Source organism: Callithrix jacchus, chromosome 21 (genome assembly GCF_049354715.1).
Source record: "Callithrix jacchus isolate 240 chromosome 21, calJac240_pri, whole genome shotgun sequence".
NCBI lineage: Eukaryota > Metazoa > Chordata > Mammalia > Primates > Cebidae > Callithrix > Callithrix jacchus.
The window spans coordinates 36096874-36168962 of record NC_133522.1 but is presented as its reverse complement, the minus strand read 5'-3'; the positions used below and the strand labels follow the sequence as shown (position 1 = coordinate 36168962).

Sequence of the window (72089 nt, the reverse complement as noted above, 5' to 3'; positions counted from 1 at the left end):
TTTTTTAAAGAGAAAGTAAACATTATGAATTTACTATTTCTAAATTTACTGAAGTGTTTTCCCTAGGAAAATGGGCCAGAGTATGTCATTTAAATAGACTCTTGAGCTTGAAAAATATTAAAAACTTGTATTTTTAAAGTCTTGTTAACAGAAAAATTAGAGTTTAGTCTGATTTCAAGGAAACACTTCACATATTATTACATTATACAAATTTGCTTTATAAGGCCTTGCCTCTTTTAATTTACATCTATTGACATGATGAAATTAAGCATTTCTCAGTGTGTTCCAATAAAAATATTCTGAAGAAATAATATTTTCAAATGCTTCTAAGGTAAAATAAGTTTCAGAAATTCATAGTGTAATCATCTCTTTTCATTTGATTATTCAACATACCAACTAGCATATTAAATATTCAAATAATTACTGCAGTAAAAACCACTAAGTTTAACTCAAAACTTCCAGAACTCAATCACAGACCTCAGTATTTCAAATAATATCTTTTGAAGACCTGAAAAACTCAGGTATAAAAAAATCTGATGTCAGTGTGTTTGTTACAACCTTTATCAATTGTGTTTTGTGTTTTATTTTCTTAATTTGTAACAAGGAAAATTAACCATCATCTCACACAATTATAAGGACTAGCAATAGATAAAAATGTGGGCATCACATGTTACTTAGTGCAGAGTTATTACTTAGTAAATAATAGTTCACTTAAATTAGTACAACTAATAATAGTATGCAACTATTATAGTTGGATATTGATACCAAAAAGATAGAACTTTAGAATAATTGCATTCAAACTTTTTTCACTTTTATTTGTAGTACACAGTTAAAAATGTATACCTATATGTATATTTTATACCTATATATATTATATTGCAAGTAGAACCTGCATACCTATACAGTGCAACTAAAAGTTTCAAAAAACACACTTACTAATATTACTTTGTGCAACGTAGTCTATATTTTATTCTAGAATATTCCAGTCCACACCTGAATTTTAAATCTGTGTCCCAACAAACTGATTTTTTAAGAGCTGATAATTTGAACACTTCAATTTTAAAGAAGTTTAATATTGGACATAGAGAGTAGAAGAATGGTTACCAGAGGCTGGGAAGGGTAGAGTGAGGCTGGAGGGGCGGGAGGGACAGTTACTGAGTATAAAAAATTAGGAGGAATGAATAAGACCTTTTATTTGATGACACAATAGGGTTACTATAGTTAATATGAACTTAATTGTACATTTTAAAATAACTTAAAGTGTAATTGAATGTTTGTAACTGAAAGGATAAATGCTTGAGGGGATGGATACCTCATTCTCCATCATGTATTTCACATTGCACGCCTGTGTCAAAACATCTCAGGTACCCCAAAAATATATACACCTACTATGTAACCACAAAAATTAAAAATAAAAAGACAAAAAAGTTTAATATCTATAGCAAAATTACATTATCTAAATATAGGACAAATCATCTGTCTTTATTATGTGAGACTAAAATCGGCCATTTTGACACACAAAATGGTTTGCTTCATATTCACAAACCACAAATTCTAATTAGAAAATTTATCTGTATTGTTGGGGTTGATAATTTATTTCTGAAAATAAGTAGTATTTTAAGTGGTCTATCTTGTAGAGATCTACATAGACTAGCCAAAATGTATTTAAAAGGCTGTTTCTGGCACTTCAAAAATTATATTTCAATATACACTTCTCTGTTAAGGACCGTGGCAATTAGAATTTGTATTAGCAATACAATCAATACAGTTTTTGAGTATATATTTTTTTCTTGTAAAAACTGTGGCAATAAGCAGGAATCTATTTTTAAAAATAGATTTCTGCATCTTTTGACAGTTAGAAATTCTTCTATACATTTGCATCATAGATAATTACATTAAGATTTCAATTTTACATTTTGACATGGGTTCTTAATCTCTGCTCTTTGTGAAATTATACAAAATGTTAATATGTACAAATGACAATTAAATTAAAATTCTTTGATTCAAAGATTATTTGATTGACAGATTGATAAGCAATGTTTGTGCATTATAAAACATTTATATTGAATTTCCAGGCAGTGCCCTAAGGAAAAAGAATAAAATAAATTAATTGGATCCCAAATAAATGTTGACTTCCTGTGAATACCTCCACACATTTCCTGGGGAAACAACCACAACCACAAAACATACATCAAAGGCAAAGTATTCAAATGTTTAGGAAAAAAACTATTAAAAATAAACACATTTTTAAAAGTTTCCAACTTTGGATAGCTAAATTGATTTATAATCGTTAATTTGTTATGCTGTTCTGTGCGCAGAGCATATAAATCTAGAAACCTTTCTTAGCATTTATAATTATGTAGCTATGCATACCGAATGTTAACTCCCTCACTACTACATAGGCACAAGGGGAAAAGAGTAAGGTGTGAAAAAGTAACAAAGCATAGCAGATGTAAATATGTATGCACTACTGCACAATATAAAAATGTATGTATTGCCCAGATTTTATAAGAGTTCCCATTATTTATCTTCATGTCCACATTCTTCACTACAACTCTATAGACACTCCTATTAAATATTCAACCTAAGTTCCCTGTCTCAAAAGAGACTGGTGAGAATGCTTCCAAGTACATGACCGCACAGCTTCAGACTGTAAAGGGAGGCAGGTCCTGCACAGAATGTGCCTGGGATTGTGGCCGTTTCGAATACTCCTGGAGTGATCATACATTTATCAGTTTGCATTTTGGAAAGTTTTGAGTGGGATCAGAGCTCATTTTTCTATTGCACTTCTCATCAATAGCCATAAGGAGTTATCTCTTTCACCTAGCCATCAAAGCAGAATGTCCATGGAAAGGGAAGACATCAAGCTTGAATCTAGGAATTTTTGTTGTTAGAATTCTTCCAAATGTCAAAGAGAGTATTAGACAAATAACAGAAACTTAAACCCAGAAGGCTCTTCAGAGTCCACTAAGCCTAACTAAGGTTCATATAACCATTTCTGCACACATGGACAACTGTCCCACTTGCAAATACCTTCCAGTCAGTATATCATTGGCTTTTTGGACCATTCACTCTAGTGTTTCAATTATTTCTAGAAGCAGCCAGGTGTGGTGGCTCACGCCTGTAATCCCAGCACTTTGGGAGGCCAAAGCAGGTGAATCACAGGGTCAAGAGATGGAGACCATCCTGGCCGACATGGTGAAACCCTGTCTCTACTAAAAACAGAAAAATTAGCTGGGTGTGATGATGCGTGCCTATAGCCCCAGCTATCAGGAGGCTGAGGCAGGAGACACACTTGAACCTGGGGGGTGGAGGTTGCAATGAGCCAAGAACATGCCACTGCACTCCAGCCTGTTGACAGAATGAGACACCATCTCCAAATAAATAAATAAATAAATAAATAAATAAATAAATAAATAAATAAATAAATAAAAGATTTCTAGAGCAACTACTGCTTTAATCCAGAAGGAGGCATTCACACAGACAATATTTTGACTATGAGAAAATATGGGCAGAGCATTATCTGTTAGAATAAAAGTGCTAGATGTTATCCATGCAGAAATAATAAGTGTTCTTACTTCGTCTTATTTTCATTCTTTCATGAAATGAACCACATCACTGGCTGTATGATTCACTGATGTTGTCTTGCAGCAAATGTCTCTGTCATTTATCTTCTGTGGTTTGTGACATTGATTCACAGTTTAAATAAAATATTTCCACATAAACATCAATAGTGTTTATGAAAGTTGCACTTCTCAGTCTAAATTAAGACAAAAATCTCAGCTCATATGTGAAAGGTAGCGTCACGGCCCTGTAGCTTCCATGTTCAAATTATGAAATTCCAGAAAAAGTGATTAAAATTGATTTAATAAAGCTTTGCTATATATAAATAGGAAAATCCAAGTATTTTGAGGAAAGATTTTTAGGAAAATATTTCTAAATCGTAAAAATAATGGCTACATTTAAGAAGGAAGAGAAAGAAACTAATGATTTAATGACTGACTAATTGTACAAAATAATGATAATGTAATTGTAGGACTTTCAGAAGGAACAAAATGTTAATTAGACTAAAGAGGTTTTATTACTTGGAATATTAATTAAAAGCTATAATACATCACAATGCAAATTCAGAAAACACTACAGTTCAGATCTTTTCTTAAGTAAGAAACAGCACATTTTACAGAATAGCATAGGGAATATTAATGTTAAAATTCACAAGAAGCTTACTATCACCTACAAAATGCTATCAAATTAGCATTTTATTTTACAAAATGAAAAGACAGTTGATTCATGGAGGAGGTCAAAATAGCAGCAATAACAGGATTTTGAAAGGAATTGATTCCAACCATCTATCCATCATCCAGGATAGATGACTTGGAAGAGTTCAAGACTTCAGTAGACAAAGTAACTGCAGATGTGGTGAGAAGCACACAAAAAAACTAGAATTAGAAGTGGAGCCTGAAAATGTGACTGAATTGCTATAATCTCAGTATAAAACTTTAACAGATGAGGAGTTGTTTCTTGTGGACAAGCAAAGAAAGTGATTTCTGGAAATGCAATTTACTTCTAGCAAAGATGCTGTGAATATTGCTGAAATATTCACAACAAAGGATTTAGAATATTACATCAACTTAGTTGAAAAGACAGTGGCAGGCTTGAGAGGATTGATTCTAATTTTAAAAGAAGTTCTACTGTTGGTAAAATTCTATCAAACAGCCATCACATGCTATGGAGAAATCTTTCATGAAAGGAAGATTGAGTCACTGCTACAAATCTTATTGCTGTTATTTTTAAAAATTGCCACAGTCACCCCAAACTTCAGCAAACATCAGTCATCAGTATCGAAACAAGACCCTCCACCATAAAAATGATTATGACTCACCGAAGGCTCAGATTATTCTTAGAATATTTTAGTAACAAATTATTTTTAATTAATACATGTACAATTTTTAGACATAATGTTATTACATACTTATTGGACTTCAGTATCGTATAAATATATCTCTCACAAGCATGGCACAATCAGAAAGTTCAAGTGACTTGTTTTGTTGTGATATTTGGCTTACTGCAGTGGTCAAGTCTAGAACTGAAGCTGCAGTATCTTCAAACTATACTGGTGTTAAATTTAACTAGTCAAGCTTTTATCCAGATACCTTTATGATGATGAAAATTCTTAAGCTAGGCTCTATGTTCCACTTTAGCTTTAACAAAGTTTGTGAATTTTACCATTTGTTTTGAAGCATACTGCCTTAAAAATTTCAGGAATTTTCCACACTTTAAAACTTATTTCAGGCCTTGGCATCCCCATATCCTTCCTTAATGCCTGCAGAATGGGATAATGCCCATGGCCAATCTAGATGTTGGATTGCAGGTCTCTGACAATTATTCCTGGTGAGTATCCTGAAGACCCCTACAATTCAGAGTTATACATAATTTGCTGAATATGCCCTCACAGCTCCACTGAGGTATCCTTTAGAGGCTGTCCTCCTGCCATTAATCAAACTGACATTCTCATGGGGCTCCCTGAGCCTCACCTTGAATGTACTGGTTTGGTTAATTCTGTTCCAAGCCTAAGGTACTCATCTGTAGCATCTCATCATTCATGGAGACTGCTATGGGCTGAATTGTTCCCCATTAATCCACATTCGTATATTGAAGTCCTAACCTTCAGAACCTGAGAATGTGGCTGTATTTGTGGACAGGATGTTTAAAGAGGGAGGCAGGTTAAAAAGAGGTTATTAGGTGAATTTTAATCCAGTATGATGAGTGTCCTTTAAGAAGAGGAGATCAAGACAAAAACACATATAGAGGGAAAACCATGTAAAGATACAGGGGATTTCTACTCCTTGAGTCACTCTACAACTTTGGAAATAATAACTCACATGTGGTGAGCAATTTTTATGTGTCATACATGTTCCTAAGAGTTTCATAAGCTATTATTTTGAGATTAATCTATTATTTTGTTTGGTCCTCATAATATTCAATGTAATAAGTACTATTATTACTTACAGTTTACAGATGAGAAAACAGACACAGAGAACTTGAGTGGCTGATCTACAAAATTAAAAAAATGTTGGAACTTGGTACCAAATACAGTACTTTAACTCTAAAACACATTTTTAGCTTTAGCACTATCCAGCCTCTTTATTAGGTACATAATTTTAATTTTTCATATATATTTGGACCTATTGTTTCCACTGCCATGCAAGTAAAAATCTATCCCAGATATGTGTCCAGGAAATATAAAATCTCAACAATCTCTTAACTAGCTCTTTTTCAGGAACAAAATCAGATTTGGTCTTCTCAAGTTTGAGTTGACCACAGATTTGAGTTTTGGTCTCTTTTTCCTCCTTTTCCGTCTATATCCTTTCCATTTTTCAACATTTGTATTAAAACTGAATGTGTCTATATTTATTTATGCATTTATTTATCCCAACTATTGAAGCAAAAATAATTCTTAGCCCCAGGTTTAATCTCGCCAGGGTAGTTAAAAAATTACCAACTAACAAAAGCAGAAAGGATTAGACTGATAAAACAGAAGAAAGAGAAGAAACAGAAAAAAGTTACGCACCTGTTCATTTGATTTTACGTTAGGCAAAAGTAATCATCTATATAGCTAGATAGGACAGAGAATATTGTTGAGGAATTGACTATCCCTCTACAAAAATATAGGTTCAATTTGGAGTGTACCCGCCACATTAAAGTGGTCTATCCAAGGAGAGTCATACGTAGCCCTGGTGTTCAAGGTCTCCAGCTATCTAATATGAAGATGCATTTAGGATAATCTTCAGTGGGTTCTTGTCAGAAAGCTGAGTGCTTCATAAAACTCCAACTATTTTAAGCTTTAGTGACACTGAGAATACAGAACATTTTGTTCACCTCTGCAATTACATCAGATGTATCATCAAACTCCCTAAATAACAAAGACTAGTTAGATGCATTCTACAAACAGGGGGTCATGGGATTGTGCCTTATACAGGCCAAAAAACAATATATTTTAGTAATGTAGTTCCATTTTAAGAAAAATAGTGACTGAAAAAGTTCATTCTAATAGCATCTTCAGAAATTGTAAGAGAGGATCTAACAACAACGTCTAATAGAAGCCTAGAGCCTACGGGTAGAACATGCACAAACGCTGCCTGGTCAGAAGCATCACATACTACGTAAGAATATCTATGGAGAAATTCTAGCATAACTGAATAACTTACAGAATATTCTATTAATTACTTTAAGTACTTATTTTTCTGTATATTTAAACAAAGGGAAATTGCTCTGAAAGAATAAATCCCAAAGTGCGAAGTCTAGTCTTTGGTTTCATTACTCCCTGTCTACCTGTTTTCTTGGGTAAAATGATCTTTGGCATTTAAGTTCTTTTACTACCTCTAGTGTTTTACCATAATCATTCTGCTGCCTCCTAAGAACCATACTGTCAACTTTAAATGTGATAAGCAGCCTCATAAACTCAGAGGTTGCCTTAATTTCATGCAGTGACTTTTTATAGTATTCCCAACATGCAAATTGTATACTTTTTTTAGTTGCGAATGATTTTGGAATGGTTTTTTTTGCAGCAAATATGAGTGAAAGTCAATAATGTGTAATGAAGTGTTCGCATGGTAATACTTATCAGCATTAAGGCTAGACTTCTGCCAAGACTGTCATACAGCTATACCATATATCAGATGCAGATTATTTTTCTTTGTGGTGTAATGGGTGTGTGTGTGTGTGGAAGTTTGTTGAGCCCACTGTAGAGCTTAAGGCAAGCAGCTTCTCTCTCTACAGCCATACATAGTACATCTAGTCTCTTAATTGAAGTTCCGGCCATTTTATCAATGTTATTTTTGCACAGCCTATTCAAAACAATCTTAGGAATGTTGACTGTATTTAGAAATTAATGTACCAATACTGATCAAGATTTAACATGTTTATGACATTTAACACTGTAAGTTCTCTTGTGGCAAATTATCTTATAATCTAAAAGTAGCAAAAGGACTATATAAATAAAAATAATCAGTATATTATTACCTATGTCAACAAAATAAATAAATATTAGCCTGTGTCCAATACTGTGAGCCTGGGCTGAGGAGTAATTATAACCAAATTATATCTTACCTAGTTGATAAAATATTACAACTATCAAAATAGTTATAAAGTTTATATAAAAAACGAGAAATATTAAAGATGTATAGGTGTTTATACATTTAAACTTTCCCTTAGTCTAATCCTAATCATGCAAGCTTTATTTAGTTTATATAGGCAAATGGAGGATAAATTCTAGGATTCTAAAGACAGAACATTGAATCAATTTTTTAAATGTTTAATAATATATTTGATAGTTGTATTATATTTTCCACCATAAAGTACAATTAAAATTGCATTTCTGGAGAACATTTGCCAGTTATTAGCCATTCAATATCAAATCTTTTTTATATTATTACTCAGTCTTCTTCTTTCAGTAACGGTCATTTTCTTTCTTTTTTTTTTTTTTTTTGAGACAAGGTCTTGCTCTGTCACTCGAGCTGGAGTACAGTACAGTGGTATGATTATAGCTCACTGCAGCCTCAAACACCTGGGCTCAAGCAGCCGTCCCACCTCAGCCTCTGGAGTCCCACTACAGACAGACATGTGCCACCTTACTCAGCAAATATTTTTAAAAAGTTATTTTGCAGAGATGGGGCTCTCACTATGGTAACGACACCAGTCTCAAACTCCTGGCCTCAGGTGATCTTCCAGCCAGAAATACAGGTAAGAACCACTATACCTGGCCTACTGACCATTTTCAAATGGGAAGATAAAATGGCGAGTCTGTCCCAATGTTTCCACACCATGGCATTGTCAGGTAGCAGGTGTTGAAATGAGGATTAGGCAAGCTCAGGCTTTCCCTCTAGACTTTGACTCCTGAATGTATTTTATAACAATAAGAAGCTGATTGGAGATCAAGTTCACAAAAGCAGTGCCATTTAATCCAGACATTTTTATTAACATGAACTTTATTCTGAAAAAAAAATAAACACTCTAGAATTCTTTGTTTTGCCTGTTTTTCCCAGCCTTTCCCTTTTCACTGTAAGAAATCTTGAATTTTTTCCACACACAGTAACTTCAAGTATTAAAGTTGTTCTCAAGTGCATATGTTACAGAAAGTAATACATAGAAATTGATAAAGAAGGAACTTCAAACAAGAGGAGAATGTTACAGTGAGATAAGAAAAGCAGGAAAAAAGAAATCAAAATCAAGGAAACCAGACTACGAAGACTAAATTCATAAATTCAGTGTATAAACAGTGTGAGAGAAATCAGCATTAAATTGAGCTACTTTAGGTAACCAAGGTGAGTTTCATTGAGCCTAAGCAGAAGCTGTTTGAATTTGAGAAAATGAAGGCCCTATTTCACCCTAAGATTTTTCTATGCTATAATGGAGAAGGTCAGTGTTTCTCTTTTATATTTTGTTTTGTTTTAGTCTTCTTTAATTAATATATGTGAGACCATCCAGGTCAACATGGTGAAACCCCATCTCTACTAAAGATACAAAAAATTAGCTGGGCATGGTGGCGCCTGCCTGTAATCCCAGCTACTCAGGAGGCTGAGGCAAGAGAATTGCCTGAACCCAGGAGGCGGAGGTTGCGGTGAGCCGAGATCACGCCATTGCACTCCAGCCTGGGTAACAAGAGGGAAACTGCGTCTCTCTCTCTCTCTATATATATATGTTTTTGTCAGGGAGAGTAGAGGTGTTTGTTGATGATGATATTGTTATTATTCTCATTTTATGCTTAGGTACACTAGAATGGTGATTGCAAGGTGGAACGACTGATTTATTTTTGTTTTGTTTTTCTTTTAACCCTAGAGACTTGTTCTGATCTCATATAGGGAAAAATAATATTGAATAAAACTACAGGATTTGTTGGACAAGGGAATGGAAACACCCAGACTTAGAACTGCTGCTTTCTAGAGTCTAAATAAGCACATCTAAGTCAGAGTTAAGCAGTGGGTCATTCCCTCCCTCCAACCATAGCTTATCATAGAACTTTGCCAGCCTGAAACATAGAGGTAGCTATCTCTAGAGAAATGCTTTGCTCAGTGGACTCCTAGGAATGTCATTCTACCTGGCTGAACAGCTTACTCATAGAGGAACTAGTACGGTGGCTTTAGTCAATTATTTCCAGAAAGTTCCTTATTATCCTTGGCTTCTAAAAAGAAAACATGAGAGGTTTTCCTAAATGCAATTGAGGAAAACTCTGAGAAAAGAAATTAAATTCTGAAACAGCTGGAGGGACACTCCAAACTAATAAAATTAAGGGATTAATATCAATGTAAACCTTTTGTTTCTACAAAACATAAAACAGGGGGACATTTTCATTGTATTTATGCTAAATTATGCTATCATTTTATTGTGGTAGCCTACGTTTTGCTAATCTCTATCAGCTTGAAAATATAGCACAAAACTACATCTGTCTTCTGTATCACACCATGACGTCCTTTGCTACCAGACTCATGGAAAGCTCGACCTGGATCAAACACTGCCCAAGCTGCGGCTTTTCCAGAGGGCTTTTATGTGTTCCCAAATGCAGGTCTTCTGGCTGCCATAGTTTTGCACTCTAGATTGAATAGGCACCTAGATTTCTTCCTAGCAGGATTATAGTCTTTTGCTACTACCACACAGTTTCAGAGTTTATCTCCAACTCTCTTGCTAGCACCCAAGGCATTGAGGTCTCTGCATGCTTCTTCTTTGTAGGCTTCCAGCTTCTGGGTTATTGCATTGCTAAGAACTTGTAACCCTTGCTTCTCAGCCTCCAGTGCAACGGCACCCCTTTTACTCTCTCTAACCCAATAAGTTTCCATGCCACCTCTCCAAAGGAGAAACTTATTTTCTTCCCTCTACCACTATTTCTATAGATTCTGGTACCTGTGACCTCAATGTCTTGAGGAAGATTAAGCATTTAACACTGTTACAGAATCTCTTATTCATTGGATCATCTGAAGTCTTTGCCTTTGACTACCTGTCTTCAGCCCTATTTCCTAGCCCTCTGTTTTCTATTATTTTCTGAAAATGCTCTCTCAGTTTGTATGGGAAGCCAGAAGGACAAAACATTCACTTCAAAAGCATAATCTTCTTTGAACAGGTTCAAAAAATATTTTAGATCGAAATAATGTAATACTTACACTAGCAAGGAACATTTTTTTTTTAAATGACTCTAAAAGCATAGTTAGGAAGACTGATTCCTTTGTAACACACTTGATAGTGAACATGAGATGGTTAATGAGGAGGTTAACTGAAGGTCTTAAATGGAGCTACAGTCACTGTGATATTTTTCTGTCTGCATTGTACCCACCAGGACATTGCTCTTCTTCATTAGAGACTGTGGAGGATGCTTTTCCAACAGTGCAGGGCACAGAGAGAAAAACAAGTTCTGGACACACACGGCTGAACTCTCGGATTTGCAAAACACAAAACTGGAGTTCTCTCAGATGAAAACTGAACGCAACAAGCTATTGTTTTGTCAAGGCTGTTGGAGAAAACAAACCTCCTTAACAATAGCAGAGTCCTGATGCTGAAGGGGAAGTGTCAACAATGGCACAAACACAGCGTGAGAACACATCCACAGCACATGTTACGCAACAGGACCTTGCATAAAAGCCTGCTAGATTGGTGCTAAAGTAACCATTAAACGTAATTGTGGTTTTGCCATTAAACATAATGTGATTAAATTAAGTTTAAAAATAATGGCAAAAACTGCAATTACTTTTGCACCAACCTAGTAATATCCCAGCATAGATGAACCTCAGGAAAGAGCAGGATAGGGCACTTATCAAAGTATTTGTGTGACCTGGCAAGAGGAAAACAGATACAAGGTTTTCTACCAATTCAATATCCTTACTTTATATTCTTCATTTTGGGTGGTATTAAAAATATTTTTACATGTATCATAAAAGAATGGAAGTAGCTGAACAATTATCTTCTTATAGCTCGAGCCCTGGGGCTGAGAGGGAATCTGAGGCAAACTAGAGAACTTAAGGGAGGCTTGGCTGGAATGGAAATCCAGCAGCTTCATTCTTTCAGGAAGCAACAAAACAAAAATAAAGAAACAAAAAAGAATGGGGCTTGCTGAAAGTTTTTGTTATTTAGGCTTTTGAGTGTTGATTTTAGCCTTTAGGAGTGTGTGTGTGCACGCATGTGTGTGTGTGTGTGTGTGTGTGTGTATTAGTAGTTTCACTCACTAGGGGTAAACTGGCTTTCCTTTCTTCCTGCTTTTCCTTCCAATGTTTTCTTGAATTTGTTCCATAAACTAAAATTCACCCTGACGGCCAGGTCTGAGGCAGAGGGAGTAGTTCAAACTGGATGGTTCTAACTTTAATGACGATGGATGGGAGGAGGAATCCCGAGCAAAGATCTCAAACCCAAATGCCTCTAGGGAATGGACAGACAAATGAGTGAAGCAACCGCTCTATCAACATGACCCAGCCCCTACTCCACGCTAGTGAATTATTGTCTGAGATTCTGGGTTTTCTAGAAGAGTCAAGATTTTTATCTTGGATTTTTATCTAAAATTTCTCTTACGGTGAAATGTTGGTTTCTTCTTAAAAAAAAAAAAAAATGGACTCAGCTAAATAAAATAAAGAAATATTTGAGTTCCAGGGCCTGCAGTTTTGATCACTTGTCTGTGCTGAGAGCTACTTCCCAATGGCAACCAATTCTGGGTGAGAGGTGCTAGAGATTGGCACAGATGAGCTTGAAATAGATGGCGTTTTGGTGAGAAGAGCTTGAACCGGAGAGCCAAGGGTGCTAGAACCAAAACTAAAGGGTGGAAAGGGGGCACTAGAAGGTATTTCTGACCTTAAATACACTTTAGCATTCTCCTTTATAATTAACTCAACTCCTTAGTAGAGAAATAAAGAAACATGCATCTCTCTGCATAACCTGGTGCAAAGAAAAGAGGAGTCCTACCCTAGGCCGCTTCCTTACTGGATTGTTTTTCAGGGTCATATCATTCTGGAGAAAAATGTTTAAATAAACTAGAGGGACTAGTAAGTAGGAGTGAAACAGTTCCCCAGGAATGGAGAAAGAATTACCCAAGTTGAGGGATACTGAGGAGAGGACAAATCAATAGGTTCAGTGAAAACAAACAATGGTCTTACTCTATACAAGATGCTATCTTTGAAGGGAGTGGGAAATGGATGTCAGGATTGCATTTCAAATTCTGCTTGAAAATAGTTTCTGGATTCTAAGGATTTTTACAAGTTTCCATCAGAGTCCTTTCTTATGAGTAGATATGTAGCTTGATAGATAAACATAGACAAAAACACAGAGAGAGACATAGATAGTACCTGACCCATTTTTTATTGCCAGAAAAATTATTCCCTTTTACAGAATGTTGTAATAATTTGATATATTTCTCTATTATGTCGCACACATAGCCTTTCATAACAAGTATGGACAAAAGTGACAGCCATTATTCTTCGAACTGGTGAACATATATAATTAAAATGTATGTCTGTGACTTATTGTGCAGTCAAAAGGCAACTTGGAGGTCGCTAACAGTTGTAATTTCTTGGGAGAGTAGGTTTTTCCGACTTATGAATAAATCCTAGAGCTTGGTATTAGGTAAAAGGTCCAGCAAACCTTTACTGATTTGGTTCATGCTGCCCCTGCAGTTGTTAATTCTAAAAGATCATTCAACTGCTCAAGACACAGGACCTCAAAAGATGATTTATGGACATTTTCAGTGCTTAGTAGAACCACTCAGTAAAAGCTGCTTCCAGTAAACTGTTAATACATTATATTTTCAAATAAAACAGTAAAGCTGTTTTACCTGTTTTTAATTGCCAAGGAAATAAATGTTCATCATAACTATTTTCAAGAAGATAGAAAAGATATGAAAAGAAATCTAATACTAACTACAAGCCCTTCACTGAGTGGGACTCTAACTCAACTGTTGAACTTTTCATTTTTTTTTCTTGTTGGAACAATCATTAAAATCTGGAATAAATGTATTTATCAAAAACTTTTCCCATCATTGAACACATTTTAGGATAAATCAATAGATAAGAATTTATAAGAACGTGTATACTTTTCTTTTTTATACACTTTGCCAAATTTTTCTCTGCAACTTTGTAGTAATTTTACTCCAACCAGAATTATATAAAGACCCCGCTAAATTAGACATTTAAATTTAAATTTTTAGCAGGTCTAATTATTAAAATATACTTAGTAAGATAGTTAAGCATTCGGTAGTTTTAAAAAAGAAGAAATTAGCATGGTTTTGCAATTACATTCTTTTCATTGCTAACGTTTAGTTATAGGACTATCTTCCAAGACCTAATTTTGATAACACATGTAAGCAGATGTGTTTTAAAGAAGAAAAATAAGCAAAATTAACTTCAACTTGTCTTACGTGATTTACATATAACATTTTAAGGCTTGAACCAAATGCAGAATTTCCAGAATAGTGAACTTATAAGAGTTTAAGAAAACTCAGATGTCTGTTTGCTTTGAAAGCCATTATCACATTACTGTTTTCAAATCTATTGTGCTCACCTGAGACTCATTTGCAGACCAAAGATGTCAGTGCTCTCTAACTTAATCAGTGAAAAGAAAATAATTACTATTGTTATGCCAGAGGCTTGGATAAGATTTTTTTTAAGTCTCATTTTCTTTCACTCAAATTGAAAATTAGACTTCGACAATGATTAGTTTATATTAAATCGTGGACCTTCGTTACATCTAAAGAAAATGGGAGCTCTCAATTCTTTGAAATATTAAACTAAATATTATCTAGTCAGAGAACAAAATGTTCCCGAGACTTTTTTATTCTTCAATATGTTCAGTTATGATCAAAGAGCTCAGGTGTGAATTAAATGGCCAAATAGCACAGCAAGAATCAGATCTTTCTTCATAACTAGACTCTGGCACATGAACCAGCTGCCTCAATTCCTTTTAGTGCAATAAGTCTTTGTGATGTGCTTACTGGGTGCCAAGTAGTCCCTAGGCTCCAAGAAAGCAAGAATTCAGACCAGACCTCCACACTAGGGCCGTTCCTTGTCCAGTGAGAAAGTCTACTTGAAACATTAACTGGCAATGCGACAGAATGCGAACAAAGTTGATTTGGTGCCATGAACAGGTGGGAGCTCAGAGGAGGAGCAAGTTGTTCAGTCTGAGACTGAGGAGTGCTTTCTATAATATATGGCATTCTGGCCAAATCTCGAAGTATCTTGTTCCAACAAAGTTAACCTGAGCAGGGGTGAAGAATTAAAAATACAAAGATATCTAGAGCTAGGTTGTAAGGAGGAATGCAGTCCCGGGAACTGAATGGCTGATTCCAACCCTTCCAGAGAACAGGTTACTAGGCAGCATAAGGCATAATGGATACTGTCCAGAGAGACCCAAGGACAGGAAGGGAATAGCAAGAATGACTTGATGTTGAATCAACTACTCAATGTGTTGGTTATTTTTAATTAAAAAAAATATAATCAAATATTCTAAATAAAGCTTCATTATTTTGGGCATCCCACATTATTTATCCAACTTGCATGCCCAACTGTTTTAAACAATGAAAGCTTTCCTCTATCTTTGAATTAATTTTTTAAACCTTTTAATATGGAAGGACAACTTAAATTTACATTGCCTGCTGTGTGACAGGTTCTGGTTGTTCATGAGTTTTGCTTTTGTTTGGTTTTTGTTTGTTTTCTTGTTGTTGCTACTGTTTTTAATAATGTACGGTCATCATCGTTTGCATATATCTGAGGTAGGAGGCCAGACGCAGCTCTAGAGGTGGGACTTGCACTCCGGACCAAATTAAGGATTAGCTTACACAGGAAGAAAACCTCTGAATTTGGCATTTAAATAAAATCAGTTATGGGAAGGAGCACTATTGTTAGTTTCAACACTTCAGTGAATAGAAGATTCACCTGAGCTTTCTTTTAAATGTATAAACTAAGACCCAGATATTATGATTCACCACATTCTCAGTGAGGCTCAGATTATTTGGCCTTTAGCAAATCACTAGAGAGTGATTGCATAGTCCACGCTGCTAGAGATGAGAGTCAGACTCTCACAGATCTCAGCCAGAGAGAATAAGAACAAAAATGATTAGGGAGAGAAAATTTCCTCCAGAATCTCCAAAGTCAACAAATTAATACTTTGAGAATTCCCAACACCTGCCATCCCCCTCAGAGATTATGGGCATCAACTTCAAACAGAAAGACTCAGTGTTCAGGTAGGAAGGCAAAATTAACCAATTTAGAACTGCATATTTTGCATTTTAGTATTTCTATCTAATCATTTGTTTGAATAAAAAGACTATTTATTTGATTACAAATATCAGCAAATTGAAATATATATGCATTTCCCAAGAATAGTTATATTTCAGCCTAGATTCACCACCTTTATATTCTAATACTATGAATACACGCATTAAAAATGAACATTTTTAAGCCTAAAACACATGCCCGTGACTCCGAAGCAGAGTCAACGTATAATACCATAACTCATATTTTCTACATATAAATTAAATAATATGCAATCATAAAAAAAGGCCTGTGGAAAGATACCAGCATAAACAACCAAAAATCAAGATGAAATTGTTCTGTAGAGAAGAGTATTATTGAAATGAATGGATCAGAAAAAAAAAAATCAAAGGAAACCAAATCCAGAAGTGGCATTTATAATACAGAATTAATGAAGAACAATTGTTCTCAAATTGGAAATGTCAATGCTTGTGTCTTATTTTTCAGCACAGACAGATATTTTTAGAAATGCTAACCTACTGCAAATGCCACTACTGCAAAACTCCTGTGGGAACCGGATCAGGCTTTGCACAAAGTCGACTGCAGAGAGAAGAAGAGGTCACTGAGATCAGAAAACTGTTATGAAAAACAAACCGCGCAAAGTTTAAAAAAGTGAGGTTTTCGAATCAATAGAAAAAGATCATGTACACATTTTGAAAGCCCGTATTAATTTAATTTTCTGATTTTTAGCTTAAAGTAAGCAACTAGTGCCAGTTTTCTTGCTCCTCCTCTACCAATGGCTTCCGGTCCCTATCCGTCAATCACAGGAGTTGTCCTTCAGCCAACAGCCTTCCAGCCCAGCTCAACAGCTAAAGAAATCCTGAAAAGGAAAATGTATTTCCCAACCTAAGTCAGTTTCTCTCAGTGGGATTCATCCCAAGAGTGGGTATTTGATGTATAACTCATGATATTTGCCAGTTCATTAGGACAGAAAAAAATTATAAAACATACTAATAGAAAAAAGTTGTTCTAAGGGAATTAAACCAGATGCTAGAAGATATTGATGTGGAGCCTGCATTGTGTACACTCTGGGTGGGTTTCTATTTCTGGAGGTCCTGCCTCTACAAAAGCTTAAACCGTTCCTCTCACCTAGTGCTTCTTTGTGGTATACCAGTATAAACAAAGAAGGGTCATGTGACCAGAGCACAGACAGGCTGTCTCTCTGTAGACTGTAGATATGAAGATAAATGCCATACAAACTGGGAAATAATGATTCAATTTGTTTCTACAAGAGGCAGGGCTCTGACAAGAGAGTCAGATGGTCCCCAATGCTCTGGTTCTTGGTCTGTTTCTGAGCCTTGCTCTGAAGATGTGGCTTCTTTTTCATTCTGTGAATTACATGATGCTCACTTCATTGGAATCTTTTTCTTGTGACTAAAGAAACCTGACAAAATGAGAGTTCCTGGTTTTAGAGGAGGTGGGAGAAGTTCAGAGAAAGGATGAGATAAAAACAGCTTCTATCTTGATTGGTCAGACAGCTCTGTGCTTACCCAGGACATATTTTTTTACCATGTATTTGCAATATGATTCCTGGATTGTAAGAGATAAGCTTCCTTTTTTCAGTGTTAATGCTCAAGTCACCTTCCCAGGCAACATTTCCATAGCCACCCAACCTAAAATTTCAATCGCTACCACTTGATTTGTTCTCCGATTTTTAAAATCTCTTTTAAATTTCTATCTAGCTAATATGTCATATATTTTAGCAATTTACCTTGTTCATAGTCTATCGCTTTACTAAACTGCCATGAGGGCAGGAGTTTTTGCGTTTTTAAAATTACAATGTCCCCAAGGTCCAGAATATTACAGACATCGAATAATGTTTCTCAAATGGTTATATAAATAAATTTGCATTTTTCATAATCTTTTCTGAAATTTCAACTTTTCTTTTAGATACAGAGGTTATATATGCAAGTGTGTTATATACATATATTGTACCCACGTAGTAAGCATAGTACCCCATAATTTTCAACACCCCCACCTTGTAGACTACAGTGCTTATTGTTCCCACATTTATGTCCATGTGTGCTTGATGTTAGTTCTCATTTATAAGTGAGAAGATGCAGTGTTTGGTTTTCTGTTCTTTTGTTAATTTGCTTAAGTTTACGGCCTCCAGCTCTACCCATGTTGCTGCAAAGGACGTTATTTCATTCTTTTTATGGCTGCGTAGTGTTCCATGGTGTATATGCATCACATTGCCTTCATCCAATCTACCACTGATGAGCTCCTAGGTTGATTTCATGTCTTTCGTTTTGCAAATAGCATGGCAATGAACCAGCAAGTGCATGCGGTGTCTTTTTGGTATAATGATCTATTTTTGGGCGGGTATAATCCCAGTAATGGGATTGTTGGGCTGAATGATAGCAGTGTTTTAAGTGAGATAAGAAATCTCCAGACTGCTTTCCAGAGTAACTTAACTAATTTGTATCTCCAAAAACAGTGTATAAGCATTCCCTTTTCTCTACAACCTCATCGGCATCTGTCGTTTTTTTGTCTTTTTTATCATAGCCACTCTGCCTGGTGTAAGACAGTATCTCGTGGTGGTTTTAATTTGCATTTCTCTGATGATTAGTGATGCTGAGCACTTTTCCCTATTTGGATGCCTTTTATTTCTTCCCCTTTCCTGATTGCTCTGACTTGGACTCCTCATTTTTATATTTTTACCCCATAGTTTCAGGGCTCTCTGAAAATATTATATGAACTAGACAATCTCACAGAATACTGTGATTAATACTCATTGAATGCATGTGACTTTTCAGTCTAATAATTTTGTCATGGTGGATGATTAGTCTTTGTCATGGCATATATTCATCAAAATGACCCAAGATATTGATTAAAGAACGTCAGCTTCTAGGCTCCACCTGAAACTTACCATTGAATCGGGATCCTTTGTTCTGGGACTCAGAAATATGCATAATAACTGATTTTTCCATAGATATCAGATGCATACTATAGTTAGAGAAACACTGACAGAAATACAGAATTAAACGATCTTAAAATTCTATGTGCTACCCTATCAGAGAGCAAGTTGTTCATATGTACAAATCCAATCTTATCTTTGTTGGGAACTTTAGACTCAGGAAATAACAAATCAACATTAACTTCTATTAACTCTCATATGGAGAAGAGAGTATATTCAAGTTTTACCTATAATTGAAATACAAGATAATGAGTGAAAAGGCAAAACAATTTTTATAACGAAGAAGAAATAAATCTGAGATACCTAGTTTGGCTATGAAGAAACACAAAGCAGTAGGTGAGAATACTTAAAATAAATTAAATTAATAGTTGAGCCCAAAAGAAACAAAAAGGTTTACTATTTCTGCGAAAGGATATTCTTTTAGAATTTAAAAGCAAGGATGAAATTAGAGGTAGAAAATAGGTAAAGCAAAAGGAAAGTGAGAAAAGAGAGACCAGAGTTAAGAAGACATTAAATTAAATCGGAGAGAGGAAATAAAGGTAGATTTAAGCTCCTGAACTGAAGGGAAGCTGTCTGAAATAGAGTTCCTAAAAGAAAGCCATGTAAAGGTTAGGGTAATTTTCTCATCATGGCATGCTTCATACCATCTAATGACAGAAACGCAGAGTAGAGAACAGAGGACAGCTTTGTACCTGAGTTTACTGGTGTAGCTATGCAAAGTTCTTTGAATATATCCATATTCAAATATTAATATATGCTCCTTTTTTATTAAGAACAATTACAATTTTATGTCCAGTTTAAATAAATAAATCCTTACCAACAAGTTATTTCACCAATAGAAGCTAAAATAACTAGTTGGCAGAGTTTAGTCATTCTACTTCTTGCATTTGCTTTCAATTCTATCTTCAAATCTTGCACAATGTTCTGTAGAGGAAAAGGGAACGTCAGGGCCAAGATGGCTGAAGAGTAGTCATCCTTGTCTTACAATTAAGGATGCTGCTTTGCTGGTTTGTGGATCCAAAGAGAAACATACTTAATTTTAACAGGACAGCATGTTGGGGGAGATGTGGGACCAGATGGTTAGATTTTTACAGCATGCAAAAGAGAAATAGATGTACTTTTCCAGAAGTTTCCCTTTAGCAGCAAACTGTAACTGTCTGTTTATGCTGAAGAATAGGGCAACACCTCCTGCCTGAGTTACTAGATTTTGGACATCAAGAAGTTTATTAGTTCAGTTTAACTCAGATACACTCAACATACAACTTTCTATGTGCCAGATAATTCTCTGGGTTTATGAGGCATAAAACAAAGTAGAAGACATAAATCTCTGCCTTCAAGCACTTATAAAACAGTAGGAGAAATAAAATGTGTATATGAATGCTTATACATTGAAAGGCATTGTAAGTATCACTATAAAAGTCATGCAGGGGCCGGGAGCGGTGGCTCAAGCCTGTAATCCCAGCACTTTGGGAGGCCGAGGTGGGTGGATCACGAGGTCAAGAGATCGAGACCATCCTGGTCAACATGGTGAAACCCCGTCTCTACTAAAAATACAAAAAATTAGCTGGGCATGGTGGTGCACGCCTGTAATCCCAGCTACTCGGGAGGCTGAGGCAGGAGAATTGCCTGAACCCAGGAGGCGGAGGTTGCGGTGAGCCGAGATGGCGCCATTGCACTCCAGCCTGGGTAACAGGAGCAAAACTCCGTCTCTCTAAAAAAAAAAAAAAGAGTCATGCAGACTACAGAAACTTGCCAGAAATTCTGTTTGTATTATTCATAGAAAGGGTGCTGAATTGGTTGGGAAACAAATATTTAAGATAGGCTGAGAAGTTGGAGAAACTGTTTTCCGTCTTTGAAAGAGTTAATATATTTCAAAGAGTTATCAGAGCCAAAGACAAAAAATCTACATCATCTGCTTAGCCACAGTCTGTCTTGATAAATACATTAGGTAGCAACTCAAATAAAAACCAAAATAAACAATTGCTTCACAAAAATAATCAAAGGAAAGTGAATTCAGATGAATTAATCAAAAGTTCTTACTTAAGACAGCATGTACAACTTTAAGGGCTGATTTTTGTAGAAGGATAAACTTGCTAATGGAAATAATGAAAGTATATTAAATTAAAATTTCTTCTGCCATGAACATTGAGGATCTTCTGTTCATCTTGTTTATTTTTTCTTCAGGCAACATTAATATTATCGAATAGATTTAACATATTAATAAATATGTTAACTTTTCTAGATCTTATTTGATGTGAAAGGGACCAGTGGTTTATCACTTATTTAAAATATTGAATTAAAATGATAGCATAAAAACGTATGTGTTTACTGTAAGCATTTCTTAAACTCCAAACCTGGAAAGGCACATTCATTCACCCATCTTCTTCTAGCTTTGTCTCATTTAAAGTGAATCAAAAACTCATACACATTTAAAGCAATCTGCCTATAAAATGATTGGGAAATTTTATGTTGGCGCTGTTTTCTCAATCTTTTACAGTTTGTATTTTGAATCCACATCCAACATTCAACAGTGTTTATTTACATCCTGCCTTTATGAAGTTTTGAAACATATATTTTAGTTTTCATAGAAATAACTCTCATTTTCAAGTTTCATTGAAAATTGTATGACATTTTGCTAAATTGTATTATACAATAAATAGATTGGTAGATAAAAGTGCAACTAATTCTTGATGAGCAACAAATAAAGGTGAAAGCTGCTATAGCACAGTGAACCAGTGAAAAGTTTCCAGCTAATCAAACATTTTACTGAGTTAATACAGATTACATTATTACAAATAGAAAACTCTTTATCAGATCCTGCATTCCATATTCATTGTTTATATTTCATAGTCAACCAAATTTTCCTGCTCTGTGTTGATTTTACTTGTTGATTCTTGGAGGACAGTAATATTCTCTTATTTCTAAATTATCCAAAATATACCTTTTCCATAAAAATGTAAAGAAAGGAAAGCTTTTATTTGTTCTAAGACAATCATTGTCAATGCATTATCATTTTTTGATTTCCTGGGTTTATTTAAAATTCGAATTTAACTGGGTTTTCAAATTGCCCATTTTGTTTGCTAACGCTGGCGATCCTATTAGTAAAGCATGTAATTAAATCTAAACTGGTCTAGTGTCACTAGCGAGTTAAACCTGGGACATAGAAAAGAATCCATACTTGAAAGGCCTTGAATATCGTAGTAAGAATTTTTAAAGCCACTAAGAGAATATCACCAATCATATTTCTAGTAGAAACAGAAACGTAGGAAAGAAGTAACACACCTGGAAGAATGAGTTTTATTTTGACTCTTTCAGGTATTGGCATGGTTGTTGTGTGAATATTATTGTGAAACTTAACACCTGATGTTCTTTATTTGTCAAAGGGTAGGTACAGAAAGGCCTCACATACCCTCAGGGTATGTGAGAAATCAATCAATTGTCCTTGGAAAACCAATGGCAGGTATATTAATATAGAGCATATTTTACTCTCCGTTCTGTAGGTATTGATTACCCACTTTGTAGATCAAGTGCACTCCTAATGTGCTCCATTTCCTTCAGTCATTTGACATGATTATCAACCTTCACTAACACACGCAGGAAGAGAAATGACAATAAAAACCAAATCACTCCAGTTCAGTAACACTATTGAGTAACTCGTCAATGCCAGGCACTGTGTAAGACTGAGGAAATACAAAATTGAGGGCAAAATTTCCTGAACTGAAGGATTTTATTGTGGGGTGTAGAAGCTCATAATTATTTATTGCAAATACAGTGAAAACATTTTATGATAAAGACTATTACCATATGTATATATGTATGTATATGTGCATATATATATATATATATTCCTATGTATGTACTTTAATTTTAATGAAAATGAGAATTGCTCTTTCCTTATTCTGATTAAGTGGAGCATGCAGTGCAGACAACCAACATGCATTATAGAATTGCCTCTGAGGAATTTTTAATGACCAGTATAAAATATGGCCTGAAGACTAACTATATACTGTAATTTTTAACTGCTATGGAGTGAAACAAGAAAGTTGTTAGAGTGCGCTGGGTTAGTCCTGGAAGATTCAAGAAGTATGTTGATTTAATGAATAGACATTAAGTAGTAAGGTAAAATGAAAGAAATAGATATTTTTGCCTGGAAGGAAGAATATGAATAAAATTAATGTGGATGAAGGCATAAGCAGATGAAAAAAAATGTATTCTGGCTAGGCAAGTATATAGAACTCATCTGGGGTGAATAATAAGGTAGAATAGGCAGACAAAATGTGAATGTGCATGACAGTAGGCAGAGAATTTTAACGTTAAGGAAGTTGAAAATAGGTTTTTAGTTTTTTAAAAAAAGAAATCCATATTAGTTATATATTATAAATTATCCAAAACTGAGCTGCTTAAAGCAATACGTATGTGTCATCTCAGTGTTTTTTGTGGGTGAGGAACCTGGAAGGGGCTTAGCTGGATGGTTCTGACTCAGGTGCCTTAGGCTGCAGCCAAGCCAGAAGCTGGGATTGCAATCTCATCGCAGAGCTTGTCTGGGGTTGAAGGGTCTGCTTCCAATCTATCTCAGGTGGTTGTTGAGAGATCTCTGTAACTTTGATAGGGAGACTTCTCCATAGCCTGCCTGAGTGTGTTCACTATGTAGTAGCTGACTTTCCCCAAAGGAAGCAGTGAGTGGAGAGAGAGAGAGAGAGAGAGAGAGAGAGAGAGAGAGAGAGAGAGAGAGAGAGAGAGAGAAGAGATGGAGGGAGGGAGGTAAGGAACAAAAATACATCCAGAAAGGAAACGCTAGTCTTTTAATATCTAATTTCATAAGCAGCACACCATCACTTCTGTTACACACTGTTGGTTACACAGAACAAACCCGATCCAATGAGAAAGAAAAACTACACAAGGACAACTCTCAGAAGGTGGTGATTGAAGTCCCCCTCCAGGGCAAAAAATGTCTTCAGTATTTAATTGTGTGTGTGTGTGTGTGTGTGTGCGCGCATGCGTGTGAGCATGCTCACAAAATAGATTTAAAGCAGTGAGTCTAGAATCCAAAAGATAAGGTAGGAGCCTGTTGTAAAAAATAATGACCTATAAAGACAGATTAAAGAGCTATGTAAGAACAAGTCCATATTAATAAATCTAATGCACAAAGCAGTAAATTCCATTTTTAATTTGCAAGGTCACAAACTCTAAAAAGAGATTGCACATATTTTCTTTCAGTGTTTCATTTCACCAAGACCATGAGTATAGGTATCCCTATAAATATAGGCTAAATTTATAGATATTCTTTCTGATTTCATCTGTTCCTTCCCCCCACCTGCCCCAGGTTTCTGTTTCAGTGATTCTCACACCAGCTAAAACTTTCTCGTGTGCCCCTGGAGCAGTCTTTTGAAAGTCCACATTGCCTTTTATTTACTGTATTTAGCCTAGGAGCATTTTTTGATACTCCTCAGAGCTTTGAAAGCAACTGGTTTTTCTCCCCAGAGGAAATTTGAACAGTTCACAATAGTTGGTAGAATAGCTCAGTTCTTCTTTCTTCCACAAGATGAGACCAAAGATGAAAGGGTGTAATTTTTTTAAAACCACTGTTTCAGTGAGGGCTCCCCCACCACCTGAAGATCAATCATATGGAAAACAGAAACTTCTTCAGCACAAAGTTGACTTCTCAATAAAGAGCAAAGAAAAAGTGCCGGAGAGTTGGAGACAGGAACATGCCCACAATGGGATAAATACGTTCCCAAGAAAAAACAACGGCATCCAGCAGCTGATTCAAATTCAATAAGCTGTAAAAGAATAGGCATAGAGTTACGGGTATCACTTAAAATCTCCCCTGAGTGTGAAACATGTGGCTTAAAAACAGAAGTCCATATACTTTCTCGCTTTCAGTGATCTTTGATGAGCAAATCTGAGCTAACCTAATTACTTCAGCAGAATTCCAAACTGAAGTATGATTACAGAGTTAAGCAGGCATTAGCAGTGAAAATTTAATTTATGTGTCAATTTGTTACATAACTACAGATTAGTTTAGGTGCAATCGTAGCAATATTTTTGTCTCTCTGGTGTATTGGGAGCTATATTCACAAGATCTACTTTCATGAATAAAACATTACTGGGTCTATTCCAATGTCAGTTGGGGTAACTAAAGCAAAAATTGCCTCTGGGACAAAAGATGGCATTGAAGTGAAGACACCGTCACCTTGGGCTGTGGTGTCACATACAACTATAGGGCATAGAAAAGAAAAACTCTTCATTAAGGTCATTTTTCAAATGTCACACTAGCTACTCATAAGCCCAGAAACAAGAATCGATTCTCCAAAGTATGCTTTATATATCTACAGTTCAACCTTAAAGTCATCTCTTATACAACTAAAAGAGACGCGCGTGCGTGCACACATACACACGCTTTTCAAACAGCATATCAAAAAAAATAACTAGAATAATCTCCAAACTGAAAATTTAAAGTTCCAAATGATTCAATGAAATCCTAAAAATGACAAAAATAGAATATAAGCATTCTAAAGGTTTAATTTGATTGGCTTCAAACATTAGTATTCAAAATTACAATGTTTTTTTTTCCCCCCCAATAGTCTTTCCTTCTTTCATTGATTTATTCACAAATGTCTAGCCTACTTTTCATTTGGGTTTTATTTGGCATAATGCATATTTATATATCTTGTCTGAAACAAGGAAAATATTTTTCTACATGAAACCAACTACATTCTATTAGTAATACTTACATGACCAATTAAACAAAATTTAGGGATTGAACAAATTAATTCCCCCAATATCTAAGTGTTAATTTCAAAGTCATTTAATTAAAATCCTCTTGGACATCTGTTGTGGGTTGAATTGTGTCCCCCAAAAAGATATGTGGAAGTCCTAAACCTAGCACTCAACCTTTGCAGTTGTAAACCAGTTAAAATTAGGTCATACCTGATCAGGGTGAGTGTTAATCCAATTACCAATGTCTTTGTAAGACGAGGGGAATTTGGAGAAACACAAGCACACACAGAGGGAAGAAGCCATGTGAAGCCAGGGGCAGAAACGGGAGTGATGCAGCTATAAGCCAAGGATTGTGACAGCCATTTGAAGCCAGGAGCAGCAAAGAAGGATTCTTCTCTACAGCCTTCTAAGGAAGCGGGCATGACCCTGCTGACAGCTTGATTTCAGACTTTTAGTCTCCAGAACTGTAAGAAAATAAATTTCTCCTGTTTTAAATTGCACAAAGTACAGGAATTTGTTAAGGCAGACCTAGGAAACAAATACACATTGTCTCCAAAAAGAAATCTTAATTCATTAGTACCACTGTTCCTCTTTATGTAATGTTTGTTTTACTCGGATGACTTCAAGATTGACTCTTTATTTCTGGTTTCCAGGAGCTTGGGAGTGATGTATTTAAGTTTGATTTGTTTAGTATTCATCTTGATCAAGTTGCTTCAAAATCCATAGATTTGTGGGTTGTTGTCTTTGTTTAAAGTTTGGAAAAATTTTGGCCATTATTTCTTTAATATTTTTGAAATCTAATATTCTAATATATCTGTTTTTTTCTGTTTCTTTTTCTCCTGTGTTTCAATTTGGTTAATTTCTATGGACCCAAATTCAAATTTACTTATTCTCCCCTCCGTGCTATCCAACTGGCAGAATAAGTCATCAAAGAGATTTGCCTTGGATACCATGTATTTTGTTTTTAGCATATTCATGTGACTATTATCTCTGTGCTGAAATTCTCCTGAGTCTGTGGATTTTGTCTATTTTTCCACCAGATCCCTTAATGTGTCAATTATTAAAATTACCATCTGATAGCTCCGCTATCTCTGAGTCTGATTTTTTATATCTGTGTTTGTGTGTGTGTGTTCTAATCTTTTATCCAGTACCAAATTTCACATGTAGAATATCAGTAGAGACTGAGGCAAATAGTATTTATGCCCAGGGAAAGGCATGAGTGTAGGTCTTTCAGTCAAGCTGGATTTTATCCTTGTGCATGTATGTGCATGCATGCGTGCATGCATGTGTTGGGGGGTGGGGATGGATGGGAAGGGAATTTGAGTCTGTCTATTCAAGAGTGAGAGGGGTTTCAATTTCTCGTTGCCATCATGCCTTCACTGCATCACAGACTTCACAGTCCTCTTGCAGTGGGCCACTGTTACCATCTACTTAAATTAGAACCCGGTGTGCTGGAGAGGTTTTCTCAGGGTTCCAGTTCTCTCCGAGCTTTCAGAAGTTCCTGCATGCTTCCAGCACATGAGGTCTCTTTCCATGCTCTTGCCCCTTTCCTCAATGACAGACCATGTAACTGTGATCTGGAGCTAGCCTTGCAGTGGAAACAGGGTAATTCTTGATTCTCCCAGTCTACCTTGTTGTGCTCCCGGGTCTCGGATGTAGGCTTTTAAAAAAATCATTACTTCTCAGCCTCTTCATGGCAGCCAAATTCTTTCTTATATCTATGGTAGGTTTGGGGAAGGAGAAACTTTTCTGTCCCCTCTTCAAAGGTAGCAGAATTCTGCTTTGTATTCCTTGTAGGATCATGGTCCTATGAGGTTTTCCTGTCTTCTAGCAGTTTTTACTTCTCCACCTTACACAGAAGCAGAGGATCTTTCCTTGGGCCATGGGAACAGGAGTGCTTCATGTTTTTTCATTTGAGAAAAGGGTCTAGAGGAGCAAGCAGTGTTTCCTGACTCCTCCAGTGGCAGCCAATCACCTCCTGTATGCCTGTACTACCAAGAGGGGTCTCTTCTGCCTTGTCCCAATCTTGAGCACTGGGTGGAAGCCCTTGGTAAGAGCTTGCAAATACATATACACTCCCCTTGTGCCTTCCATTCCCAGCTACACCAAAGGGAAACACTGGCGCACACTTGGCCTTTAGGAATTTCTTAAGATTTTTAGCTTATTGCTTCTTACTGGTTACTACAGTGGTCCCCTCTTCCTCCTGTGCTCTTGAAAAGGTGAAGCAGGTTATGTGCCCATATTCCCGTGGAATGGTGCCACTCTTTGGAATTTCATTCATTTTATTGCCATGGAATGGACCTCACCAATCTGGTACATAAAAAATAGGTATTATTTTGTAAGTTATCCAGCTTTTTCTTCTTGTCAGATCAGGAGTTCCATTCTCTTGAGGCTCTTTGCATCCTTAGGGGAAGCAGAACTCAGTGTATCCTTTTTTTTTTTTTGAGACTGAGTTTCGCTCTTGTTACCCAGGCTGGAGTGCAATGAATGGCATGATCTCGGCTCATGGCAACCTCCGGCTCCTGGGTTCAAGCAATTCTCCCGCCTCAGCCTCCCAAGTAGCTGGAACTACAGGTGTGTGCCACCCTGCCCAGCTAATTTTTTTTTAATTTTTAGTAAAGATGGGGTTTCACCATGTTGACCGGGATGGTCTGGATCTCTTGACCTCATGATCGACCTGCCTCGGCCTCCCAAAGTACTGGGATTATAGGCATGAGTCACCGCACCCGGCCCGTATTTTCTAACTTCACAACTATGGCATTCTGATGCACATTTTTGGTTAAATGCCACTTTTAATACAATACTAAAATAGTTTAACACCCCTCAAGAATATATAAAAAAATCTACAGGGAAATATTAGGAAATATAATAATTCTGTCTAGGATAGATGACATGCTTCCTTAGAAATTCTTTCTAGAAAAGGTAAAATTTAAATTTGGTCTCAAAGGATGTAAAGAGATTATTAGACAAAATAATTTTGATGCACAGCCATGCTTAAGAATTATTGAGTTATATTCATGAATAAAGTGCACAAAGAGTTGTTATAAAGAGTGTGGCACGGTTGTTTGTAACAGCAGAAATCTGGAAAAGATTCAAACGTCTGACAAAGTTAGAGTCTCTTTAAATAAATTATAACACATTATGAAACAGAATGCCAGGTAGTCCTATATGAAAACAAAGCGATTGATTTTTAAGTTTGACAAAATACTTTATAAAAATACATGCAAATAATTATTTTATACGTATATGTGTGTATACATAAGCACACATGCATGTAAAGGAAGAGAGATGCATAATTGAATTTTTTGTTATTGACATTTTCAATTAAGTTTTTCTTTATTAATTGCTCATATTTTTAAAATGCTTCCATATATTCCTTTAATCTTGATACCTAGAAAATAAAAGGCATTAAAATAGGTGAGATTAGAATAAAATAAAAAATCCAGAGATGATATTAGTACACACACACGCACACACACACACACACACACACACACACACAAACGGTGCTTTGAGTTCCATACCTAATGCTAAAAATGATTTTAGCTCTAACCTAATTTGGATCAAAATCTACACACTTTGTTCTGAGTTTTCCAGCAATCACTGAAGAGATGTAATCATCTTGTAGAATTCACAGTATTCAGAAGATAGAAAAAGATAGACTTCCAAGAAAGACATATTTATTCTTGGTATTAGGATTGGAGAAAAATTTCTGGGTCCTTATGTACAGAACACAACCACTAATGGAGTATGCAGCATACTCAACAGCAGTCTGGTGGTAAAGAAAGACATGATTTGCATAACTGTTTCTTTGGGAGTTATTTGCATGAGAAAAATGTGTCATAGAGATGGGGATAGCAATTTCAGGTGGATAACATAAAGTGGCCCAGATGAGTTCTGAGCTCCTTTCTGATTTGGCTTACACAACAGGTTGAGTTTTAAAGCATAAAGGAATAGACACATCTGCCTGGTATTTGTCTATCTGTAGTGTTTCTCTTGCTTCATCTTTGGCAAAAAAACTGATGGCAAGTTTTAGATCCTATTCTCCTATGAGAACCAAAAATGCAGCTATCCCATACTGACCTCTCCTGAGTGGTGAGGAATGTGATACAGACATATGCTTAAGCAGAAGTCACTCTGTTCCTACAAGCTGGAGTCGCAGGAACCTGAAAACAGAGTCAAAATCATCACCCAGAACTAATTCCAGCTCCACTTTAACAAGCAAACCAGTGACCAATCAAGACCTCAACTCTCATCACTATCGCACCTATGGCAACAACTTAACTCCAGAAAGACTGTGAAGTCATTGTAATGCAGGGCAGGCAAGCCCCCAGTTTGGGGTTTAGCCTGGGAGGGTTCTTGGCTTTGCCCAGGAAAGAATTAAAGGGTAAGCTGGTGGTGTTAAACAGATGGGTTAAGCAGCAATTTTTGTTGAAGCAGCAATGTACAGCAGCAGAGGTACTGCTCCTGATGACCATGACTGCCCTATAGGCAGTGAGCCCAGAAAAGCAGCTCAGAGGCACTTCTGCAGTCCTGTTCATACTCATTTTTATTTATATGCAAATTAAGGGGTGGTTTATGCAGAAATTTCTAGGGAAAGGGTGGTAACTTCTGGATTGTTGTGTTGTTGCCATGGAAAGGGACAGTAACTTCCAAGTGTTGCCATGGCAATGGTAAACTGACATGGTACGCGAGTGGGTGTGTCTATGGAAAGCAGCTTTAGCTTTGGCCCTGTGTAAGCTAATCCTTAATTTGGTCCGGAGTGCAAGTCCCACCTCCAGAGTTGCGTCTGGCCTCCTACCTCAAATATATGCAAATGATGATGACCGTACATTATTAAAAACAGTAGCAACAACAAGAAAACAAACAAAAACCAAACAAAAGCAAAACTCATGAACAACCAGCACCTGTCACACAGTAGGCAATGTAAATTTAAGGTGTCCTTCTGTATTAAAAGGTTTAAAAAATTAATTCAAAGATAGAGGAAAGCCTTCATTGTTTAAAACAGTTGGGCATGCAAGTTGGATAAACAACGTGGGATACCCAAAATGATGAAGCTTTATTTAGAATATTTGATTGTATTTTTCTTGTTAGTAATTAAACAAGGCTAGTTTTCAACTAAATCTATTTCATGACAGTAAAGCCAGGCCGTCTGCGTATAAAACTGTGTCTCTTTCTGCTTTAGCGAAGAAGTCATCATGAGAGCTACAGTGAAAATGATGCAGAGTAATTAAGATAAGTGAAAAAGAAGTGATGTCCCTGTTTTATCCCTCCGGAAAAATTATCTCAACACTGAAAGGATTGTTTTTACCAAGCCTGAACTTCAAAACAGGTTCTGTATAAACATTAATAAATACAGTTCTACGAGCTCTTGAATTTTAGCCTTGAGGTTATTACAGTCTCAGAAAAAGGCTGAAGAAAGGTCATTTAGAAAAACCACGTTTTATTTTACTCTAACAAGGTGATAAAGAATATAACAGAAAAGCTACCAATGAAATGAGGATTATGAGAAAGTTGAAATTGCCTTGAAGCTGCTCTCGTGTATTCTTGGTATTTGGGACTGCTAGAAAAATGTTAAAAAGCATCAAAAATCTAGAAGGAAGTTCAACTTAAAGATAGCAGCCTGAGTGTGCCAGTGGGTGAGGTTTGCTATTTAGGGTTGTCAGATAAACAAGAAGATGTTTATTTCAATTTGTTTCAATATCAGTGTGCCCCAAATACTTCGTGGGACATACTTATACTTTTAAAATATTGTTGTGTATCTGAAATTAAAATGTGACTGGGTGTCCTGTATTTATTTCCTAAATTGGGCAACCATATCCTCTCTCTTTTGATACTCACTTAAAATTTCAGAAAAATAGAAAAATGAGTAAATCCACAATTGCAAAGGAAGTGTGGTTTGGGGGGATTGGTGAAGGCATCAGCAGAGGGAGAAAGTTTAACAAAATGGTGTGAAAGAAAGCAGGTGGAATAATGTTGGCAAAGCAAAATGTAGGAAGTTGGCTGCTCAGAATTTCTGAGATGGAATAGCAACAGAGGCAGCTGGCCTGCCCGCCAGCACCCTGGAAGGTCTGGTCTTAGGGAGTGTGAATGGAATTAGAAGAAAAGCTGTAACCCGAAGAGTTGTTCTCCTACGTGTCCCAGCATCACAGGCAGAACTGCAGACAGCTAAGCTTTTATATTTCCTGCCAATATAATAAAGATAACCATAGTAACAAACAGTTTTCCCAGCAATGAAAAGAAGCATTTGGCAGAAATAGGCAGATATGTTAGAATGGTTGCCCTCCACTTGAGACTGGCTTCTCAACATCTCACCCTCATGCAAAGCCTTCCCAGCATATGTGAAAAATTCAAAGCATGTTTAACCATAATGATTAGAAAGATACTTAATACTAGGACAGTAAGTGAGGGCAAACGGAAACGATGCCACGTGAATATTGCTAGGTAGCAGCCCAACAAAGAGAAACGGGGATTGTTCAGACTTGCTTCTCCAGGACAGAAAATCAAGCAGGGATTAAAGATAGAGGTTAAATTGAAGAATGTACGTGCCTCTGGCTGGAATAACTTCAGTGATTTCTCTCTTGAAAAATTAAAGTTTTGGATAATGAGTCTGAGAAGCAGGAGGAGCTCGGAACTCTGACATATATTGTAGCTGTGTTTTTATTGTTTAGCCTCCACAGTAAAGGCAGTAGCCTCTTAAGAGAAGAGTCCCTTTACCGCTTATGGCAAAGGGTTCAGAAGTGAACTTCTGCATGATTAAAAGCTTTCATCAAAAATATCCCCACTGGTTAACTGAATCTTTCTGTTGAGTGTATTCATAATTAATCAACACTAACAAAAAGCCTAGAGGTGGCAGTGACCCTTTACAAGCTATTACTAAGAATGCATTGTTTTGGAAGGTCCAGGTAGGTGGATCACAAGGTCAGGATTTCGAGACCAGTCTGGCCAAGATGGTGAAATCCCATCTTTACTAAAAATACAATAATTAGCTGGGCTTGGTGGCAGGAACCCATATTCCCACCTACTTGGGAGGCTGAGGCAGGAGAATAGTTTGAACCCGAGCAGCAGAGGTTGCAGTGAGTGAAGATCAGGCCACTGCAATCCAGCCTGGGCGACAGAGTGAGACTCCATCAAAAAAAAAAAAAAAAAAAAAAAGAATGCATTGTAATTAAGTATTTTCCAGCAGTTTTCTTTTTTTGCAAAAACATTAGAAAATATGACTTTAGTAACTAAGAGTATTTAAAGAAAATATGGAAAGCAGAGAGAATAAAGAGTAGCTTTATGAACTATGCATATATATATATATGGCCTAAGTGAGACTTTTATCTTATTTTACATACAATTTTTTGGCTCTGCAACCTATATGGGACCACACTGAAAGAAGCTGGTTTTCTCCTGAAAGAGAAATGGCAAGTTTCTGGAGAACTGAATGTATAAAAGTTATGTTGAACTGTTTCCTCCTTAGAAGTTGTTCATGTGAAAAATTACACTGCAAGCTACAGAAAGCCCATAGAGGCTAGGGAGTAAAACTGGTGGCCAACAGACCAGTCTGATGTCTTGATTAGGAGACAGCACACAAATAGCCAATAAGAAGTGCACACCTGAGGTCTCTGAGAAGAAAATTCACACTTATTCAAAAAGAGCAACGGCAGTTTCAGCCCAAAACATGAAGACATTGTTGAGTTCCAGAAAATGGATATTCTAGGTGCTAATCAAGTGTTCTTGGCCCTAACGGGAAAAATCATCCAGGGTTCTTTAGGCAAAACTTTCTTTCCTGATTAATTAAAGCAGTTTAATTAAATGTATACATGAGATAATAAAACTCTCCCATCCAGAATAGAATACAGATGCAAAAACTGTGGAAACAAGTAATGTTAGTAGAAAGCTTGTTGTTGAAATCAAGCAAGGAGTAGAGTTCTTTGCTAATTTTAAGAAGAATTAGAGCTTTTGATTTTAGGTTTTTGTTGCCTTTTAATCTATTTTAATTAAAAGGCCCTGCAGAAGCAAAGGTATATTCCGATGAACTGCAGTCTCAAAATCCACATATCACTTTTCATTGTTTATTATTTTGTCTATTCGGAGGCAGACGTTCTATATTTGTGGGAAGATCTAAACAGAAAGAACTAAGTGGTAGACTATGTTTTCAAAGATTGGCATTTGATTTTTTAAAACCATTGAACCAAATCCTGTATTCAAAACCAGAAGCCAGTTTAGGATGGTTTTCTTTGTTAAAGCAATAGTAGGGCATGGTCTGGCTCTTCCACACAAATAAATGGTGTTCATTGATTAAAAAAAAAATTCTGTGTACTTTTCCCTTTATGAGATGGCATCTGTTTCTCTGCTTTAAGTCGACCTTCGGACTTACTTTGGCCGAGAGAATACAGTGAAGGGAACCATGTGCAGAACCTAAGGCAGATGTCAGTGGTGGTACATGTTTCCATGCTCTCTCAGAACTATGTCACTGTCCTGTAAACAAATCTAGACAAGCCTGTGGGATTCAGACACCATATGAAGAGATCCCAATTATCCCAGCTGAGGCCATCCTAGACTTGTTTGCAGCCAGTTCATTCTGTAGAATGTGAAAAAGACCAGCCAAGATCATCAGAGCCACATTTGCCACACCAATGGCTAACGGCAGCTATCTGCCTGAGCCCAGCTATGACCAGACTACTCAGCTAACGTGGAGACTCATAAGCAATAAAGGATATTTTTGGTTCTATAATCCACTGAAATTGATTGGATTGTTACACAGCAGTAGCTAACTGACACAGGAGACCAGTGGTAGATTTAGAGACCAAGCAATTAAAATGGGATGTGTTTCATTTCCTTTAAATATATATAGCTGAATGTAGCAAAAGTTTTCTGAAATATTAAAAATATATATATAAAAAGTCAGCCCTGAGAATCAGACAGGCCCGAGAGAGAAGTTCAGCTACAAGTGCAAAAATGTGTCTCTTAAGAGGAGTAAAGAATGTCTACGATAATTCTGGTGGTTATGTCTTGGAGGCTAAAAGAGCAAGGTAAAAGTGCAATGGTAAAGTCAGGGTCCTTTTTGCAGGACAGAGTGGCAATTCAACAGAGAAGTAAAAAAAAAAAAGAAAAGAAAAAAGAGTTAGTTTAGATTTTGGCTCTACAAACAAAATTTCCTGTAATAGCTTCATTTATATCCACATACTTCTATGTTAAGACGCATATCAAGAAGAAAGGTTTTAGCTTCTGTTACTCCATCTTCCTTTGTAGGGTTTTCAAATGTGTTTCTATTCAGTTATTTGTGTCCCTACACAGGGTGCAGGTTTTTAAATTTCTATATGAAAAGCTGTGCTATAGCAAGAGCTGTGCTTTTGCTTATCAGAAAAGGACACCCAACCTAGGCAACATAGAGAGACTGTGTCTTTACAAAAAAATTTAAAAATTCGCTGGGCATGGTAATGCACACCTGTAGTCCCAGCTGCTTGAGACACTGAGGCAAGAGGGTCACTCGATCCCAGGAGTTCAAAGCTACAATGAGATATAACCTTTTTTCCTAGATAATTACTTCTTAAGAGAAAGCAAAATCCAGCCTGACATGAAATCACTCAGCAAGGAGATGGCAGATACAGGATATTTTCTTGAGAAATGGAAGGAAGTATGGAGGCTGGGACCCATTCTAATTCTATGCAAATCTAGGCTTTGCATGGCAGAGAAGGTGACTAAAGGTTGCCCTCCAGTAGAGAGGATACAGGACTAATTGTCCTGAACTGAGGCTGGTAAAACAGCAAGGTCTTGAGCTATGGGTTTCTCATTGATCTTTTAAACTGCTTACATTATTTTTATCATCAATTCCTAAAACTACCTTAACTCCCTGCCTTGAGACTCAGTGGGATTATTCCTCCCAGAACAAAAATGTATTGAAAGATTAAGAGTGCAACTTAGGAATTCAGTGACATTCAACACTGGTAGCCCTCCTCTGGAAAACAACAGCATGGCTTCTGCCTCCATATGAGAAGAATGCCTGACTTCTTGGAAATGACTGAATGGTTCATTCTACCATCATTTTTCCCAGAAAGATAAGAACACAGGTATTTTATTTCCCTGTTCTTTTCTTAAAGCAACGTTGGATATTATTTGTGCAACTTAAGACTTGATTACCCTTAACTCAGGAGTCGGGATTTGTACCAAAATCATCTTCTGACTAGCAGCACTAAAGCTTCTCCAGTCTGCCTTTTCTGACTCTAAACTGTTTCACACTTATGTTACCTTTGCATTACAGCATTCACTGTTCCACTGGCTTGCTTCCTCTTTGTCTTGCTCTTTTCTTCCTTCCTTCCCTCTCTCTCTCTGGCCTAAAAAGCACTGGAAAAATCCTTTTCCATTATTGATGGTCTCGCAGGCAGAGAAGATGCCTAAAGATAAAGAATTGAGAAATTTACCTAGAAGTTCTAGAACATGGACAGGGAGGTATAGGTCAGTTTTCTATTGCTAATGTAACACATCATCACATATCTGGTGGTTTAAAGCAACAAAAGTTTATTATCTTAAAGTTCTGGTGGTCAGAAATGCAAAACTGAGTCTTAAGGGGCTAAAATCAAGGTGTAAACAGAAAGGATATAGAAGGGATATTTGTTTGCCTTTTCTAGAAGCCACCTGCATCCTTGGGCTCATATCCTCTTCCTCCATCTTCTAAGTAGCTCACATAGCATATTCTCTCTTTGACTCTGCTTCTCTCCTCTTTGTCATTATGCAGAATTTTTTCTGACTCTAAATCTGCTTTCTTCCTCTTAATAAAGACCCTTGCAACTACATTGGATCCAACTGGATAATCCAGATCATCTCCCTATCTCAAAGTCCTTGATTAAATTATATCTGCAGAGTCCCTTTTGCCGTGTAAGGTAACATATTGACAGGTTTTGGAAATTAGAACATGGACCTCCGTAGGGGCTGTTATTCTGCATACAACGGAAGAGTAACAAGGAAAATATTTTTTGAGGTATTCTTTGAGCATGAACTAGTTCCTAGGAAACTGTATTAGTTTGTTTTCATGATGCTAATAAAGACCTACCCAAAACTGAATAATTTATAAGGCAAAGAGATTTAATGGACTAACAGTTCCACATGACTGGGGAGGCCTCACAGTCATGACAGGAGGCAAAGGAGGAGCAAAGGCACATCTTACATGAGGGCAGGCAAGAGCATGTGTGCAGGAAAACTGTCCTTTATAAAACCATCAGATCTCATGAGACTTATTTACTACCATAACAGTACGGGAAGAACCATCCCCATGATTCATTATCTCCATGTGGCCCTGCCCTTGACACATGAGGATTATTACAATTCAAGGTGAAATTGGGTGAGGATGTAGCAAAACCATATCATTTTGTCCTTGACCCCTCCCCAATCTGATGTCTTCACATTTCAAAACCAACCATGCCTTCCCTGTAGTACCCAAATGTCTCAACTAATTTCAGTACTAACTCAAAAGTCCATAGTCCAAATATCTCATCTGAGGTAAGGCAAGTCCATTCTGCCTATGAGCCTATAAAATCAAAAACAACACTTCCTAGATACAATGGGGATACAAGCATTAGATAAATACCTCAATTAAAAATGGGAGAAATTGGCTCAAACACAGGGGCTACAGGCCCTATGAAAGTCCAAAATCCAACAGGGCAGTCAAATCTTAAATCTCCAAAATGATCTCCTTTGACTCTATGTCTCACATTAAGGTCACGGTGATGCAAGAGGTGGGTTCCCAGGGTCTTGGGCAGCTCCACCTGTATGGCTTTGCAGGGTACAGACTCACTCCTAGCTACTTTCATGAGCTGACATTGAGAGTCTGCAGCTTTTCCAGAAGCACGGTGAAAGCTGTTGGTGGACCTACCATTCTTGGGGCTGGAGGAAGGTGGCCCTTCGTGTCAGTGCTTCAACCCCACATTTCCCTTTCCAACTTCCCTAGTAGAGGTTTTCCATGAGGGCTCTGCCCCTAGAGCAAACTTTGGTTTAGACATCCGGGCATTTGTATACATCCTCTGAAGTCTAAGGCATAGATTCCCAAATCTCAATTTTTGACTTCCCTGTACCAGTAGGCTCAACACCACATGGAAGCCACCAAGGTTGGGGCTTGCATCCTCTGAAGCCATGGCCCAAGCTGTATCTTGGCCCCTTTTAGCCATAGCTAGAGTGGCTGGGGTGAAGGGCACCAAGACCCGAGGCTGCACACAGCAGGGATGTGCTGGGCCTGGCCCACAAAATCATTTTTTCCTCCTAGGCTTCTAGGCCTGTGATGGGCGGGCTGATGCAAAGCTCTTTGACATGTCATGGAGACATTTTCCCCATTATCTAGTGATTAACATTCGGCTTACGCAAATTTCTGCAGCCAGCTGTAATTTCTCCATAAAAAAACAGTTTTTCTTTTCTATTGCATCATCAGGCTGCAAATTTTTGGAATTTTCATGTTCTGTTTTTTTTTTTTTTTTTAAACCGAGTGCTTTTAACAGCAACCCAAGTCACGTCTTGAATGCTTTGCTGCTTAGAAGTTTCTTCTGCCTGATACCCTAAATCATCTCTCTTAAGTTAAAAGTTCTACAAATTTCTAGGGCAAGGGAAAATGCTGCCAGTCTCTTTGCTAAAATAGAGCAAGAGTCATCTTTAATCCAACTCCCAACAAGTTCCTCAGCTCCATCTAAGACCACATCAGCCTGGATTTCGTTGTCCATATCATTATCAGCATTTTGGTCAAAGCCATTCAACAAGTTGCTATGAATTTCTAAACTTTCCCACATTTTCCTGTCTTCTTCCGAGCCCTCCAAAATGTGCCAGCCTGTCTGTTATCCAGTTCCAAAGTTACTTCCACATTTTTGGCTATCTTTAACAGTAGCACCCCACTCTGTAGGTACCAATTTATGGTATTAGTTTGTTCTTTTGCTGCTTATAAAGACATATGCAGGACTAGGTAATTTATAAAATAAAGAGGTTTAATGGACTCACAGTTCAACATGGCTGGAGAGGCCTCACAATCATGGCAGAAGGCAAAGGGGGAGCAAAGGCATGTCTTACATAGTGGCAGACAAGAGTGCATGTGCAGGGAAACTGAGTTTTATAAAACTATCAAATCTAATGAGACTTATTCACTACCACAAGAACAGTATGGGGGATACTGCCCCCATGAGTTACATAAAATTCTCAATTAAAAATAAATTGCTTAAAATGGTCTATTTTAGGAGACATTTTGAAAACCTTAAAAGATATTCAATGATTTTTGTAGTCATTAACATAAATAAGAACACTTTTTCTACTAATGTTTTGACTTGGGTTGACCCATGACTTAATAAATAATAGCAAGATTGTTTTGAAACTCAATTTCAGATGACACAGATATTTATCTGTGGCTTGTACTAACAATCCAGAAGGCATAAATCTGAACAATACTTTTGGCTTCCCATATATAAATTGGTATGTAATATCTTCTGGAATTTTAGCTTTTGGAGAATGTCAATTCTATAATTAACCTATGATCAACCTATTGCTCCCTTTTAGAACAAAGTTATTGTATCAGTAAACCATAAGATAAAAAATAGATATTCTGTAAAAACATTTATTCAGAAACCATTACCTCTTATTTAAGGGAAATGTATAATAGCTCTTAAATACTGACTCTTAAGACTTTTTGACCCTACATTTCTTGTATGTCCAAGATAAAGAAGCAAATTTTCTGAATGTCTTTTCTATTCTGGTCATTATATCAGAACTGGAAAGTGAGATGGTAAGAGAATCAAGTTACAGAAACATAATGTCAATAACTTTTCTCATTTTACAATTCAGGAATCCCACTAGAAGGATTTGGGCTCCCAAACTGAAGGTACAGTGCTATGGTCTGAACGTGTGTGCCCTCTAAAATTCATAGGCTGAAATTCTAACCCCATGGTGATGGCATTAAGAGGTGGGTTTTTGAGAGGTGATTAGGTAATGAAGGTGGATCTCCTATGCATGGGATTAGTATCCTTATTAAATGAGGCTGAAGGGAGGTTGTTTGCCTCTTCCATCATATGAGGATGCAGCAACGGAGATGCCTTCTATGAACCAAGAAGTGAGCCTTCACTTGATAATGAATCTTCCAGTGCCTTGATTCTCAGCCTTCAGACTGAGAATAAATTTCTGTTTTTTATAAGCCACCTAGTCTATGGTATTTTGTTATAACAACTTGAATGAACTAAGACATGCAGTCTGCTAATCCTGTTTAGTCGCTGTTTTACTTATTTATTTATTTTTGAGACAGAGTCTCGCTCTATCACCCAGGCTAGAGTGCAGTGGCATGATCTTGGCTCACTGCACCCTCCGCCTCCTGGGTTCAAGCGATTCTTCTACCTCTGCCTCATGAGTAGCTGGGACTACAGGCATGCGCTACCAGGCCCGGCTAATTTTTGTAGTTTTAGTAGAGATGGGGCTTTACCATATTGGCCAGGCTGGTCTCAAACTCCTGACCTCACGATCTGCCCGCCTTGGCCTCACAAAGTTCTGGGATTATAGGCATGAGCCACCAACCCCTGCCTCTCAGTTCTGTTTCTATGGCAATGTTAACTTAAGCTAACTTATTCCCAATATATCCTGCTATTATTTAAAAGGATCCTCAATACATATATTGGTATTAAAAGCCTGAGGATGAGCAAGCTCTGAGAGACGGGACAGGGCCATAGAAATGTCACTGTCCTTGGTGTTTGAAGATGGCAGTACCTACCAACAAAGGCAGTGCTACCCGGTTAAGTTCAAGTTATGTGACTTGGCAGCAGACTTAAGCCATGTGCCTGGTACTGGATTGTACTCTGCTGCTCGATTTCCTCTATCCCTAGCCGAGTATGTCCTTTCGCTATGGGCGAAGCTCTGCTTTTCATACCTGGCATTAATATTATTTGTTCTATTTGTTTACTGATGAATATTTCAGGCTAAGCGAAGCTCCTTGCCTTCCACAAATCAAGAACAAATGTTTTGGCTTCTCAGATTAAATGACCAGGAAATCTAACCCTTTCAGCTACATCACACAGATGAGTTCCTTCTCCTGTCTTAATAGTCAAGGTAAACATTTTGGCAAGGATGGAAACAGATTAAACGGTAACAAAACCAGGTATTCTCTGAAGACTTTTATAAACCAAACATCTAAAACATAAGAAGTGTAAATCCTGGTAGTAAATAATCTGTTTCTAGTTTAGACTAAGATACATGTGCATGATAATGCCTAGACAATCAAATATTAAAATTTGGACTCTTCGGAGAAGTCAGTCAGCAGCAACTCGTAGCTCTGTGTCCTGTGGACCTCACAGGCTTGGTTCTCCATAGTGCCACCCTCTGGCCTTTTCAATATATGCAGTCTTCAGCAAGCATTTCCTTGAGAATCTACAACAAAATTAGCATGTGCTAAACACAGGGAAGGTAGATATGAAAGGGCTTACTCTGGTTCTTTGAGAGAAGTATAAGAGTTTTAAGACCTATTAGCATCTTGAGGTATCAAAATAGACAAGTGGCCAATTAAAAATGTAAATAAAAGGGGATGGGAAAAGGGAAGAAAAAGAGCAAGAAAGAGCATGCTCTCATTAGTGAGGTAAGGTATGTATTAAAGAAAGTAAATAATAAGCCAAAACAACATAGGAAAAAATAAGGCAGCATCAACTGAAGTATGATGAAATGGATAGAGGTTTGGAATGATGGCTAAGTTATGCTGTAAGTTCCAACTTCTAAGAGGCTGACTGATTCTGGTTACACAAGACATACTGGATAAATATATGCACCTTTTAAAAGAAAACTTGTCCGATTGCGGTTTTGGGAGCTTGTCCTCTGTTTTCATTTTCTCTCTCCTGTTCAGCCCACCCTTCTTACTTACAGTGCATCCTTGTTACTCAGCATCCCAACATTTTCCAATAATCATGTGCTTCATTGAGCAGCCGTGACCATCTCTTCTTGCTCGTCTGTGCTCAGTTTAATAATGAGCACATCCCTTTTTTTTACCTGTAATTTCTTAGGTTTTCACATGACTGACGGAGCTGCAGCAGAAATCACAAGGGGAGCTGCCCTGCAGAGAGAGCCAATCCATGAGGTATGGCAAGAGTGTAAGGACAGAAAGTACTTGGGCTCTTTATGACGTCCTTGAACCGCTAAATTTGCCAACTTGGGAGCTGCCCCATTTCAGTATACATCGCTCTGTTCAGTAACAGATACTGTCCACTATTTAAGATATTTTGAGTTGAGATTTTTATTCCATGCATACAAATGCATCCAAATTAATATATTCTCTAACTTGTTATCTGGTTACCTCATGTTTCATCAATACTTTTATGTCATGACATACACTAGGAAAATGAAAATCCATGGAGATGAAGTTAATACATTTCACTTTTTCAAGAAGAGATGGATTGACAATAAAAAAATTGGAAAGATTTTATATAAATTACATAGATGCATAATACAGCTTTTCATTATTTTTAAAATTCACAAAAATATCTTCAACTGGAATGGTATCAGACAACATAAATCTGGAATTTGGCACTTTCCTTACAAGTTAACCAAGTGAGATACACATACCTTATTCTAAATTCTTGGAACATATACATAAAGATTTTATAATCTGTAAGGAGAAGAGGAATGAAACTTTAAAATGCATAATCTCATATTATATTTTGATGAGGAATATTTTAAAAGTTTAACTTTAATTAGAGATGTAACTGTGGCATGGGGATTTTGCAGTGTTTAAACATTTCAATGAGAAAGCAAACACATTGTTTAGTTGGTACTATGTGAATCAAATATATGATAGATATTTAACATTTCTTCACAATGGATTCAGTGTTGAATAGCCATGTAACTGATGAATCAAGAGTTTTTCAGGACTTTCTAATTCCCTAAATGAAGTTTCATGTGCTAAATGGCCCAGCCTCCCAGACATAGCTTCTTAGTTTCAATATTCATATTTATTGACATGGCCATAGGCATGCCGCAGACAGAAACTAATTAATGGATGAAACCTATTTATAGCTTGATGGCTGTTAATTCCTCATTAGCTGCACTTTTAAAATTCATATCTATATGGAAAGAAACATGTATGTCATTTTCCAAGAGACAAAAGTAAAATCTAATCTACTAGATTATTACTGTGTGGATTAATATAAAATTATGCAAAATAATACCTACCTAAAAGCTGTTCAGCTCTCTGAGGCTGCACTACAACCTGTGTGACCCCTATTGCTTCCAGAAATATAATGATGGTCTTGTCTTTTTATTTTGATTAAAAAAAAAGTCAACTGTTTTTTTCCCCAAACTGTCAGACTAAATGACATGTGGTAAGACCCTTGGAGCCATTATGTAAAAGTAAAGCCTGCAAGTTCACTAATTTATGGGAGAAATAGAGAAAAACATGTCAGAGCTATAGAGAGAGTGGCTTTTAATTGGAAGTTTGAACTTACAGTATAAAATCTTAGTCTCCCAAAGTTGTTACTTTCTGAGTAAATAGAAGGCAATGGGGCAATTGAGAGAGAAAAAAAAAAGTATAACTGGTTTTCTGTCAGTTTTCTGCAATGCCCAGTGAATAGAATTGTTGAAATTCAGCAAAGGTACCAAAAGACCCTGAATGGCATCATATAAGCATCGCCCAAGTGAGTTGAATGGATAGATTTTTTCCCTCATCATTTTCTAAGCACATAGTAATGTTAACCACATTCTGTTCTTGCCTGTTGTTTGATAAGGTGGTGTTGTCTTCAACTCTAGCTGGATTTTTGGCAAAAATTATTTGGGGAAATAGCAATTAAATTTTATGTAAGTTGATATCTTTGTATATTTCAAATGAATTGTTTGTTTGAAGATTATTTTGAAAAACTAAATATTTTCATGGCAAAATGTAGATGATAAGAGTTGTTTAGACATTTCACTACTTATTTATGTAATTTTTCATATTCCAATATCTTAGAGTTACAATTAACTGTAATTAATATTCCAATTGACGACTTTCTCCCCACTTACTATTACATGAAATAATGGTACAAATTATTAATGGCATCTAAACTGAGATAAAGCACAGTAGCTTTGCTATTCTAAATAATACCTCATGTATTCAGAATCTCTCATATTTTAAGCTGTGTGGTTGTTTTATCTACCTGTGTAATTCATGTGGGCTTTGAAATTTGTGTCCTCCTTCCAATTTTATCTTCCAAGGCCACCCAGCTCTACATGTCACAATTTTCAACACTCTGCTCAAAATTCCAAGTCCAAGTTCAACTACTATTCCCTTCTAAAGCTCTCCTTGGTTATCCAAACCAAAAATGCCATCTTTAGTCTTTAAACTACTACTCCTCTTAACTACAACTAGTGTTTTTCATAAATTGCCTTTTATTAAACATGTGTGTATCTGTGTGGCTTTTTAAAGAATTTTAGAAACACTGTTTTTATATCCAGATGCTTAGCACTGTGTTCAAGGATTTTCATGATATGTTCCCCGATGAGTGTACAGTCTTACTTCTCACTAGTTCATTAAGAGTTTTGTGATACTGTTGTCACCATGGAGTATTGATGTTATTTTAACACTTAGCACATCAATGCTTCCATAATTAGTTCATGATTCTTCCTCAGGCTGTAATATCCTTTCCTAATTCACTTATCACAATAAATAATTTTTTGAAATCCTGCTCAAATATTGTAGATTAAAAATATCCTTCAAGGCTCTTTGCCAGAGTTAATTATTTCTTCTGTGCACATGAAGTCACACTGCATATGCTTCTCTAAAACATATTATTCAGCCTTGCTTTGAAATTTGTTTTCTTCCCTGAAGGATTGCAAACACTTCTAGGACATAATTTTTATCTTACATATCTTGGTATTTTCAAAGAATCCCAGACAGAAAAGATATTGTGCTTCCTACGGTATTTTTATTTTTTATGTGACCATCTATAAGAAAGCCTATTCTTCATCACATCTATAAAGTGAAAGTGGTAAGTTCCTCTATGAGGCAAAGATGCCTCATAATGCCTCATGCCCAGTTAAGCATTGCAAAGTACTTAAGTTGAGCATCAAAAATCAATTGTTTGATTTTTCTGCCAATCCTGGGAATGTTATTGGTTCTATTCCAAGTAGAACCTCACAGGAGAACTTAATTTAGTAGTAGTTTAGGTTTGTCTAATTCATAACATCATTTCTTCCTAATTCAAGGAAGGGAAAGAAAAACAAATCTCTGCATCCATGAGGAAATCATTCCTAGAGGGTATTGATTATATCCATGAGGAAATCATTCCTGGAGGATATTGAGGGTATCCCAACAGCAGTTTCTTTTTCACTTATTTCTGATAATTTATAGGGAAAAATACGCTTAAGGAAGTCATGCTCTTCCCTACAAGCCTAAGGATGAATGGTAACTTATGAAAAGGAAGGACATGTGACAAAATTCTAGACAACTGCAAATAAACAGGTGTCCACTAGAGCTTCTTACTTGATTACAAATAGGTATAATTTCCATTTATAGAGTTGCCAATTAAGCTCTGACTCCACTGGCCCTCTCACAGACAGCAAATATTAACTCCAGACAAATACGAAAAGGAACTGCCTGAAGTCACTCCAAAGGGTAAATAGAAGGGGCAAAATCTGGAGAGAAATGGACACAGAGAAGAAGGAAACAACATTGTGCGAACTCCAATTTTAGCCTTTTAGCCTACAAGCAAGTCCCAGTATTGCCCATGCCAAAATTTCAATAGAAAACTCACAGAATTCCTAGACTGACGAACCAGAGGACAGACTTCAAGGCAACCATAGTTTCTAGAATGGTGAGGGGGATATCCAAGAAAGATATCCGGGCATAGAGAAGGGTAGAATCACATTTTGAGTATAAACCCTATCCAAATTTATGGCTCATATCTAAAACCACACATATGCAGCTCATATTCAGAGCAGTCCTGCTAAGAATAAAAAAACTAAACTGAAATTTGTTATTTTAACACTTAGCACATCAATGCTTCCATGATTAGTTCATGATTCTTCCTCATGTTGCTGAAAAGACAGAGCTTGTAGTTTGAGTCCAACATAGTAAACTGAATACCAAAACAACAAAATCATTTTCTGGAGCAATATAAAAAGATCCAGAGCCTCCAACATAATTTATGTAAAACACAAATTCAAGACATGATCCAGAAGTGTGCAGCATAAAATGAACGATTATGGCTTTTCCACATTTATTATATTATTTAATCATCTCAACCATCATTCATTTATTGTTGAATATCCAGTGAGTACCCATTATGTGCCAGACACTTCGCAAAAGACATTATTATCACTGACTTCTTGTTGTGATGTTATTATCGTGATGGTTTTTATCCCCATTTACAAAGAAAACTAGGAATTAGAGAACCCTCAAAGCATGCAAGTGGAAGGGCTGGAATTTTATTTCTCAAAGTTTGAATCAAGTCCCAGAATTTAAAACTAACTCTCCAGTGTGGTAATAGACCAGTGCCTCCTTCAGCTCCAGGGTTTTATACGTGCTCATGCTTGTCTTTCTAAGATAGTGCCCTTCCCTCACGTACTTAGCCATCTTGCTTGGTTCATTACTATTCATCATTTCAGGGAAGTCTTCTCTGCTTCTCAAATTAAGTCCCGTGTTGTACACTTTCATCGAATTCTAAAACTCTCCTTCAAAGCACTTATAAATGCCATAACTAACTCATTTTTGCTTTTTATTTATTTATTTCAAATTCTCCTAGTAAAAAGTAGGCTCTATGAAGGCAAAGTCTATATGTGTCTTACTCCTAACACAGTGCCTAGAAAATTCTAGGTGCCCATGGTGGTGCGTGCCTGTAATCCCAGCTACTCAGGAGGCCGAGGCAGGAGAATTGCCTGAACCCAGGAGGCGGAGGTTGCGGTGAGCTGAGATCGCGCCATTGCACTCCAGCCTGGGTAACAAAAGCGAAACTCTGTCTCACAAAAAAAAAAAAAAAAAAAAAAAAAGAAAGAAAAAGAAAATTCTAGGTGCCCAATAAGTAACTGTTACTTGGGCAAATGAATGTGCTAGAAAGAACAGAAACTCAGAAGTCAAATGGATGGGTTCAAATGTGGTCTTGAGCAAACCACCCAGCCCATCTGAGTCTCATTCCCTTTGTCTGTATATTGTGGGTAAAAAACATGAAGTCTACCTGATTATGAGAAAAATATGGAGTAGAATTCCTGATACATACTTGATAGTCAGTGAATATTTTATTTTCTGTAATATGAAGTGTACATTCATTTTGTTGTTTTTTTTACTACTGAGATACAAGACAACAGAACCATTTATTTTAACAAAGCTATGAAAATTGTAAGCATGAAGCCTAGCCAAGAATAAATAACCCTTGATAGAAAACCTAAATGTATAGCTTGAAATATCTAGTTATTCTTGTTTCACAGATACAATATTATGTTTTACTTAACCTCGCACTGAGCTTTTAAAATTATACAAACAGTCAAAACACAAAAGTAAAAGGGTAAGATTTAAGAGCAAAGGAATCCTCCAGTCCCCACCCAAGTGTAGCTCTTCTAATTAAAACCAAAATCAAAATTGTTTACTAACTCAGTTTTCTAGAGACCAGCAATTGCTTGGCGGAATTGTGTGTGGGGAGCACCCAGGATTGGTGTGAGGGTGTGTGTGAAGGGACGTCTTAGTAACAACATACATGGTATCCTAGAAGTGCTTTTCAAACTTACACATGAAAGTCATCTGGGGATCTTGATAAAATGCAGGTTCTGATTCAGTAGGTCTTCATTTGGCCTGAGATTTTGCATTTCTGATAATTTCCCAGGTGGTGTCATTGCTGCCTCACAAGCCACACTGAGAATATTGAGTTATTAATAAATGAGCCATCTGAGGAAAATCTCACCCCCTTTCCTTAGAATGTGGACAGAAACAAGCTATAGATGAGAAAGAGTTAGGTCCCAAAATTTATCACTTGTGCTTTGACAAGTGATTTTGAGAATGCAATATCCAAAATTTTTACAAAAGAAATAAAAATATTTAGCTTTTTAAATTATTTACCTTGTTCTTGAGGTTGAATGTAAGAGCAATTCGAATTTAAAAGTATTCTAAATTCAGTGCATTGTGTTTCAACAAACACTTGTTTGTGGATACTATATGCAGAGGATTATGCTGAGCATTTGGGGGTTTGACTGTATAAATTATACATGGTCCTTGACCTCTTATACTTCACCAAGGGAGACGCACTCATAAATAACTCAGGCTCAAGGAAGACTGTGATAAATACTAAATCAGAGAGATCAACAACGTAGCATATTATTATGGGAAAGAGAGATCCATGCGCCCTTGGGATGGCTGGGATGAAGCTTCTCAGCAGAGACGAAATTTGAATTGGTCTTTGCAGAACTGGTAGATATGCAAAAAACAGCCTTCTGGCTTAGAAGCGAGAGAACACAGGTTTATTCAACAACAGTAGGAGGAGAGTAGAACTCCCATGTGGCAGAGGAACCATACTAATGGGCAAGGCTGGAATAAGGGAGGAGCCACGTGGTGTTTACTTTGATTACCACATTGAAATAGCCAAACATCTTCCTGTAGTGAACTATATTTGTCCATTGATGCGATTGAAAGATAACTGTGCCAATATTGTGAAGACGAGTGGAAAGACTAGTTTAACGATGAGCAGGATTAATAGAGAACCACACTGACGTGAAGAAGGGAAGATATCGAAGTGTAAAGGAAGGCCTCAGATACAAAGAAAGCTTGTATGATTTGACAGGGGTTACTTTTATACTCTTTTTGGAAAAGAGACCTCATTTTCAAAATAGAACATTAAAAAAACAGGAATTAAATATAAGAAGTGAGTTTTCAAACAGTAGTGCCGTCAACTCATCCTAGATCTTCACGTGCCCTGCACGCAGCATCACAGTTTCCATCTCCCAGAAAGGAGTTATGAGACTTGCAGCCAAACCCATTACAACCTTCAAAGACTGGAGCGTAATTCAAGTGGGTTTCCTTCTTCACTCCAGAACTATTTATTTTACAGTCTAAATAGATAGTTAAGCTCAAAAGGAATTTCATGCAAAACTTGCTTGAACAATACTGAAGTTTGTTTTTTTGCTGTGTGCAAGAGCAAAACAGCCACGTGACATTTTCAGGGGGACCATGTTTTGTTCCTTTGAAAGAGAATCAAAGACTTTTTTTAAAAAAACATGTTCTATCCATGGAAAATAATTATTCCTGGGTTATTAATGTCATTTGGGTTTTTTTCTCTGACCAAAATACAAATAAAAAGAATTTTTTGGGGGGTGGGGGAGTAGAGGAGATGTTTTGTTTTAACACTGAGGTCATTAAAAGAATGTTATCAAATGAAATAGATGAGTTTAAGAATGAAACAGAACCAAACAGGACAGTCTTGGTGGACCAGACAGCATAGCAGTCTCTCCTGAGCATCCCTGATTCTTCAGTTTCCCTGTCCTCATTATTTTCAAAATTATTTTACTATTTTATAATGAAAGTACATACCTTTACTGTGTGGCCTACATCAAAGAGTTTCTGTCAGAAACTTCATTGGCCTTTTAGGGTAATTCTGGGGAATCAGGTAGACTATGAAGAGCTCCTTCCACATGGTAAATTCTGTGTAAATTTTAGCTTACTTTTCTTGCTTTCAGAATATTAAGAGGTGAGTTTGGAGCTTAACACTTTGTAAGTACCATGATTAACACTGTGGTTAATATCCCTAGAAAGGATTAAGGCTAATATAAAGAATTATCTGTGGCTGTGTTTATCAGATGTCTTGTGTAGATAACAGCCTCATGCTTTGATCACCTAATTTTATCCTAATACAGGTTAATTTGTTAGATTTTTGTAGGAAAACCTGAATCTGGAAATGAAAATTAGCTTTCAGCTAGCTTATTAGTGAAGTACAAAAGATTATTAAGCTGGAATAATTCACTTATTTTACAGATGAAAAAATAATAAAACAAAAAATGCATAAGTATATTCAGAAGGAAAGAAGGCATATAAAATATGATATTCAGCTTAGAAGCCTGTAGTGTTAGTTTACATATATTAAATACAGAAATAACAAATTTTTTCAAATATGCTCAGTTAAAAAATGTATTATTTACTATGCAGCCATTAAAGAGAACAAGATAATGTCTTCTGTGGGAACGTGGATGGAGCTGGAGGTTATCATCCTTAGCAAATGGACACAGGAACAGGAAACCAGATACCACACGTTCGTTCTCACTTACAAGTGGATGACAAAGGATAAGAACTCAGGGACACAAACCAGAAAACAGCAAACACTGAGGTCCACCTGAGAGGGAGAGTGAGAGGAGACAGAGGAACAGAAAAGAGAACTTTGGGGTCCTGGGCTTTATACCTGGATGATGAAATAATCTGTACAACAAACCCCTGTGACACATGTTTACCTGTACAACAAACTTTCACATGTACCCTCAAACCTCAAATAAAAATACATAAGTAAATAAATAAATAAACAAGTATGTATTCTTAGGTTTTAAAAGTATAACTCCATGATTTTGTAATTAGTCTCCTAGAATGTGCCCATTCTATATAATACAGTTAGAAAATATATGGGCAACAAAAACTGAAAAATTTTTAGAGCCCTGTAGTTACAAAGTATTTTCAAGGGTGGTTCAGATATTAATTATTTAGGTGATTGGTAACAACATTTAATGAGCCATGTTCTTATAACAAAGTTGAACATTACAATATTTTCACCCAGTAATCTGACTTCTAGAAAATATAAAAGAAGGAAGCTCATCAATTCAGTGGTGTGGTTTGCTGAATACTTCTCTTTTTCTTTTCTCTTTTTTGAGACAGTGTCTCACTCTGTTGCCCAGGCTAGAGTGCAGTGGTATGATCTCAGTTCACTGAAACCTCCACCTCCTAGGTTCAAGCGATTCTCCTGCCTCAGCCTCCCAGGTAGCTGAGATTACAGGTGTGTGACATCACGCCCACCTAATTTTTGTATTTTTAGTAGAGATGGGATTTCACCATGTTGGCCAGGCTGGTCTCAAACTCCTGACCTCAGGTGATCTGCTCACTTTGGCGCCCCAAAATGCTATGATTACATGAGTGAGTCATCACTCCCAGCCACTTTTCCTTTTCATGGGGGGTGGGATCGATATACCAAAGTGATGATTCTAAATATCGTCATTTGCTATTTTATGATTCAAGATATAACTTTACTTCCCAGGTATTTGAAAATTTGAAATTAATTACTGTATAATGACAGACACGTTGGAAGTTATAAGCTACAATATTTTTGCTCAAATAATATTTTCACCCAAAACACATTTTAGCATTCACATATTTGTTTTCTTTCACAGCTTGGCTGGGCTTCTTCCAGTTTTAATCTGTGGCTAACAAAAACAACAAAAAAGTACCACATGAAGTGACTACACTTACTTTTTAAGAAAACTGCTTCATAGAAAAGTATTTAATATGTTCAAGAAGGAGAGATCCTTAAACATGATTTAGTTTAATTAAACTTTGTATTTTTTTTCTTTTTGGCCTGATTTTTCTTGTGGCATAATTAATTTTTTCGCTGGAGATAATAACATGGTGCTTAACATGGTTTGGCTGTATGTCTCCACTCAAATCTCATCTTGAATTGTAGTTAAGGTAATTCCCACATGTGATGGGAGGGCCTTGGAGGAAGGTAATTGAATCCCGGAGGCTGTTACCTCCTTGCTGTTCTTGTGAAAGTGAGTGAGTTCTCATGACATCCGATGGTTTTATAAGGGTCTTCTCCCTCCCCGCATCCTTCACTCTGTACTTCTCCTTGCTGCTGCCATGTGAAGAAGGACTTGTTTGCGTCCCCTTACACCATGATTGTAAGTTTCCTCTCAGCCATGCTGAACTGTAAGTCAATTAAACCTTTTTCATTTATAAATTACCCAGTCTTGCATATGTCTTTATTAGCAGTGTAAGAACAGACTAACACAGTGCCCTCCAAGGACTCTCTAGCCAGCTGGGTATTGTTAGATGGAGCCATTTGTTCAAACAAGCTCCGTTTTAAAGTTCAAAATACATTGGATTTCTTGTAACACAAGGATAAATGCTAAACAGGATGGATTCCCCATTCTCCATGATGTGATTATTCCACATTGCATCTCATGTAGCCAGTAAATATATACACCTATTATGTACCCACAAAAACTAAAAATAAAAAAGTTCAAAGTACTGTAGCTATCATCATTTCTTTCTTTTCTTACATGATATTGATTTTAAAGTTCGTATAAACCCTGGCATTTTTCCCTTGCTAGTTAATAGGTTAGCTTTTCCTTTTTAATAATGTGGCTCCAGCCAAATGGAAAATAAGAAAATAGACCTCAGTACCAGATGGGATGGTTTTGATTACAAGCAATAAGAAAACCAAAAAAGGAAATTTACTAAATCCCAAAGCAAAAAAATTTAAATTATAAGGGGCCTGAGGTTAGTTATTCAGTGGCTTCATACACCATCAAGGATCAAGGTTCTTGCTGCATTTTAAGCTTTTTGACATTGCTTCTCTCAAGATACAATAGAACCCCAGCTGCTATGTACAGCAAATCACAGACACTGGGCCTAGGAAAAGACCTAACTGAAAATAAATACGAACATCCCATTCTCTTCATGGTGACTTCATCACAGCCTAGTTTATCTATGAGAGGGTGGCTGCCACGGTTCAAGATACAAATAATGGAAAAATCCAAAAGAAGAAGAGGTCTACCTCAGCCAATGTCTTTCTATGAACAGAGAAATCTTTTTCAGGAAGTTTATAGCATACGTCCTTTATATCTCACTGGTCAGAGTTGGATCTCACACTATTTACTGACTGGCCTATGAATGGGATATTCACAGCTAGCTTAGACCAGACATTCACAGTGTGTGGTCTGCAGATACGTGGGTGTCATTGAAACCATTCAGGGTCTTGGCAAAATCAAAATTATTATTCTAATAATACCATGGTATGATTTGCCCTTTTTGCTTTGTTGAGATTTTTACTGACAGTAAAAACGGCACCAATTTGCACAAGGAGTCACTGTGTTCTTCACTACCACAAATTTTTAAAATTAAATCAAGCAAATAATTTAAAAGCTTGCTTTACTAGAAAAGACCTGATAAAGCACTAAAAGTTATTAATTCATTAAGCTTTGTCCCTTGAATATGTCTTTTCATTATTTTAAATGAAGAAGTAGAAAGTATATCTAAAACACGTCTGTTGCGGACCCAAGTGTGGTGATTATGTTTATGAAGAAGGCCCTCGTGAAATTGTTTGAGTTACAAACTGAATCATCTACTATTTTCATAGATCATTATTTTTCCTTGGGTGAAAAACTGATGGACAAATTATGTTATTCAGACTTAAGTATTTGGCAGACACTTTCTCAAAAATGAGCAAAGTGAACCCATGCCTTTGAGGTAAACAACTGACACTGTTTTTGACAATGGTAAAATATGAGCTTTCAAGCAAAAATTGAAATTTGGGAAAGCTTTTTTTCTGCCACCATGAGCTGGACAGCTTCCCAATACTAACAGACTTTTCTAATGAGATTGATGATGACATTAATGCATGTGATTTCTTTTCATATTGTAAATGAAATATGTCAACATTTGGAAGATCTACATAACTCATTGAGCCGGTATTTTCCAAATGATGAATGCCTATTGTTATGAAATTATGCACAGGTAAAATATCCAATATAGTGTAAGAGATTTTAATGTAACCAAGACTGAAATGTTCATCAAGATGTTTGTTAATTTTACAACACTATTGTTAAGAAATGGTCACTGGTTAAATTTTGGTGTTCTGTCAGATACGAATATTATAATTATATTAAAAAGCTGTTTAACTACTTCTCCTTTTCCAATAGCATAACTGTATAGGCCACAATTTTGCATTTTGTTTTCATATTCTTCAACCCAAACTACATAATAAGCAGATTGAATGCAAGGTAGATGTAAGAGACTAGCTATCCTCTCTTAAGGCTGACACTAAAGAGATTTGCAAAAATGGAAAACAATGCCACTTTTTTGGTGGGCAAAGGACATGAACAGACACTTTGCAAAAGAAGGCATGCATGTGACCAACAAACGTGAAAAAAAACCCTCAACGTCACTGATCATTAGAGAAATGCAAATCAAAACCACAATGAGATGCCATCTCATACCAGTAAGAATAACAATTATTAAAAAGTCAAAAAATAACAGATGCTATCGAGGTTGTGGAGAAAAAGGAATGCTTCTACACTGTTGGTGCAAGTGCAAATTAGTTCAACCATTGTGGAATTCAGTGTGGTGAATCCTCAAAGACCTAATGACAGAAATACCATTCAACCCAGTGATCCCTTTACTGGGTATATACCCAAGGGAATAGAAATCATCTGTTATAAGGACACATGCATGTGTATGTTCATTGCACTATTTACAATAGCAAAGACATGGAATTAATCTAAATGCTCATCAATGATAGACTGGCTAAAGAAAATGTGGTACATATACACCATGGAATACTATGTGGCTATTAAAAAGAATGAGGTCGGGCCGGGTGCGGTGGCTCACGCCTGTAATCCCAGCACTTTGGGAGGCCGAGGCGGACGGATCATGAGGTCAAGAGATTGAGACCATCCTGGTCAACATGGTAAAACCCCCGTCTCTACTAAAAATACAAAAAATTAGCTGGGCATGGTGGTGCACGCCTGTAATCCCAGCTACTCAGGAGGCTGAGGCTGGAGAATTGCCTGAACCCAGGAGGCGGACGTTGCAGTGAGCCGAGATTGCGCCATTGCACTCCAGCCTGGGTAACAAGAGCAAAACTCTGTCTCAAAACAAACAAACAAACAAACAAAAAGAATGAGGTCATCTCTTTGCAGAGACATGGATGGAGCTGGAGGCCATTATCCTCAGCAAACTAACGTAGGAACCAAAAAACCAAATGCTGCATGTTCTCACTTGTAAGTGGGAGCCTAATGATGAGAACACATGGACACATCGAGAGAACAGCACCCACTGGAGTTTATCAAAAGGCAGAGGGTAGGCGGAGGAAGAGGATTGGGAAAAATAATGGGCACTAGGCTTAATACCTGGGTTATGAGGTAATCTGTGTAACACATCCCCGTGACATAAGTTTGCCTAAGTAACAAACCTGCACGTTTACTACTTAACTTAAAATGGGAGTTAAAAAGAAGAGAAGACAATGCCACTTTTAAAACTAATTGCATTTGTTTTGGAAAAATTTCAGTTTTTTATAATATGTTATTTATGTTAAAGTAAAAATAATGGCCTTATTTTTGTTAATAAATATTTAATAAATATTTTCAACATTTCTGTTTTCATTTCAAATGTTAAGTATTAGGTATAAGAATCTAAAAGCTGTTTAGGGAGTCCTCAGTTTTTGTGAGTGCCAAGGCGTCCTGGGATAAAGGGTTTGAGAATCTACGATTTAGTCCAATCAGGATTCTGTCTGTTCTGGAGAGAAAGCAGCCTCTCCTGAGGCCCATGACCACCTGGAGGAGGAAGGACCTGCAGACCACACTGTTAGAAAGGTGGAAGATGGCAGAGAGGATTCTGGGAAAGCAATTCACAGTGTTTGCTGAAATCTGCTGCAGTTTCACAGCATTTCTTCTGTGGTGTCTTGAATTGTTAATGAAATCAGTGGTTTTCAAACTGTGCTTTTTGGAGGTTTTTCAAATGAAGGAAGTTGGCAGGTGGAAATCAGACAGAGTTTCACCCCCTACTGCTCCAATCAGAATCACCGTAAATGTATCTCTTTTACATATTAGGCGTTCTCTTAAGATTTTATTTGAGAAATAGTTCTAAGGAAGAAAACTGTTTGAATACCACTGATTCAATATTTCTATTGTGAAAAATCTAAACTTTTGATATCTAAATTCACAAACTTGTTAAACTTCTTAAAGCTTTGATTACAATATTATTCATTATTCACCATCATATGTAAAACATCAGAGCACAGTGCTTTATACTTAATTGCAATGCTGGCTGATTTTAAATAACTTTTGAAGTTACCATTTTCCCCCGATTTTGCAGGACCATAAATGGACGAACTACCCCATAAATGGATGAACTCTGTGGTGGAAATCTTTGTGTTTTGGGGATATGGGGAAAGATGTTGTCTGGTCTGTGCATATTAGAGGGTCATGATTTTTATAATGAAGTGGTTGTAAGTCATAAGGTTTAGGGAAGTATTTCTGGGAGGTGTATTAACAATATTGATTTTGAGAAAACATTTAATATTAAAAGATATTTCCAAAGGTAGTAGGGATTTCATCTCCACAACAAGTCCTTTGAAGTGGACAACCATCTGTATTTCTATTCTCCAGTGAGATTTTTGAGACTTTCCAAGGCCTCTAGGAAGAGGTCAATGTAAAAATCAAAATTTTTTCAGGGTGTTATTGAGACGACTGTTAAGCTAGCCTACAGGGCAGGCGTGCATTAAAGCAAAAATGCCCAGGCTAAACAAATTAGTTAGAAACATTGCATTAGCTCTGACAACGAGGACCAATAATACATCAGGGTTGAATAATTCACTTCCGTGCTTAACTATTTTCTTGGCAACTTGGTAGGACTCAAAGCTTTTCCAAAACATGATTCTGAATCTGCCCCCATCCTTTGCCACCTCCCTGCTTTTTTCTATTAACCACAGCAGATAGCTGGATAACAAGATATTGAACTCTTTCACCACCAAATGCACATGCTCACTGTTATTATTTTCTAAATACTCCCAAAAGGAAAGTGACTTTCGGGTTGTTAAATCATGATATACCATGAAAGCCGCAATCAGGTTGGTAAATAATAAATCATGATGCTAGGGAAAGAATATCAGTTATTTTTTACAAGATTAAAACATCCCTTGGGGTGGGAACAATCTTTATGCGCTCCACAGTGCTGGAATCTTCACATAGATCACACTCATCATGTCTGATATTCAAATACTCCTTACTGTGAGCCAGGTACTATTCTCAGTACTTTACAAGATATTAACTCGTTCGATTTTTACAACAGCCAAATTCAGTCTACTGCTTCATTTGCATTTTACAAATGAAGAAGTCACTTTTCCAGGTGACAGAGTTATTAGGAAGGGGCAGAGCAGGGACTTAAAGCCAAGCATTTTGGCTCCAAAATCCACTAAGTTATACTACTTTGAGTTAAGTTTAGAAGGAGAGCATGATCTGGGATAGTAAAAGGAAAATATGATTTTATTTTTGGTTGGTGGTTGTTCTACGCAGCTCTCAGTGAATAAAGAAAGATTTGTCCTCTCGTCTCAAATCAAAGAACCATGACAGCCATTCACTAGATGAACATCTGGCCCACGGGATCCATTTCTGTGTCCCAAGACAATCTTGATTCTTACCTAGATTTGCAAAAGATTATTAATCAATATGCATGGTAATGTTAAAAGATCATTGGGTACCAAGACTTTTTTACCTGATTTATGTAGAGGATTGCTCTCTGAGTATATGCTTCAAAATGCTTGCAGATTTACATGTAGATGTGAGAATGGTCTAGCTTTAAATGTCCTGCTTTATGCTGTGACCACTCCGTTACACTGATTCTTTTCCATGCTTCGACACTGTAAAGCTCCATGACTTTTGTAGTCAGTGGATGAAGATATCCAGCCACCACATGACCCCTGTGAAACATCTCTAGTATTATCACCACTGTCACAGATAAGTTGAGACAGCTCTGAGCCTATTTCTCTTTAATCATTTTGTGTCCAGATTTATGCCAGCATGTGAATAATTTCTAAAGATTATACCATGAAGTGCCAAAAATAGCACATAAGGATAATTTCCAAAGTTTTAAAAAATTGATTAAGATTTCGTACAATTATGGCTCACTCATATCTTGCAGCTTGCAAGGATCTCAGGTCACAAGTATGAGACCAATGTTAGAGAGGCCTGTGTTTTCATCCCAATTCTTTCACTCCTTGGCCTTATGACCTTACGCAACTGAATTAATATTCCTTCTTTTTCATTTCTTAACTATAAAAAGATAACACTGGTTACCTCTCAGGAGTGATATGAGTATTTAATGAGAACATGAACTTAAAGTATCTAGAATACATTGCATTCTATTCATGTTATTCAATTTGTAAAGTGAGAGGTTAGGCTTATTTAAAAAAAAGAAAATCTTTCCTTCCGATAGTGTGTAAAATCTACTACTCCATCGAGACCAGGTGCCAAAATGGTAAATGTCAAAGGCATAGAGGATAACAGACGTGAATTTGTAGTAATACTAATCCTCCTCTATTCCCACTCCCCATTTTAATGGTTAATTAACATCATATAACTGTAGACAGGTTAGTTATTATCTCATTCGCCAGCTGGGAAATGGAGAAAATATCACTTTAGTCCTCAAACCTAATTTGCTATGAGTCTTCTAGGAAATGTTTTCTTTAAAAAAAATAGAGCTTTATCAAGATCTGCTAACTCGGACCCATGTGGCATAGGGCCCAGGCACCTGTATTTTTCTGTGTTCCCCAGATGATTATGACATGGCCAGACTTCCACAGTCCTCTTGTTCCCGGACCAAACTGAAGGTCGACCTGCTTATTCTCACTGCCCAATAATTAGATGCAGATGAACTGGGGAGGAAGAGAGTTTTTATTTCTGTAACCGGGTACAGGGAGAAGGCCTGGAAAATATTGCCAGATCAACTCAAAATTACAATGTTTTCCAGAGCTTATGTACCTTCTAAGCTATATGTCTACTTGTAAGTGTGCATTCATCTGAAGACATACGTGATTAAACTCTTTTAATCTATAACTAAGATCTGAGTCCTGAAGATCTTCCTCTGGGGCCTCAATAAATGTACTTAATCTAAATGGTCCAGGTGCTGGGGTGATTACCCTTATCTTGTCTCCCACTAAATCATGGAGGTCAGGGGAGTTCCTCCAGACCCCCAATAATCTTGTCTGTGGAGACCTGGGGAGTTTCTTCAGACCCTTAATAAAACTTCTTTAACCCTCAATGGGTCCTGTTAAGAATTCATTTGTCATCTTGTCATGCTTCAAGGCCCATGAAAGACCTAGCCGAAACTCTTGGTGGGCTTCTGTTACATTCCAGCCTTTGTATAAGCGCACTGGCTCTTTCAGCCTTGAATATTTAACCACTCAGTCAGTGCTGAAACAGCTGCTGTGGAGGCCCACACTAGTGATACCCGGCATGCCACACTCTGAATCTCTTTGGAAACTCCTTACCTTAGAGTCTTGCTACCCAGGGTTGTCCAAGGACTAATAGCACCAGCAGCATCTGGAAGCTTAGTGGAAATGCATAGTCGCAGCCCACCCCACCCTTAATCAACTCAATCAGAACCTGCCTTACAAGACCGTCAGGGATTTGTGTGCATGTTGAAGTCTGAGAATAGTATTTTCGATTTTGTTCTCTAACTTTTCCTTCCATGACCCTCTCCCTATGCAATGATCTTGGATCTAAGAAGCCAGTCACCCCAGAAAAGTTGCCAAATCCTGACAAAGAGTCTTGATTCTACATGTTTTTATTTTAAATATGTTTTTTTTTTTTTATTTTTAGGCTTTACATTATAAGATCTTCCTTCTGTTACCAGAAAGGGATGAAGATCCAGACCCCAAGACAGGGTTTTTGCATCTCGCACAAAGAAGAATTTAGGGCAAGTCCATCAAGTGAAGTAAAATCAAGTTCGTTAAGACAATACAAGAATAAAAGAATGGCAACTCCATAGGCAGAGCATCCCCAAGGGCTTCTGGTTGGCTATTTTTATAGTTATTTCTTGATTATATGCTAAATCAAGGGGTGGATTATTTCTGAGTGTTCCAGGGAAAGGGGTGGGTAATTCCCAGAACTGATGGTTCCTCCCCTTTTTAGACCACATAGGGTAATTTCCTGATGTTGACATGGCATTTGTAAACTGTCATGGCACTGGTGGGAATGTCTTTTAGCATGCTAATGTATTATGATTAGCGTAGAATGAGCAGTGCGGATGACCAGAGGTCACTTTCATCACCATCTTGAATTTTTGGTGGGTTTTGGCCAGCTTCTTTACTGCATCCTGTTTTATCATCAGCGTCTTTATGACTTGTATCTTGTGCTGACCTCTTATTTTATTTTGTGACTTAGAATACTAGCCTCCCGGGAATACAGCCCAGCAGGTCCTAGCCTTATTTTACCTAGCTGCTATACAAGATGGAGTCACTCTGGTTTAAATGCCTCTGACACTTTAAGTATAGGATCTTACTGTTATGAACTTGCCTGTATGGATTTTTCACTCCTCCACTGTTGAGTCTTTTAATACTTGCTATTCTGGAGGAGGAATTTATTGATGTTCCTCTTGGGGTTGATATTCTAGTATGTCATAGCAAACATGGGTGAGAAAGATGCATTTTGATAGCTTAGTGAGCTGAATGTAATAGTAAAAAAATGTCTCAAAACAGTTAAACTGTCACTTTAAGAAACTCTAAATAGTGTGTCAAAGAGGAAAGCACTTTACAAAAGTAGTTTAACATTAGATGCATATGTCCGTAATTCAATTTGCAGCAAATAGAGGGTGAAATGCTATGGAAAGAGTGTTTTCCTATACTTTATAATTATTGCTAGCACATTAGTACTGATTATATTTGAGTCCTCAGTGAGTGAAGGGGTTTTCCTGAATCTATGGTCTAACCTTCTGTGCTTTCCCAAGGCACTCTGGAGTTCTCATATAAATGCATATAAGAGATCTAAACCAACTATAATAAAAAACACAGTTCTTTCAGCTCTGACATACGCCTCTATCTTGATTCAACTGAAGGTTTACATACACTTCAAGATCCAAGCTAATGCAGGTATTCCAATCTAAAGATAATTATTTTTTCAAACACATGCTTTCAAGCTGTTTCTTTTCAATGGTGAATTTTCTATTATTCAAGAATAAGTTGGCTACTTAACCATACAATAAGCAAATACATAGTGTGCATTCTTAATAAACAGTTATGGCTAGAGCACTGGAAACCAAATGCTTATGTGTGTTTTGTAGGAGGGGCTGCCTCTGGTACCTCTGGTCATCACAGACCCAGCTAAATACGTATCTAAATTGAAATCTCTTCACATGTTCCATTTCACACACCACTTTCCTATAACCTCCTAAACTGTCCTTATTAAATTTGCCCTTGAAAAGAATGGCTTCCTGTAAACACAAACAACTGAGAAATTAAATGGAAGGACAGCGCTCAATTGATTATGCATGGCTGAATTGATTTTCCTCATCTGGAAATTGACTATGCATATGTTTTTATTTAAAATGGGATGCACTTTAGATCTCTAAGATTAGCAAGCACCTTAACATAGCTTCTTTTATTTGGAAAGTAGAAAGAAAAAAAAATCACCTTATGTTTGACAAGTGTCAAGTTCTGAATTTTAATGAGAGGTAGTTAGACATGATGCTTGACTTCCTATAAAAAAAAACTGCTATACTATAAAGGCTGTCAGTTTAGATTTTGATGAGGTATCTAAAGCTGATGACCTTTAACATTAAAATTAACCTTGTTCCCCAGTAGCTTATTCCCATAACCCTCAGCAACACCCTCCCACCCCCATTAATTTCATTCTTATAGCACAACAGTGACATCAAATGGGAAGCAAACTTAACCTCAACCATTAATTTCCTCTCTCTTAAGTTATTCTGGACCTTGCAGGCAAATGAGGTAATATTAAAACTCCATTTATTCTTGAGTGGCATTTATAAATTTTTTGAGGGAAGCATGAGAGGCATTAGAAAGAAACAAAAAGTAATGGTGGAATAATATTGTTTTTACTAAATTCTAATTACTTCAGACATACACATACACTTACACATGCACACAGACACAGATGTCTTTGGAGCTATTTTGGTCTTGTGTTAGTTAATTTCAGAAATGGTGTATGTATTTTTAAAGTGCCTTCAAAGATGTAGAGACTTGAAAATATGCTCCTAGGTCTAGATATTTGTCAAACATGGCATCTAGGTATAGAAACTTGTTAAACAAACCAAGTGTCACACTATGAAGTAAGCTTCACCCTGAATGGAATAAATGCCATATGTGTTTCAAACAGCTGGAGATAAAGTATCTGCAGACTTCATAATCGGTTTTTGTGTTTTGGCTTGACGTACAGAATTTGCCAACCTGCAATAGCAGGATGATCAGCTACCAAGGAGACCATTTTGATTCTCCCTACCCCTCCAGATGCTGCTAGGAAAATCAAATGGCAAGCACAGGTGATTGAAAAATAGCAGATGTGGAACAGGTCTTTAGAAAACTTAGTAAAAAAATATGCAGTAAAACAAATGTGTATTATTTCATCACTTTTTCCTACATATTCAAAAATTATAACTCAATATTATTCAAAAAGCCATCAAATGTTTCTTATTTTTTCCCTGTTTAGAAATTTATATAAAAACATTTAAGTAGCCTTTAATAGTGTAATTAAAACTATCCATTCCATCGCCCCAAACTGGATATTAAGTTTTTAAAAAAAAGACTTATGAAAACAAAATTTCCAAAGGCTATCTATCAAATGATAATGATTTCTAACTCACTTGGCCACAGACAATTTTCATCTTTCACTCATTGTCTCTATTTAGGAAAAGAATCTTCTTTATTAAAATACTAGCCGGTTGCTCAAGAGGCGCCAATGATAGTGATTAAAACAATTGTTTTAGAAAACTACCATCCAATGGCTCTGACCAAGATAAAGGCATCGGATGGAAAGACACCCAAAATTACATCTAATAAACAAAACGTTACAATTACATTTGCTTTGCGGGATGATCTTGCGGACGTTATGCCATGACTTTTGCTCCTGGAAGTTACAGAGTTGTCAAATAGTTGTAGATTCTAGTATTATCAGAATCCACTCAAAATTAAGGGACAGTGGCTGCCATCATAATTCTCTGGGTATAATACAACAGCTATGAAGCCAATCCTGTGCTATAACACACAGAGTTTCCCTCTACTCTGCAATACTCCCTCAAAAGCAAAGGCATTCTTCTTCTATAATCAATCCTGGTTATCTTCAAATTAGAATATTGCCTAATTTGACATTTGTAATGTTGTTTGTTGTCTTATCAGGGAGGCCAGGAAAATTCCTGTAAAGTCAGAAAAACACATACAGTTTCCAAGATGACTGAAGCATGTATGTCTCATCCTTTCAGTACTCACCTCCTTACTCCATTTCTTACCTTTCTCATGAGGCTAAATTTAAAGAAAAATAAAATGATTTTAATCATCTCTAGATGGATTAACATTTGCTCCTATACGTTCTAGTAGTAGCACTATGCTGTAATATTTTAAATAATAAAAGCAGTGTTTCCATTTTTTCTGCCATCTTAATTCCAGCAAATCAATTTTTTTCTTAATATGTTCTCGACTTGTTATTCGACAAAACTCAGGTATTGTTTTTTATAATCTCTGTATAGTCATCTCACACATTGACCTATTTGAATTTATTTTTTCAGTTTTATTTTTATCTAATTTAATGATGATATTTAATAGAGATGGGATCTCACTATGTTGCCCAGTCTGGTCTGAAGCTCCTGGTCTCAAATGATCTTCATGCCTTGACCCCTCAAAATGCTGGATTGGGCATGAGCCACTACCTCAGCCTAAGCTTTATTTTTTAAAAAGCTTTCACTTGCTTCATTTAGTTTGGAAATGATCAAATAGGGCATATAGATATTCCATGTGCTTCATCTTCTTTTCAGGAGTCATGTCTGCTAGCTGTCCAAAGCCTTCCTTGAGAAAGCAGATGGAATTGTCGTGGATAAAATACCAGTCTATCTCAGCCTCTTCCTTCTTACCTTCTGATTTCTAGAACATATAAATCTTCAATGCTTCTAAGAAATTAACTACAGTTATATGTATATATGTGTCATCTTGGTTTTAGTGGAGGATTCTGGGATAAATCTGTCCTTAAAGTCCATTATGGAAAACAAACAATTTGAAAAAGTGGCAAAGTAGGCGATCACAAAAAGAAAGCCGTTTGAGTGCCCTCTTGTGGAATAAAGTAGCACTGCAGCTGTTGAAATTAGTGGCTTAGAACTCCTAGGTTAAAATATTATTAGGAAAATAAGCAAAGAATGCTGAGACAAAAGAGAGAGAGGGAAGACAAGAAGGATGGGGGATGTTTATTTCAGGCAACTATTGGAAAATAACAGAAAGTTTGTAACCTCTATAATGGTCAATTTAAGGAAAAGGTGCAATAAAGCATAATAAACACTATACATTATTTGCACTTTACTTCAAGATAATGATGTCACATAGCCTTTGTCTATTTGTTCAAAAATTATTTTACTCCTTATTAACTTGTGTCAATAATAAATAAGGCTGGAGAGTATTTTTCTTTGTAAATTAGTGGTGATGGTCATTTCCATAGAAATGGAAAAATAATAAAGCTCTCCCTGCAGTGTGAATTGTAAAGCATATATATGAAATGTGGCTTAGATAACACAATGTAACTGCTAATATAGAAGTCAAAAATTGTGAATTTAAGACAATTGGGAGTTTATCTTGTTCCCAAGAACACCATGCCATTTGGGGTAATACTGGGAAAGGTAAGGATAGCTGGTATGAGTTCAATGATTAATGTACAAAATAAGAAACTAAAGCTATTATGACTTTCACAGTGGAAATATGTATAGATTCCAAGAACCACTGAATCCTAATTAATGAAGCAACCATGCTTATTCGACTAAGCGAGCTGAATATGCCAAAAAAAAGGAGATATATACAAGGAACTAAAAGTGAAATAAAGAGTAAGTAATTAAATTAATATATAGCTTTTTAAAATAATTTAAAACAAACAGAAAAGGTACATGAATACTATAGAGAAAGCACTTCCGGAATGGCAGAGTAAGGAACTTCAAAGGTCCACTGCATACAAGCAATAAGGAAAGTATAAAACATTGTCAAATCAAGTATTTGGGAGCTGTGGGAATTATCTAAATGTTTGCTACACTTTGAGAAGCTTTAATCAAGAAAAATAGCTTAATGTCATAAACAACAGTGAGTTTTGTGAAGCTTGCACTTGCTCTATTCCCTCTTCCTAATTCCATGAAAGCCTGAAAACCAGAATCCTCACAATCATGGAAGCCATAAAAAATAGCAGTAACAGGGTGAGTGGGAGTTAGAATGAGCTTGAAGCTCCCAAATACCCCATCTCCAGAAAATCAACACTATTTGGACACTTTTTGCAAAGGTCCCATTTACAAAGTTGGTCTATGTTTGACCTGACTCAGCGCTTGTCCAGTGCCAAAAGTTTTATCTGATGGAATTTGTTAAAAAAAGAAAAAAATCGATCAGCAATTGCTTAGCATTACGGCTGCCCAATGCAGTGATGCCAGTTGGGCAAAGAGGCTGGACAAGATTCCATATATTCCTGGAAATCTCAAAGCCCAGGCACATGTTCAGGGTAATGCATGTGCCCAGGAAAGATCTGAGAAAACACTAATCTCCCTCCTCGGGCTGATCATGAGGTTCTGAACAGCAGAAAGGAAAAATTTAGGACAAAATTGAAAACTGATAAAGATGAAAATGTGATCAAACACACTTTCAGTATATGGGTGCCTCAGCAATGGGTAGTAAATATAATGGTTCAAGGCATTTGGAAAAATTCTTTTTAATAATTAGCTGACCTCTATGCTAAGTAGATTCCTCAGGGGCTGCACATGACAAGGAATATACAGCTTATAGAATTAACCCTGGAAAATGACTAAACAGACAGCAACAACAGAAAACCTTGGGTAAGGAGGAAAATTTGATTTCTAGTGTTACTAGTTTATAATATTAAAAATATTCAGCTTTTAATATGATTTTTTTTAAAAAAAACCAGGAAACTATAGTCCATGAGTGGATTACAGTTAATAGAAACTGCCTTGAGGAAGGCCACATTTTGAAATTTATAAATAGAATCTTCAAATCAGTTAGTACATGTTCCAAAAACTGGAAAAAAGATGTCTAAAGAACTTAAGTAATGCATGAGCATAATGTTTCACGAAAAAGAGAATATCAATAAAAAGACAAAATAGGAAAAGAAAACTGAATAGAAATTCTTAAGTTGAAAAGTACAATAAATAAAATGGAAAATCCACTGAAGGGTCTCAACAACATATTTGAGCCAAAGGAAAGAATCAGCAAAAATGAAGACATGTCAACTAAAATTGGCTAGTGGGAAGTAGAAAAAACAGAATGAAGAAAAATAAAAAGATGTTTTGTGAGCTGTGAAACCCCATCAATTGTACCAAAATATGCATAATAAAAGTCTCAGAAGAAAGAGAGAGCAAACAAGGAGCACAAAGAATAATTGGGGAAATAATGACCAAAATCATCCCAAATTTGATGAAAAATATTGACCTACCTATTCAATAAATTCAAATTGGATGAATTCAAGTCCATACCTAGACACATCATAGTCAAACTGATGAAAGACAAAGAGACAATCTTGAAAGAAACAAGATAAAACTGACTCATCACACACAAGGAATTCTCACTAAGATAAATCCCTGACTTCTTCCCACAAATGGTGGAGGCCAAAAGACAGTGGGATGACGTATTGAAAGGGCAGATCCAAAAGCCCTGTCAATCATAGCCACCAAAGCTATCCTTCAAAAATGAATAGAATATAAGACATTACCAGAAAAAGAAAAACCGAGAATTTGTTGGGAGCAGTCCTACCCAATAAGAGGTATGAAAAGGAGTCCTTTAGTCTGAAATAAAAGGAGATTAGACAGTAAATCTAAGCTACATAAGGAAATAAATAGTACTGATGAAAACAATCATATAAGTAAATGTAAAACAGTATAAATATATGTTTGTCATGTCTCAGGAAATCATTAAGAAACTAAAAAAAAAAAACAACATAATTTTTTTAAAAACAGAGAATTTAAAAAGCATACCAGAAGTTATCTTCTCAATATGAAGAAGGAAATAAGAAAAGAATGGGAGAACACAAAATGACTTAAGACATGGAAATCAAATGACAATATGACAGATGTAAATCCTATCTTATCAGAATTAATGTTAAATATTAATGAATTAAATGCTTGAATTATAAGGCAAAGATTAGCAGAAAGTATTGAAAAAGAGTTACCCAGCTATAGACAGCTTGTGGGGTTGGGGGTTGTGCTAACACTGCTTGTTATGCTATCTCTTCGCCTTGCCCACTCGCATCGGTTTATGTATTATTGTGGGTCATTGATGGTGGAGCTGAGAACGGACTGCCTCTTCCCTTTCACCTCCTGTAACCAGTTCTCCTATAATTAATAAGTTCTAGTGAAGGCATCAAAAAAGTTGACACAGGAATGAAGTTGAATCCCTACCTCATACCTCATATGAAAATTAATTCAAAAATATTATAGAGGTAAGTGGAAGAGCCAATGACTACAGTAGTCCGTACAAGAAAAAATAGGCATAAATTTCTGTAACTTTAGGTTACGTTACGGTCTCTTAAAGATGACACTAAAACCACAAGTGATAAAAGAGAAAAGTTGATAAATGAGAATTCATCAACATTAAAAGCATTGTGCTTGCAAGGACACTATCAAGAAAGAGAAAATATAGTCCACAGAATTGGGAGAAAATACTTGAAAAAGATATATGTGAAACAGGATTTGTATACAGAATATATGAAGAACCCTTACAACTCAACAGTTTTAAAAAATTTAAAAATAAGCCATTTGCATTATTAGTTATCTCTATATATGTATTGAAAGGTATAAGTTAACATTGTAATTTATACCTTTTGAATACATATATAGGAATAACTAATACATATTTAGGATAACTCCAATTCTAAATCAATTACAAAGGGTTCATTCTAACTTTCCTCATTTTCAATCTATTCCCAATAGTGAGAAACTGGGTCTTATTTACCTTCTAATATCAATTTACTATAAGAATTGTCTTTGTATGCAACGAATCTACCACTGATCTTCATATCCCTCCCAACAGGTGTCCATCCTCTGGCCCTTACACTCTCGACACCTTGCTGGAGACCACTATTGGCTCCCTAAGTGAGAGGGATATGCCCCCTTAATTCAGCATTCCTACTCTGCTCAGGCTTCAATACTCTGTGCCCAAGCTCCTAACTATAGCTGCCCCTACTAGCTTTGACACGGCCCACATACATACTTCACCAGCTGCTGCAAGCACTTTCTCAAATGCCCTCCTTACCACAGTCAGGCTCAAACCACCCTGATTTAGCTTTAGCAGCTCCTTTGTCTATGCACCAAGCTACCCTGCCCTCAGCTTCCTGTAGATGCTCTCCTCTTTCCAGTACTGATTGGCACCATCATTAGCACACCCTGCCCTCCAACTTTCTACAGATACCCTTCTTGTCATACTCATGCCCTGCATCCCCAACGAACGGCCATGCCTGCCTACCTTCCTCCTGCATGATGCCCACTGTGTTCATTCCCGTGCAATGGCTTTTTCACTGAAATACCGAAGAAGAATTGAAGGAAGAACGAGAGAAATGGAAGAAGGAAAAAAGAAGAGGAAGAAAAGGAAAATGGAAGAGGTTGCGGTGGATAAAGAGAGCTGGGGAGGAGGAAGGAAGAACCGGGGGATCATTTGAAATCAATAAAGGCTTATCCAAAGCCCTCACCTGCCTTCCTCCTCTTTTCCTTCCATCATTTCATTCACAAGAACCCAACCGCTGACCCATTTATTTAGCTTCTGTATTGTGGTTGTCTGGGGGCAAAATTAGCAAATTCAAGGAAGTAAACGTTATTCTTACTTTCTGGCGTGGTGGCTCAAGCCTGTAATCCCAGCACTTTGGGAGGCCGAGGCGGGTGGATCACGGGGTCAAGAGATCGAGACCATCCTGGTCAAAATGGTGAAACCCCGTCTCTACTAAAAATACAAAAAAATTAGCGGGGCGTGGTGGCGCGTGCCTGTAATCCCAGAGACTCAGGAGGCTGAGGCAGGAGAATTGCCTGAACCCAGGAGGCTGAGGTTGCAGTGAGCCGAGATTGTGCCATCGCACCCCAGCCTGGGTAACAAGAGGGAAACTCCATCTCAAAAAAAAAAAAAGCATTATGCTTGCCAAAAGAGAAAATATTAACTATTTTTTAAAAATAAAGTTTCCCTTTCCTGTCTGAGTTCTGTAAGTTCTGTTGAAAATGACCTAGGTTGCTTTTCTCCCATCTCCCTCGTTATTATTGTTTTATCATGGACTCTTTTTCTCTCTCTCTGCTAACGTTCTTCAGCCTTCCAAGAATCACAGGGTGACAGAACTGCAAGTGTTGTAACACCTGACTAGCAGAGAAAAAGAAATCAGCTAACATCACCTTGTTTCCAAATCGTATCTGGTATCTGAGAATGGGCAAAAGCAGGTAGATGATTCTGGGTAATGTTTTTCTGCTATAAAAGGAAAAAGAAAGAAAATCCCCCAATTTCACCAGTCAGTTCGATAAGTGGTGTTTTTCGTCCTGCTTCCCTGTCTTTGTAACCCTCACCTCCAAGTGCTTGTGTCTTTGATCTTGTGGATGGTTAACAGGAGATAATTGGTGGCTTTTGGTCCACGGGAGAGGATGCCAGAAGTCATTTCTATTCACCTCTTGACCACAGGAGAGTTAATTAATGAAGCATTAGGTGAGTAACACATGGGAAGGTTATTTTTGGGCTTGAAAAAGATTTAGATATTGCAGACCTCAAATTGAAGTAAGCCACGAGACATTCAAATGCTGAGTTGAATGAGGAAGTTGTTTATTAAAATGCCTTTCACCCTGTGATTTACTAAATCACCCATTCTGCTGCGCTCCATGGACAAACAGGCTCCACTTGTCAATTATTCTACATTCACCAGAAGTCTGGGAAAGTCACCAAAAGATTTCCTGGACATAATAGATTTTGAATTTTGCTTATTTTAAAGTGTTGTTTTTCCAAGCGAAATAAATTGTTTTGCTATCTCTCGTATTTTCTAGGTCTAACTAATCTGACCGATCTAACAAGTGGCCTTGGTCTTAGAATTAAATTTAAAAGGACAGGATGCCAGTGGGAAATTCTAGGAGCTGGGTGAATACAGACGAATGAAGAGATCTGAGTGGCTGCTGATAAGGAAGGAAACTGGACCCCCTTATTTTGCTTTGGAGCAGGTGCCAGCAACACTTGGCCGCATACTGACGGCCTGGTTTCACTAAACCAATCTGTGATCTGTTTTCAGAAAGAGCCATTAGAAAGACACTTTATTTTGACTTCTCTAATAATCATAGATATTAATCCTCTAGTGGCTGAGAGGCAGTGACTAGTTTCCACTAAATAGAATTCAAAATTCTAAGATTTGTATAGTGGGAAAATTGCAAATGGCATTTCCTGTAGTCAACACACATTTCTGTATTTTTTAAATGTTTTTAAAATTCTACTATTTACATAAAATATATAACAGACAGGAAAGTTACAATCATCTAAAGATAGAAGAAACATTCTGCAAATGTTTTAACATGTATAATATATATCCATGTGTATAATATAACATATGTATATATACATTATAAATACATACATATATATATATATAAATCCTCTAGGAAATATATATATATATATTTATTGAGGCAGGCTCGGGGCTGCTGGGAGCTCTGAAGGGAATCCAGGTAGAGAAATGCTGAATTAAGGGTGGCAATCGGGAGTACTTTATGAAAGGAGGAATGCAACGACATTCTGCAATGTTACGGGCAGAGCTAGAATTTGATGAACGTTTCTGAATTGTTGAATGAGCAAGTGTAAGAACAGCGATGGTTGAGGTATGGGTTGTAAGGTGTTTTCTTATTTACCTATTAGCTTACTCTGGAGAATACGCAATGTGTATACCATGACAAAGGGTGGCAGAAGGATTTAAATCAAAGGTATGCAAACTGTGGCACCTAAGCCTGTTTTTAGAAACAGTTGTATTAAAACATATGCTCGTCTGTTCACTTATTGTCTATGATTAGATTTGTGTTACAAAAGCAGAGCTCAGCAGTGGTAATAGAGAAAGCATGACCCATTAAAGCTAAGTCACCTACTATCTGGACCTTTACCAAAAAAAATTTCTTAGATTTAAGTGGAGATGATTGAGGTATCACCAAACTCAGTATTATTAAAAACTCTACTTTAGAGATTTTTCTTCCCCTAATAGTCAGAAGAAATGATATTCTCTCCATGTATATTTTTACATCATCTTTTTTGTGGTTAAATATTAACAAGAAATACATGGGTGAATTTTCTTAAGAAATAGCATTTAGCTACTGTGATTTTGAACACAATAAACAGATTTCATAATGTTCTTAGGGCAGAGAAAATATTCCAGATAAGGAAGCACAGCAATATGGACTGGGCTAAGAATTTACCCTAGTCATGAGCTCTTATGTGAGTTCTGATTTGTAGCTGTATATAACGCATTGTAAGAAATTGTGAGGGAATTCGCTTTTATGCACAAAAAGAGAAGGCAGTAGAGGACAAAGGGTTCTCCATCTTTCCTCTCCTCTGCAATTTACCCCCTTGCCCATTAGAGGCACTCACTACGTTGACATGTATTTTTTCTACTCGGGGGGTAAATTTGTAAATTTATTTGATGGCATTGACTTTTTAATAGACTTTATTTTTAGGGCAGTTTTGGGCTTTCAGCAAAATTGAACAGAAAGTACAGAGGGTTCCCATGTACTCCTTCCTCCCCCTACTCCCCCACAGCCTCCCTCACAATCAACATTCTACACCAGAGTGCTCCATTTATTGCAATCAATGAAGCTACATTGATTCATAATTATTACCCTAGGCCCATAGTTTACATTAGGGTTCACTCTAGGTGTTGTACAACCTGTGAGTTTTAACAAATATATAATAACATGCATCCACCAAGTTACTGTTTTTGTTTTCATCCATTAGACCTAGCACAGAGTCTAACGCCTGGTCTTTGTAACTACGTTTTCACTTTTGCTTTTCTTTGTTTGTTTTGTTACTAAGTTCAAGAAAGGTGATTAATGAAGAGAACTAGCCTTTGGTTGAACCCCTTCAGAGAATCCAGATTTTTTGTGTGTTTGTTCAGTTAGAGAGTTCTTACATTACTAAGAAAAGGTAGCCATTACGTTTTTCTTACATTTAAGAAAGTGAATGGAAGGAGAGGGGAGGAGAGGGGAGAGAAAGGAAGAGGATGAAAGGGAAAGAGAGAGGAAGGAAGGAAGGGAGGAAGGAAGGGAGGGAGGGAGGGAGGGAGGGAGGAAGGAAGGAAGGAAGGAAGGA

General features: G+C 36.7%; 1 long non-coding RNA gene across 3 annotated transcripts; it reads right to left on the bottom strand.

The window, feature by feature from the left end:
- Positions 1-24405: 24405 nt before the first annotated feature.
- On the bottom strand, positions 24406-41968 carry LOC118149954 (uncharacterized). Of its 3 annotated transcripts, none has more exons than XR_004737729.3 (5): positions 41884-41968; positions 36148-36293; positions 29995-30077; positions 26122-26375; positions 24406-24971 (listed from the first exon to the last, which is right to left on the bottom strand). It is a non-coding gene; the product is annotated as an uncharacterized LOC118149954 (long non-coding RNA). The 3 variants fall into 3 exon arrangements; XR_004737731.3 differs by lacking the exon at positions 41884-41968 and adding an exon at positions 41667-41856; XR_004737730.3 differs by lacking the exon at positions 29995-30077.
- Between the last annotated feature and the right edge of the window lie 30121 nt (positions 41969-72089).